We start from the raw sequence: 61,980 nt of genomic DNA on the forward strand, positions 1-61,980 counted from the left end.
AGCTGGTTTTAGAAAAGGCAGAGGAACCAGAGATCAAATTGCCAACATCCGCTGGATCATGGAAAAAGGAAGAGAGCTCCAGAAAAACATCTATTTCTGCTTGATTGACTATGCCAAAGCCTTTGATTGTGTGGATCACAATCAACTGTGGAAAATCCTGAAAGTGATGGGAATACCAGACCACCTGACCTGCCTCTTGAGAAATCTGTATGCAGGTTAGGAAGCAACAGCTAGAACTGGACATGGAACAACAGACTGGTTCCAAATACGAAAAGGAGTACGTCAAGGCTGTATATTGTAGAGTACATCATGAGAAAGGCTGGGCTGGAAGAAGCACAAGCTGGAATCAAGATGCCCAGAGAAATAGCAATAACCTCAGATATGCAGATGACACCACCATGATGGCAGAAAGCGAAGAGGAACTAAAAATCCTCTTGATGAAAGTGAAAGTAGAGAGTGTAAAAGTTGGCTTAAGGCTCAACATTCAGAAAACCAAGCTCATGGCATCTGGTCTCATCACTTCATGGGAAATAGATGGGGAGTCAGTGGAAACATTATTGTTATATAATCGTAAAGAATGTAGAGGAAAATAAAAGTTTGTCCTTTCTTCCTCCTTGAGAATTCCAGAACTCTCTCTCCTTGGGGACCCCTAGACTTCTTATCAACCTACCTAGGAAATGACTCTCTCATCCCCAAAGTCCAGGATCTAGTAAAAAAATATCACTGATACCAAGAACCAGGAAAATCAGTAACCATGGGAAAAGAGACTTACATAGACATCAATGCTGAGATGACTCAGATGATAAAATCAGGTGACAGATATTTGTAGTGAACAATCATCAAATCTATTTCATGAGGAAGCATAAGCACTTTTGGGGAAAAGGGAAAGGAAATAAATGCAAAAAATACAGTTATGAGAACAAAGTGGGGCTTCCCTCATAGCTCAGTCCATAAAGAATCCGCCTGCAATGCAGGAATCCGCCTGCAATGCAAGAGACCCAGGTTCGATTCCTGGGTCTGGAAGATCTCCTGGAGAAGGAAGTGGCAGCCCACTCCAGTGTTCTTGCCTGGAGAGCCCCGTGGACACAGGAGCCTGGCGGCTACAGACCACGGCGATCCCAAGAGTGGGACATGGGGCTTAGCAGCTAAACCACCACCACCACGAGAACACAGTAGGCAGAAACATGGAAATAGAACAGGTGAAAGTAAAAAGGAAATTCATCTGTTGAACCTAAAGACGTGTGATATTTACTGTCGTTTAATGAATTTGTTCCTTGTTGGAGTATTTGATGACCTGAGAAAAGGCAGTTGCCCCTCCTTCCTCGCAATTTCCCCACCATGATCATTCCCCGAGCCCGTCACCAGGGGGCGCTGTGCACTTGCTCCGAACTTGCAAAGCCTGAACACACCAGATGGTCCCCTGACTGCATGAGTCCCCAGGCTCACTGGCCTGAGTTGGACGGGACAGCAGGTGCGTCCTCTCAGGGGACAGACTCAGAGCCCTGAACCCCCAGGCCTCCTGCTGGGAGTGAAGCTGCAAAGGGGGCCCATGAGTGAGAGCTGGAGGGTTTTGGGCTCAGGGGTTTATGAGGCCCCACCCTCTTCCCCAGGATCAGAGGAGGGGAGGAGCGCCCAGATCCCAGTCCCACGCACCCCTCACCTCCCCTCAGTCTCCTCCTGCCCCTCCTGAGCTCTTTCCTAAGAGCCTCCCTCCCCTGCCCCTCCCCCTCTGATTCATGGCTTTCCTTCCAGTCCTGGCCTCCCTTCTTCCTACAACCCTGCACCCCGTGACCTCCTCCAGCATGATCAAGTTCACTTGGCAAAAGTCGCGGACAGGTTTTCCGATCTTCCTGAACGGGACACTCACTTCCTCGTCCTCCCCTTGAACCCTTCCGACGTCTCCCTTCTCCAGAAGCCTCAGCAATCAGACTCTCAGGTATGGGTCCTCTCTGTGTCCCTGGGGAACCCCAGGACAGGCCCTGCTCAGGTCACCCTCCCAGATCTGATACTGAACCCTGGGCGACACACAGAACTCAGGGAGGGGTTTGATTGGTCAGAGGACAGGGGCACATTGTATGAGGGGCCACTTCTGCTGGGGGTGGCGGCATAAGAGACGGGCAGTAGCAGCCTCAGCAGAGCTCCGGGGCGGCTGCACCTCGGCCTGGACTCCCCTCTCCCTCCTGATGCCCCTCCTTCACTGCACAGGTCAGGACAACCCTCAGCACCCTGACTCCCTCTCCCTGACCACCCCCACCACATGCAGGAAAGGTACCTCCCTGTCCTTCCTCAGGACATACAGGATGCTGTGCTTTCAGGGTCCCTCTCCCAGCCTGTGCTGACGCAGCCGCCCTGAGCATCTGCCTCCCTGGGAGCCTCGGCCAAGCTCAGCTGCACCCTGAGTGGCGGCTACAGCAGCTACTATGTGGGCTGGCACCAGAAGGTCCCAGGGAGGGGTCCCCATTTCCTGATGCGAGTGGGCACCAGTGGTGTTGCTGGACAAGTGGGATGGGATCTCTGACCGCTTCTCAGGCTCGGGCTCTGGCCTGAGGGTGCCTGACCTTCCAGAACGTCCCGGAGGAGGGCGAGGCTGACTACATCTGTGGGGCAGCCTGTGGCAGGGGGAGAAGCTTCCTGTGACCCGCAGGGACCCGGGCAGGGGAGTGAGCCAGAGACCCAGTGCGGCCCCGCCCCCCCCATCACCAGACCCACAGTGTAGAGGGTGCCGCCTGACCTGCCTCGAGAGTTTCCACCTCACCAAGTATTCTCATAACTCAGCCCTATCTGAGACGAAGGTCTGTCTTTGCCCAACCTTCCTGGTCTTGGTCCACAGCAAATGTTCCCCAGGTCTGTAAAATGTAAGCCACTCTAGACCAAAGTTCAGTGACACATATGATGTCGTGAACTTCAAAGCTGCAGAACAGCATCCCCTGATCCCCCACTTTGTCAGTCTGTACAACATTCACGTGGAGCTTCCCAGGTGGGAAAGCGAGTGGCAAAGAACTTGCCTACCAATGCAGGAGATGTAAGGGACCTGCGTTCGATCTCTGGGTCGGGAATATTCCATGGCAACCCACTCCAGAATTCTTGCCTGGAGAACCCCATGGACAGAGGAGCCTAGTGGACTACAGCCCATGAGGTCGCAAAGAGTCACAAATGACTGAAGCAGCTCAGCACACACAGCCTTCACTTAGCTCACCACTGGGGAAAATAAACAGCAGATGGGTCCTTCTGACAGGGGTTGGAATTGGTTGCTCGGGTGCACACGCGATACGTAGTAAAGAGTGTCCCAGGGAAAGTGATGGTGCCGAGGGCTTTCCTGCCTTTCAGGGATGAAGGAAGATGAGGGCTAAGAGGAGTGGAAGATTGAAAGAGGGAAATCACACTGAAGAGGTTGATACTGGGTGAGGATATAGGGGATTCATGAGGCTGCTGTTCAAGGATTTTTGTAGTTTCAACAGAATTTTTTACCCAGTGACAAGTGTGTATGAAAGAAAACCCGCATCCCTATCCACTATGATGTGTGTCTGCCCCATATTAACAGATCACCCAAGTGACCAGCTTCTATGCTTCCACTGCGTTTTCTAGGTCAAGCACTCTGCCTGGAGGCTGGGACACCCCAGGGGCCAGAGGAGGTGCCCAGGGCCAGGAGGAGGTGCCAAGCAGAGTCCCAGAGGGGGTGCCAGGCCAGAAAAGAGGGAAACCACTCAGAGATCCAGGAGACTGTGCAAACTGTCCTCCCTGAGGGGGGGTCCCTGTTCCCTTTGAGGTCTGTCCCCTGGGAGCTTCTGGTCCTGGTAACCTAACCAGCCAGTTCAGGTTCTGGTCCCTCCTTCTCATCCATGTGGAGTCTTTGCCAAGTCTGGGTCAGAGAGAAGACGTGGAAACATGAGGAGTCAGAATGTGTCTCCAAGTAGAAGTGGCTCCTGGGAGAGTCTGTGCAGAGGACAGGCACAGCTGTGGGCAGGGGCCCCACAGGGCGACCTGTGTGGAGTTAGGTGTGTGTGATGAGTGTGTATCAGGATATTACAAGTGTGTTTTTTGTTCCTGTGTTAATGTGGTTTTTGCTATTATTGGTGTTCAATTTATTTTTTAAATGTCTTCCTATAAAGCAAACGTATACGGAAACACTAACACTTGATCTGATAATGGAATTACTGTATTAACTTTTCCTTTAGAGTATTTGGATCACTATTTAACCAGAGTGATTTGTAATCTTCCCACTTATGTATTTTATTTTCAGGTGAATGTCCACCACTTAACTGCTTTCTCCAAGAACTAGGAAATTTACATCTTTTGCAATGTTTTATAAAATAAACATACCAAGCAAATCAACGGGAACAAAGTAGTTGCTGGAGTTTGCTAGCTATTTTTTTAGATATTTCTGGTAAATAAGTTTATATTATGTCTTTTGTGGGGTAATTCAATGATAAAATTTCCAGGTTTTCCTAGAAAAAAGTAATCTCTTTACTTATATTTTCTACGAGACCAAAGTAGTACCTTCCTAGGAAAGTATGATGTGAAAGTGAAAGTCTCCCAGTCGAGCCCGCCTCTTGGTGAAACCACAGACTGTCCAGCCCATGGAATCCTCCAGGCCAGAATCCTAGAGTGGGCAGCCTTTCCCTTCTCCGGGGGATCTTCCCGACTCAGGGATGGAACCCAAGTCTCCCGTGATGCAGGCTATTAGTGGCAGAAAGAGGCTGATTCCTGCTCTGCTTCACTCAGAAACCCCAAAATTAATAATGCAAGTATCCGTGTAAAAATTAAGCGTTACCTAATTTTAATAAAAATTTTCAAAAGATTCACCTTGTGTCATTTATTTAATATTTTCTTAGTAAGAAAAGAAACTTACAAAGATAATTATATTTCAGATATGGAACTCTTATCAATGAAAAATTGAAATAAGCATAGATTGTCCTTCGATTAAACTCATGCACGTATTTAAAGTAATGACCTTAAAATTTTCACTAATCGATTAACATAGTTTCACACATTTACTGTCTCAGGGAATCCCAGGGGGTCCAGTGGCCAAGACTCCACGATCCCAGTGCAGTCAGCCTGGTTTCATCCCTGGTCAGGGAACTGTAGGGAACTAGGTTTAAAGAAGGTTGAGAAGTGCTTGCAAACGAGACTCTCAACCAGGGCTGGACATTCTTGCAAACGAGATGTTCTGCCCAGTGTAGGGAACTAGGTTTAAGGAAGATTGAGAAGTGCTTGCTAACGAGACTGTCAACCAGGGCTGAACATTCTTGCAAACAAGATGTTCAGCTAAAAATCCTGTTTGTTCCCATGGGAAAAGAACATTGCTTGCACACAAGGATGTTTCTCTGATTCCTCAAAAGGAACAGACCTTGGGGCAAAACGGATTCTAAGTTGATAAGGAAGTTCCCCAAAACAAAGTCTTAGCTGCAGTAAATGAGCCAAGGTAAATGTCATCTCGCCCTGAGCCTGCGCACGGTATAGTCTCTGAATCATAGTGCTTGGCAGCTTGCCCTGTAGGGGGTTGTGCAAAAGATATAAAATAAAGCAGCTGTAAGTAGAAAGTGTTAAAATATAAAGATTTAAACCACTCTGCAGTGTTGGTGTTTCATTCCGTCGACGACAGGGAACTAAGATACCGCACGCCACAGTGAAGACACCACCCAGACAAAGAGAGAAATACATATTTATATGAGTCTCACAGTCACACCTACAGTGTGACACACTCGTGCAGCGCAGGACAGACTACACTGAGCCATTCTTCTCCAGACAAACTTCCCCTTAACTGTATCCTCTCGGACCCACTGCCTGGGAAGACTGGTCCTACCACCAACCACATATCAGGCTCCCTGGGAACAGACGCTGCTCAGGGCCTCTCAGAGTCTCAGTGAAAAGTGCCATGAGTATCACAGCCCTGCTCCCTGCAGCCTGTGCCCTGTGCCTGCAGGAGAGACGCCCAGTAGGGGTCACTTCGTAAGAGAGGACACAGCGATGGGAGTGCACCGTGTGGAAAGCCTCACACACAGTGAAGATCCAGACACTCAGGAATCCAGAGTCCCACCCCCGGCCTCTCCCCCTACACCTTCCCACCGACAGAGAAGAGCCCCCTCCTCCTCACGGCTGAGGGGGCGCACAGAGGAAGCAGGGCTCCTGCCACCAGGGAGGGGACCCACAGAGGAGGGACCCGCTCTCCTGCCCAGGAGGGGACGGGCCTCCCCGGGGCCAGCACTGCCCTGACCTCATCCTGATGGAGAGGAACCTGTGCCCCAGAAGCCCTCTCAGTCCTGACCCCGAGCAGCCCAGGGAGATGTGGACAGACTCGGCCTGAGGGGCCTCAGGGGAGCACACAGGGGCCCTGAGGTCACAGCGGACACAGAGGAGGCCCCTGAACTGGCTCTGAGGCGGGGACAGTGCCCAGGGCAGGGGCAGGAGCTGTCCCTGAGGGCTCCGCTCACCAGGGCACAGGAAGCGTGTCCGGGCCTGGACACCAGGGGGCGCGCGAGGGCCATCCTGAGCTGGTGAGTGGGGTGAGAGCTGGGCCCAGGCCCTGGCACTGCCAGGCAACCAGCGCTCAGGGCTCCTGGATGGGACCTCCCGGCCCTGGGCCCCTACAGCCCCGCCCCAGTCCACACCCTTGCCCCCCTCAGGCACAGGGACAGGAACCAGGGCCCAGGGAGGGGTCAGAGAGCTGGGGGGGGGGGTCACAGAGCTGGAGGGGGTCAAAGAACTGGGGGGTCAGAGAGCTGGGGGGGGGAAATCAGAGAGCAGTGTGGGGTCAGAGAGCTGGGGGGGTCAGAGAGCTGGGGGGTGGGGTGGGGAGGAAGGTCATTTGCATGAAAGGCCCCGCCCCCTCTCAGGGTATGAAGAGGGGAAGGAGCGGTGTGGGGACGCTCTGCTCAGCTGTGGGGCCTCAGACGGCAGGACGCCCTGACCGTTTCCACCATGGCCTGGTCCCCTCTGCTCCTCACCCTGGGCGCTCTCTGCACAGGTGACTGGATGCAGGGACAGGGGATGGGCCCTGGGAAGACTCACAGGCCCTGCTCCCTGATCTTGTGTCTGGACCACAGAGTCACCATCTCTGTCTCTCCCCCTTCCAGGATCCTGGGCCCAAGCTGTGCTGACTCAGCCGCCCTCCGTGTCCGGGTCCCTGGGCCAGACGGTGACCATCTCCTGCTCTGGAAGCAGCAGCAACATTGGACTATTGGGTGTGAGCTGGTACCAACAGCTCCCAGGATCGGCCCCCAAAACCCTGATCTATGGTAGTAACAAACGACCCTCGGGGGTCCCCGACCGATTCTCTGGCTCCAAGTCTGGCAACACAGGCACCCTGACCATCACTTCGCTCCAGGCTGAGGACGAGGCCGATTATTACTGTGCGTCTGCTGACCTCAGTCTTAAGAGTCCCACAGTGCTCCAGGTCAAGGGGGAAGTGAGACAAAAACCTGCTGTCCTCTCAGAGTCGGGGCTCTGGGGGCAGAAACATCCTCTGCAAAGGCCGCCGCTTCATCTGTTTGGCCTAAGACTGTGCTCAGTCACACCACGGAACTAGGTCCAGAAAAAGCTGTTCACATCTTTCTTCATTCACCCCTTCTCCAGCTTTCCTTGGCAGGAACACATTGTCTGATTTTCTCAACTTGAGCAGAAATCCCCAGTGCCAGGGGCAGGTGCCCTGGGGTCAGAGTCCATGATGGGTCGGGTCAGAACCAGAGGAACACAGTACGGTTCTGTCTGACTCTGGACTCGTCAGAGCGTCCAGTATGTGTCCTGGGCCCAGCAGCTCTCCTTCTCTCTGAGGCCAGTAGTGGACACGGGGGGTCCCTGTTCGGGTCCCTGGCCTCAAGTCTGGTGTTCAGGCTCCTCAGCCATCACTGGGCTGAGCTGAGGCCCAGGATGCTGCTCCTGCCTTTCCTGTGACAGCCTCTCAGGCTCAGCCAGGGCTCCAGGCTCCTGGCCAGGCAGCCCGGGAACCTCCTCCACTGGCCTTTGCCCACGTGGGGAGCAGGGTGCTCACTGGAGAGTGACTTTCCTGCACCTGGGCCCCAGGGGACATGAGAGCTCTCAGCTGTGAGCAACAGTCTTGCCTCTCACTTCCTGCTCCTCTGTCCAGGGGTCAGTGCCTAGACCTGAGGTCCAGGCTCGGATGGACGGGAAATTACACAACAAAAATGTCAGTGAACTTGACCTCCAGCGATACCTGGACACAGGGTGAGAGACCCAGGGGAGGGACTTCCTCCATGTCAGCAACTTCGTCTCAAGAGCAGGGTCCTGGGGGCCCTCCTCCATGACCTGGACCCCTCCCTTCGTGTCCTCACTCCTGAACCAAGACTGTCCTTTAGGGAAAGTGATGGGATGTGGGTTTGGAGGCCTTTGCCCTGCCTTGCGCTCCTGGCACCTGGGCACAGGGCGTGGGGCATCCATGCTTCCTGTCACCTTCTCACCCTCCTTCAATGGGGTCCTGATGGCTCTGTCCTTTACCAGTTCCTCTCTTCACCTGTTTTCCTCTTTTTCCTACACAAGCATCCATGCATTGGAACAATAGGAAAAGGATTTAGTATGAACATTTTGTTTGATATGAGATGAATCTCGCAAACACATGTTGACTGAAGAAAATAACCGTATGAATTTTATTAAACAGCTAATGTACCAGAACATCTAATCTGAATACAAAACCATAATTCTACTTTACATTTATTAGCCTTATTTTTGTCCCTTAATTTCCCCAATTAATGGAGACATTAAGTCCTCCTGCACGAAATTGCATATATGTAAATGAGTATGTACTAGCAATACTACAATTGTGTCTAGGTGTTTCTATTTTTACATTCATTTTATTATTGCTTCTAAATTTATTTTTAATACATCTTAATATAAAGTGTAACTTGTAGATGGGAAAAATAACATTTGGTATCAGTTTTAGCTTTTTAAATTTGGTATTGGAATTTTTTCTTAACTTTCTGATTACAAGATTTTGATCAATATTTAATGTTAGCGGTTTGTAATTTTTCCTCATATATTTTATCAGGTATCTGTGCAACAGTTTTAGCTAATTCTTAAAGAACTAGGAAATATACATCTCTTTTAATGTTTTTAAAAAGACATTCATACAGTGGAAATCAGTTAGAACAATGTAGTGGCTCGAGTTTGTTACATATTTCAGGTGAGGAAATACATGTTATGTCTTTTTGTGGACTAATTCCATAGTAAAATTTCCATCTTTTTCTAGGGAAATGAATGTTCCTACTTGTTTTCTCTACTAGAGCCACCATCATCGTAGAAAAGTTTGCATTTTACCTCAATTCTACAGGCTATTTTTGTTTAGTTTTGCTTTTTATTTCCCATATTTTACTGTGCCTGGGGTCCAGGCACAGCTGCTCAGGGAGCACTCTCAGTTCAGGAGCTGGGCTGGGGGCGGGGCCTGAGCTCCTGGGGGGACTCAGCAGTGTGTCCACTCCGGCTGCAGAGTCCCCTGAGCAGGGACGTGTGTGGTCTCAGCAGGGGCTTCCTCCAGGGCCTCCCAAGAGGGAACCCCCCTCCACCCCATGACCTGGGCTGTGAACTGAGCTCCACCACCAGGGCTCAAGGAGGGGCGGGGTGGGCCCTGAGAGGACCCCTATTTGCATGGCAGCCCCTCCTCTGGCAGAGGCTGAGGGAGAAAAGGAGGCCTGAGGCAGCCCAGCCCACTGTGGGGACCAGGGTCCTGTGAGCACCATGGCCTGGACTCCTCTCCTGCTGGTGCTCCTCTCTCTCTGCACAGGTAGGGGCGGGCCCCGGGCACCAGGGCTCAGCCCCCAGCCTCATCAGCCCCTGGGGTGCAGACTCTGGGAACCTTTCCTGCAGCTCCTGCCCCGTCTCCCCTGTGTCTGTGTCTGCAAGTTCCCTCTCCCAGCCTCTGCTGACTCAGCTGGCCTCCCTCTCTGCATCTCCAGGAGCATCAGCCAGACTCTCCTGCACCCTGAGCAGTGGCTACAATGTTGGCAACTCTAGCATATACTGGTATCAGCAGAAGGCAGGGAGTCCTCCCTGGTACCTCCTGTATTGTTACTCAGACTCCAATAAGAACCAGAGCTCCAGGGTCCGCAGCCACTTCTTTGGATCCAAAGACACCTCGGCGAAGGCAGGGCTCCTGCTCATCTCAGCTACAGGCTCCGGACGAGGCTGACTATACTCTGCTACCTATTACAGCAGTACTAACATGGCACTCCAGACCCGCAGACCCACGGCCCTGCCTGGGAAACCCGTATGCAGGCCGAGAACCTGCGCTTAGAACCAGACATGGAACAACAGTGAAAGCGAAAGTGAAAGGCGCTCAGCCTTTGCGACCCCATGTCCATCTCTTTGCGACCCCATAGGCTGTATAGTCCATGGAGTTCTCCAGGCCAGAACACTAGAGCGGGTAGCCTTTCCCTTCTCCAGGGGATCTTCCCAACCCAAGGAGCAAACCCAGGTCTCCCACACTGCAGGCAGATTCTTTACCAGGTGAGCCACAGGGGAAACCCAAGAATACAGGTGTGGGTGGCCCCATGGAACAACAGACTGGATCGGAACTGGGAAAGGACTACGACAAGGCTGTATATTGTCACCCTGTTTACTTATCTTATATGCAGAGTACATCATGAGAAACGCTGGGCTGGAGGAAGCACAAGCTGGAATCAAGATTGCCGGGAAAAATAGCAATAACCTCAGATGTGCAGATGACACCACCCTTGTGTCAGAAATCAAAGAAGAACTAAAGAGCCTCTTGATGAAAGTGAAAGAGGAGAGTGAAGAAGTTGGCTTAAAGCTCAACATTCAGAAAACTACGATCATGGCATCTGGTCCCATCAGTTCAGCTCAGTTCAGTTCAGTTCAGTTCAGTCACTCAGTCGTGTCCAACTGTTTGCGACCCCATGAATCGCAGCACGCCAGGCCTCTCTGTCCATCACCAACTCCTGGAGTTCACTCAGACTCACGTCCATCGAGTCAGTGATGCCATCCAGCTATCTCATCCTCGGTCGTCCCCTTCTCCTCCTGCCCCCAATCCCTCCCAGCATCACAGTCTTTTCCAAAGAGTCAGCTCTTTGCATGAGGTGGCCAAGTACTGGAGTTTCAGCTTCAGCATCATTCCCTCCAAAGAAATCCCAGGGCTGATCTCCTTCAGAATGGACTGGTTTGATCTCCTTTCAGTCCAAGAGACTCCCAAGAGTCTTCTCCAACACCACAGTTCAAACACATCAATTCTTCGGTGCTCAGCCTTCTTCACAGTCCAACTCTCACATCCATACATGACCACTGGAAAAACCATACCCTTGACTAGATGGACCTTTGTTGGCAAAGTAATGTCTCTGCTTTTGAATATGCTATCTAGGTTGGTCATAACTTTTCTTCCAATGAGTAAGTGTCTTTTAATTTCCTGGCTGCAGTCACCATCTACAGTGATTTTGGAGCCCAAAAAAATAATAAAGTCTGACACTGTTTCCACTGTTTCCCCATCTATTTCCCATGAAGTGATGGGACCGGATGCCATGATCTTCGTTTTCTGAATGTTGAGCTTTAAGCCCATCACTTCATGGCAAACAGATAGGGAAACAATGGAAATAAGTGAGAGACTTTACTTTCTTGGGCTCCAAAATCACTGCAGATGGTGATTGCAGCCATGAAAATAAAAGGCGCTTACTCCTAGGAAGAAATGCTATAACCATCCTAGATTGCATATTAAAAAGCAGAGACATTACTTTGCCAACAAATGTCCATATAGTCAAGGCTATGGTTTTTCCAGTGGTCATGTATGGATGTGAGAGTTGGACTATAAAGAAAGCTGAGTGCTGAAGAATTGATGCTTTTGAACTGCAGTGTTAGAGAAGACTGAGAGTCCCTTGGACTGCAAGGAGATCCAACCAGTGCATCCTAAAGGAAATCAGTCCTGAATATTCATTGGAAGGACTGATGCTAAAGCTCAAACTCCAATACTTTGGCCACCAATACTAAGAAATGACTCGTTGGAAAAGACCTTGATGCTGGGAAAGATGGAAGGCGGGAGGAGAAGGGGACGATTGAGGATGAGATAGTTGGAGGGCATCACCGACTCAATGGACATGAGTTTGAGCAAGATCTGAGAGTTGGTGATGGACAGAGAAGCCTGGCATGCTGCAGTCCATGGGGTCGCAAAAAGACACAAGGGAGCAGCTGAAGTGACTGACTGACAGAGGCTAAGAGGATGGGTTTGAGACCTCTGTTCTTATCTGATAAACCCTTACAGGTGTGTATTACAAGGACTGCTTTAACTATAGTCCATAATATACATAAGGATACACTTTGCTTACATTTTTAATTAATTCAAAATATTTTCTAAATTTGTGGGTTTTTTCCCTGATTCTTTTAAATTTTCACATACTTTGAGGTTAGTTTTCCAGAAAGCTTTCTATTATTTACCTTTCATTCAAGTCCTTTATGGTCACATAATAAAATCTTTTAATTTCAGTACTTTTAAACTTGTTCAGCAATATTTAAAGCTTAAGAATATTGTCTATAAAGAAAGCTGAAGAATTGATACTTTTGAACTGTGGTGTTGGAGAAGACTCTTGGGACTGTAAGGAGATCAAACCAGTCAATCTTAAAGGAAATCAGTCCTGAATACTCATTGGAAGGACTGATGTTGAAGCTGAAATTCCAATACCCTGACCACCTGATGTGAAGAACTGACTCATTAGCAGAGACTCTGATTCTGGGCAAGATCAAAGGCAGGAGGAGAAGGGGACGAGAGAGGATGAGATGGCTGGATGGCATCACCGATTCAATGGATGTGAGTTTGAGCAAGCTCTGGGAGTTGGTGATGGACAGGGAACCTGGTGTGCTGCAGTCCATGTGGTCACAAAGAGTCAGACATGACTGAGCAACTGGACTGAACTGACCATAAGGAACTCCCTGTTGGTCCAGTGGTTGCGACCAGGTGCTTTTACTGCAGGAGCCCAGGTTCAATCCCTGGTTGGGAAACGAAGATCCCACAACCAGTGGGGCACAGCCAGAACATTTTAACAATAGAGAAGAAGACAGCACTCGGCGCTGTGGCAGCCTCTCAGTGGTTCCACTCCGAGCGCCCAGTCCCCAGCACCTCACCCCACCAGTGGCATTTGTTATTCCAAATCCAGGTTGACACAGTATGGTTCTTTATTCTTCCTTTGGTCTAAAAAATAAGATGCCCAGCTTGAGAGTTGTGAGTTAAGTTTTATTTGGGGCAAAATGAGGACTGCAGCCTGGGAAGCAGCATTGCTGATTGCTCTGAGAGACTGCTCCAAAGCGGCAGTGGGGGAAGGTCAATTCTAAGGTTTTGGTGAAGGGGGAGTTCAATACCATTAAGCACTCACTTTACAAAAGGTTTTTTGTTAGTCATGAGGATCGGATGTAACCATGAAGGAAGTTAGTGCCTCTCTAGATATGAGGAGATGCAAAGACTGAGATCATAAAATCTGTTCACAAGACCGGTCCCACCAGATGCCCTGGAGCACGGAGTGCCTCCCTGCACCCTGAGCCCCTTCGGGGGTTGCTGAAGGTCTACACCTGCACCAACACAGGGTTCAGTCTCTGTGGAGGCTGGTGGCAACTGCCTTTGCTGTTCAGCTGTTGGCAGTGCTCTTGGTAAGTGCCGGTCTGTAGTTGACACTTTCTTCCCTTCTTCCCATCTTCCTTTCCTCTCTCTCCCCCTTTCTGCCTTCCTTCCTTCCTTTTTACAGTTTGTCCTGCTTTTTTTAGATTATAAATCTGTAGGTTAATTCCTTATCCTTAATCCCCATATCTCTTGTACTTCATGCTGATCTAGCTCAACAAGTATTGATCCCATGCCCACTATGAGTTAGGCCACTTTCTGGGTGCTGACGAAACAGACAAGTGACTGTCGGGAGTCACGTTAGACATTACTGACAAAATGGAGGCATGGCCCCAACCCCCTCTCCTCATCCCGCAGGCACGGCCCGAGATGAAGGAGTTAGGTCTTGTGATTCTGACGTGTTCTTTCCTTTCTTCGGTTGAGTTGGCTGGAAAGAATGTTAAGGTGCTTATTGTTCTTGAGAAAAACATGACAAAGCACAAAGCCTTCTGCAGTTGTGCCCAAAAAGTAATCTATAAAGTAACCATTGACATTTGTTCAAAGATCTTTACAAAAAATGTCCCAAGATGAACATGTAGGCCACAGCTTGAGGCTGTGGAAAAAATTGTTCTCTGAGACCTGTTTTTGAGGGAAATGTTTATGACAAGAGAAGTTTGCTGAGCTTAGGGTTTAGGAATAATTTAAAATAGCTAAAAGCCTTTTTAGGAAATAGTGAGCTTAAGATACTAGGGACAAACAGGATTTAAAAAGATAAAAAATAAACTGAAGAATGTGGTATACAGGCCAGACATAAACACGAGTTACAACTTAATCACAAGTAAACACAATTCTGACAGAATCACTGAAGCAAGAATTCTGTTTGAAGGACAACAAGGAGATAATAAATCTGGGTGAGGGGGAGCTGAAAATGTAAAACTTCTGACCTAATGCTTCTGTCAAAATATAAAAGAAGACCTGATGCTTAAAATAAACATGTAGTCCCACAGCTTGAGTCAGAGGCTGCAGCGTTCTCTGCTGACACCGCTCATCCCTTCAGGCTGGTTCCCTGGCTGCTGGAGCTGGACTCCAACAAGTGGCGCCCAACGTGGGGCATCTGCTGCTGCTGCTGCTGCTGCTGCTGCTGCTGCTGCTGCTGCTGAGTCGCCTCAGTCATCTCCGACTCTGTGCGACCCCATAGACGGCAGCCCACCAGGCTCCCCCATCCCTGGCATTCTCCAGGCAAGAACACTGGAGTGGGTTGCCATTTCCTTCTCCAATGCATGAAAGTGAAAAGTGAAAGTGAAGTCCCTCAGTCGTGTCCGACTCTTAGCGACTCCATGGACTGCAGCCCACCAGGCGTCTCCATTCACGGGATTTTCCAGGCAAGAGTACTGGAGTGGGATGCCATTGCCTTCTCCAGGGGCATCTGAAGGGTAAGTAACTTCATGACTGCAATGCAGAGCAGTAAGGATTGTACCGGCACCCCTCTGCAGTTTAGACAGGATGAAGAGGATACAAAAAAAATAAAAATATTCTCTAGAGAAAAGGGTCTCTCTACATCCAAAACTAGACAAATGTTTATTGAAATATTACTTCACATGTTGGCCCATAGAGGCGTTAAGGTAAGCAAAGGAAGACTGTCTAAATTTGTAATTTTTGTCCAAGAACAATGCCCATGGTTTCCTGAGGAGGGCACTGTAAATCTAAAAACCTGGACTAAGGTTGGAGATCAGTCACGTTTGCTTTATACTTTGCATGGGCCAAAAAAGCTCCTGTAGATGCTTTTGCTCTGTAGAATATGATTAGGGACTTCCTGGACCCTCGACATGAGGCTGTTAGACAGCCTCTGGGAGAGGGACAGCGGTGGATGGTCGGTCTCCGCCTTCTGTGCAGATCATGTTTTCTGCCATCGGTGAAGAAAAGGAGGGAGACTGTGCTCTACCTCTGGAGGAGGGGGAAGACTTGCAGGACGCTGCAGCCAGGTGCCCTAGCAAGGCCCCTCCTCCTCTACACAAACCTTTAAAATTTATCCATCACTTTCTGATTTAAGGCGATTTCTGCCACCTCTCTTTCCACCTCCCAGGGCCCTGGAGTTCCCCACTTCGCCCCCAAAGCCTCCCAGAACATTGCCTGAGGCTGAAAAAGATAAAGAGTTTTCTGAAACAAAGGAGCTCCTGAAACAGATACATACACAATATACAGAGCATACTCCTTGAAAAAAAAAACCCTCAGGGGGGCCTCACCCAGGCTAAAAAACAAAGTGAAACAACACAGGGACTTGAAATTCTTTGTGGCCTTTCCAATAGTCTTTACCAAAACAGAAGGGGGAAGCAAGGAAAAAAAAAGAGAGAGAGAGAGAGAAACAGTCCCATATAAGCTACTAAAAGCTTAAACAAGCTTGTCATGATTATGGGTCTACCTCCCCAGGTTAAAGCGTCTGCCTGCAATGCAGGAGACCTGGGTTCAATCCCTGGGTCAGGAAGATCCTCTGGAGAAGGAAATGGCAACCCACTCTAGTACTCTTGCCTGGAGAATCCCATGGAGAGAGGAGCTTGGTGGGCTACAGTCCACGGGGTCACAAAGAGTCGGACACAACTGACTGACTTCACTTCACTTCTCCCCCTACACACTCACCCTGCTAGATGCCTCGGCTAAAAGATAGGTGACACCATATGATTGGAAAACAGTTACAAAGGCTTGCCTTCCTGGAGGAGAGTTCCTCCTGTGGTTGACAAAATATAAGTTGGCTAGATCACAATCAGCGGAGAACAAAACCTCTAATGATACACAGCTCAAGACAGTGGGACCTGCGACATTAAAAGGAGATGGAAAATACAAATCTGACATAGCCCTATCAAGGCTGTCTAAAGAAACACTTTATCAGATTATGGCCGTAGGTATCTTGACATGAAAATCTTTGCCCCCTTCAGATGGAAAGTTATCCACTTTGAGTAATATCAAACAGAGACCTGATGAGAGATATAAAGACTTTGTGGCCAGATTAAAAACTGCTGTAAAAAAAATTATTAAGAGTACTGAGCCAACAGATGTTAGGACCAAACTGAAGCCAGGACAGGCTCTAAGGGGCAGGCTAGGCCTGAGAAAAGCTGAGGCTCTGGGAATTCCCACAGGCAGTGTAGCTCGACCAATCAGAAAAAAAATCCCTGTAGCCCCCCGCCCGTGCCAGACCTGAGCCAATCCAGATAGGGATGCGAGGTTTAAAAGTCCCGCACGCGCGTACGGTTTAACCAATCAGCTATGCTGTTACAGAAACAAAAAACCATCTGTATAAAAGTATATGTGATTCAGAGCTCGGGGCCTTTGTCTGATTCCACTGTGCTGGATGAAACATGGGTCCTGGCTCAAGCTGGTAATAAACCTCTGTATGCTTTTGCATTGCTGTGGACGTCTTATTCTCTCAGTTTTGGGGACTTGGACTCTGGGCATAACACAGAGATAGTTCTTAAACAATTGGCTTATGATGTTATGCTCAAGTCGCGAAATCTCCCAATGACCACCAGGGAGCCAATATCCGATGCAAAAGCAGGAGAGTTTTTATTACCAAGCTCAAGCTGGGGCTCCCACTGTTACCGGGGCAGCGGCTAAGGAGAGGAGCCCCGAACTCTGGGTTACATTGCTTATATAGGGTATTCTCACTCGAAAAATTCAAAAAATGGGAGTTCCTGGGTTGGGAGACGTCTAATTGGTTACCTTCTGTGGAAGGATTAGGTGTTGGGTTCTGATTGGTTTTCATTTCCCAGCCTGGCCACGGGTTCTGATTGGTTCCCATTTCCTGGGCTTAATTCGAATTTCCCAGGCAGGTCATAAGTCCTGAACATAAAGTCAGGAGATCCTGATCTGGGATCTGATTGGCTCGCAGGTGGTAGGGTGAGGTCAGGGGATTTCCAAAGACTCAGAACTCTAAAATGGAGTCTTTTCTAACAAAATGGGGTGGCTTAGGTTCTTCAGTGAAAATGCCAGTTCTACCTGTCAGACATTGCTTATACCTGTTAAAAGTAAAAAAAAAATCTTCGGACTTACATACAGACCTGCCAAAAAACAAAAACTTCCTTTATGCAGGGGGTTGCCTTAGCCACAGCCTTGAGAGGAAAAACTGCTGCCCAAGTTATTCAGGGAATGAGAAAAAAGATTAACCCTAATGAAAATGATTCTACAAATAAAAAGTATTTCTCTTGTGGCCAAATGGAACATTTTTGCTGACAGTGTCCTGCCAAGCAGAGACAACAAGCCATGCCAATACAGACTAAAACCAACCCTCCAAAGACACCTTGCCCCCGATGCCAAAAGAGACATCATTGGGTAAAAGGCTGTAGGTCTAAATTCCGTAAAGGTGAGACTAGGCTCACCCCCCAAATACAAACAAGTAATTTTTCCCAGTTTCAGGGAAATGGGCAACAGGGACAGCCCCGGCCCCAGACAATAGGGGCAGTCGCGTTAAATTCCTTTATTCCCTTTGTTCCCTCTCAGAACTCCTCAAAACAGCCCCAGGTAGCTCAGGACTAGACCTCAGTTCCACCACAACAATATTAACCTCTGACATATTGGTTACTCCGATTCCAACGGGAGTGGCTGGCCCCCTACCTGAGGACATTGTAAGACTTGTGCTGGGGCATAGCTCGCTTTCCCTTCAAGAAATTTCGGTGGTGCCTGGTGTAGTAGATTCTGATTATACTGGAGAAATTAAAGTTTTGATCTTGCTGCCTGCCCAAACTGTACAAATTAATAAAGGTCAAAAAATAACACAGCTTTTGCTTTTACCTTATTATCAGACAGGAAAAACCTTGACTTTTCAAACTAGGGGCCCCAGAGGATTTAGATCTAGTGATCTAGACTTTGGGGTACAACAAATTACAGCTTCAAGGGCTTTAAAAGATCTTTTAATTCAAGAAAATAAAATGTCAGGGCTGTTGGATACTGGAACAGATGTCTCTTATATTACTAAAAAAGATTGGCCCTCATTGTGGCAAACACATTTGACCAATGCTGACTTAGTAGGAATAGGGTCAGTGCCCTCGGTTGCTAAAAGCTCACAAATTTAGACATGGTCAGATGAGAAGGGGGCACAAGACACCGTTTGTCCATATGTGATTCCTTCACTACCTTTTTCTTAATGGGAGAGAGATATATTATCTCAGATGAAAATGCTTTTATACAGCACTGATAAAATGGCTATTAACCAAATGCTACAAATGAGGTATAATCCTGACAAGGGGCCTGGTAAACATCAACAAGAAATTGTTTCTCCATTAGAAACGGTTCCTAACAAAAATAGAGAAGGTTTGAGATATTCAAATTTATCCTAGAGGCTGTTGCTCTTACCCTATTACCTAAAAATCTGATGATCCGGTATGGGTGGAACAATGGCCCTCAGCAGCTAAAAAGCTACAGACAGCTAAAGATTTAGTAATAAAACAACTGGCAGCCGGCCATATAGAGCCTTCTAATAGCCCCTGAAATACTCCTATTTTTGTCATTAAAAAAATATTTTTTTTAAGGAAATTGTTACAGATTTGAGAGCTATAAACACAACTATGGAAGACATGAGGACCCTTCCCCAGTAGCTGTGCCCTTTCAATACAATGTGATAGTTATAGGTCTACAAGATGGTTTCCTTACCATCCCCCTGGCTGTTCAGGATTGTAAAAGGTTTGCTTTCAGTTTCCCTTCAGCTAATTTTAAACAACCCTATAAAAGGTTTCAGTGAAAGGTTTTGCCTCAGAAAATAAAAAATAGCCCCACCTTGTGTCAAAAATTTGTGGATCAAGCTGTACAAAATGTAGGAAAAAAGTATAAAGATCTATATTTGGTACATTATATGGATGATATTTTGGCTGCCCATAAGGATAGAGCCTTGTTACAACAAATCTTATCTAAATTAATTAAGGCCTTAAAAAACTGGGGTTTAAAGATAGCTCCAGATAAGATACAAGTAAATCCTCCTTTTATTGTTTAGGGAGGGTGTTAAATACCCATACTGTGAGTCATGCCCCTTTAGCTACAGAGAGATCTTTTACTAACTTTAAATGATTTTCAAAAGTTATTAGGGGATATTAATTGAATATGCCCACATTTAAGACTGACTACTACAGTGGAGGTGATGGAATTCCAGTTAAGCTATTTCAAATCCTGAAAGATGATGCTGTGAAAGTGCTGCACTCAGTATGCCAGCAAATTTGGAAAACTCAGCAGTGGCCACAGGACTGGAAAAGGTCAATTTTCATTCCAATTCCAAAGAAAGGCAATGCCCAAGAATGCTCAAACTACCACACAATTGCACTCATCTCACAGGCTAGTAAAGGAATGCTCAAAATTCTCCAAGCCAGGCTTCAGCAATTTGTGAACCATGAACTCCCTCATGTTCAAGCTGGTTTTAGAAAAGGCAGAGGAACCAGAGATCAAATTGCCAACATCCGATAGATCATGGAAAAAGCAAGAGAGTTTCAGAAAAACATCTATCTCTGCTTGATTGACTATGCCAAAGCCTTTGACTGTGTGGATCACAATCAACTGTGGAAAATTCTGAAAGTGATGGAAATACCAGACCACCTAACCTGCCTCTTGAGAAATCTGTATGCAGGTCAGGAAGCAACAGTTAGAACTGGACATGGAAAAACAGACTGGTTCCAAATAGGAAAAGGAGTACGTCAAGGCTGTATATTGTCACCCTGCTTATTTAACTTCTATGCAGAGTACATCATGAGAAACGCTGGACTGGAAGAAGCACAAGCTGGAATCAAGATTGCTGGGAGAAATATCAGTCACCTCAGATATGCAGATGACACCACCCTTATGGCAGAAAGTGAAGAGGAGCTAAAAAGCCTCTTGATGAAAGTGAAAGAGGAGAGTGAAAAAGTTGGCTTAAAGCTCAACATTCAGAAAACGAAGATCATGGCATCCGGCCCCATCACTTCATGGGAAATAGATGAGGAAACAGTGGAAAACAGTGTCAGAATTTATTTTTTTGGGCTCCAAAATCACTGCATATGGTGACTGCAGCCATGAAATTAAAAGATGCTTACTCCTTGGAAGAAAAGTTATGACCAACCTAGATAGCATATTCCAAAGCAGAGACATTACTTTGCTGACTAAGGTCCGTCTAGTCAAGGCTATGGTTTTTCCAGTGGTCATGTATGGATGTGAGAGTTGGACTGTGAAGAAGGCAGAGCGCCAAAGAATTGATGCTTTTGCACTGTGGTGTTGGAGAAGACTCTTGAGAGTCCCTTGGACTGCAAGGAGATCCAACCAGTCCATTCTGAAGGTCAGTCCTGGGATTTCTTTGGAAGGAATGATGCTAAAGCTGAAGCTCCAGTACTTTGGCCACCTCATGTGAAGAGTTGACTCATTGGAAAAGACTCTGATGCTGGGAGGGATTGAGGGCAGGAGGAGAAGGGGACGACCGAGGATGAGATGGCTGTATGGCATCACTGACTCGATGGATGTGAGTCTGAGTGAACTCCGGGAGTTGGTGATGGACAGGGAGGCCTGGCGTGCTGTGATTCATGGGTTCGTAAAGAGTCGGACACGACTGAGCGACCGAACTGAACTGAACTACAGATTTAAAGCCCTTGTTTGATAGCTTAAAGGGCGATCCTGATCCCAGTTCTTAAAAAAAATTGACTTGTGAGGCAGAGTCGACTCTTGTTAAAGTGAATGAGGCTTTAAATGATCTATTAATTAAGATTAATATTACCAGAAGATGGGATTTAATTATTCTAACCACAAAACATACACCTACAGGATGTTTGTGCCAGAAAGGCCCATTAGAATGGCTCCATCTACCAGTGACCCCTCCAAAAATAGTTTTGTCTTATCCCAGCTTGGTTACACAATTAATTATAAAAGGCAAAAAAAAAAAAAGTGTAAAACTTTTAAAAAGAAGTGACAAATATAGCGATTCCATTTAATAATGATCAACTACAATTTCTTTTACAAAATAGTGATGATTGACAAATTGCCCTGATAGATTTCAGGGGTCAAATTTTGTTTCATTTGCCCTCAAGCCCCCTTTTACATTTTTTTAAAACAAATTCTGTGATTTTTCCAAAAAATTTTCTATTCAGCCTTTGGAAGGGGCAACTTTAGTTTTTACAGATGGTTCCTCTAATGGTAAAACAGTCACAATTATTAATGGAAAATCCCATATTCAGGTAACTGAAGAGACATCTGCCCAAAGAGCTGAGTTAAGAACAGTTATTTGGGCTTTTCAATATTTAAGAGACTGTACCTTCAATCTTTTGACTGACTCCCGATATATTGTAGGGTTATTTCCTCATATTGAGACTGCTAATATTCCAGAGAATAAGACTACCATCTTCTCCTTGTTATTTGATTTACAAAAAGAGATTAAACATAGAGATAAAAAATATTTTGTGGGACATATTAGAGCCCATTCTGGCTTGCCCGGTCCTTTACATAAAAAAAAATGCTTTGGCAGATACGTTAACTAAAGTAACCGCTTTAAACTTACATAAAAAGATTGACAAGGCCAAAAATTCTCACAAAATTCACCATCAAAATACAACCGGTTTAAGATATGAGTTTCATATCCCTAGGGAGACAGCTAGACAAATAGTTCAGTTTAGTTCAGCTCAGATGCTCAGTCGTGTCTGACTCTTCGCGACCCCATGAATCGCAGCACGCCAGGCCTCCCTGTCCATCACCAACTCCTGGAGTTCACTCAGACTCACATCCATCGAGTCAGCGATGCCATCCAACCATCTCATCCTCTGTTGTCCCCTTCTCCTCCTGCCCCCAATCCCTCCCAGCATCAGAGTCTTTTCCAATGACTCAGCTCTTCTCATGAGGTGGCCAAAGTACTGGAGTTTCAGCTTTAGCATCATTCCTTCCAAAAAACACCCAGGACTGATCTCCTTTAGGATGGACTGGTTGGATCTCCTTGCAGTTCAAGGGACTCTCAAGAGTCTTCTCCAACACCACAGTTCAAAAGCATAGACAGATAGTTAAGTTATGTCCAAATTGCCCAACATCTAATCCATCTCTACCATTAAGAGTAAATCCCCGAGTGCTGGGGTCCAGCCCCGGTGGATCCAGGGAATTCGAAGGTGGGGATGGCGTCAGCGTCTTTGGAAAAATACATATTTAATTACAGATATAGAGAGAGATTAGAAACGGATAGTGTAGTAGGAGATAGTGTAGTGGAGAAAAGGAGGCTGAATCCAGATGGGAATTCAGCCAGAGAAACGAGAGCGAGAAAGAAGCGACATGGGGGAATCAGTCTTTCCGGAAACTGATCCGATCTCTTTATTTTTGGGTTTGCTTATATACATTTTGTTACATATAGGGATGAATACAGAGTCACGTGGGGGCAGCAGTCCTGACCTTTATCAAAATCAGGTGCTTTACATAAAAAGGTCTTAGGGATTTTATGATCCTTTCTTTCTGATAACCAAAAAACTTATTTCTTCCAAAGGTGTTTTTTCTTAAACCAGGCACCACCCTCCAAATAAAGTTACATTCCTATAGGGTGAGGGTGTAGTGAGTTACAATCAAGAAAGGAATTTATTTAACCCACGGTTAACATGATTAATCTTAAAGCTTAATGCTTATTTCTCCTATATGCTTAAAGGTTAATACTTACTTCCTATGTGCTAGTTATATTCATTATAAGGGTAGGGAACATGGAGATTTACCAGCAAGCATCAGCCCAACAAATGAAAATCCTTTCACCAATGTTCCCCTTAAGATCTATTTAGTCTTAAGATATGATAAAGTTACATTTTTACATAGCAAGGACACAGTGATTTATAACAAAGTACAGTGATCTATTACAAAAGAGAAAATCCATTAACTCAAAAAGTCTAGTATTGCTAACATCAAAAACTACTATATCTCCTTTTCTATATTCCAAATACATTGATTAATATATTCCCAGGTGCCTAAGGATATGGAGGCCTGGCGGCAATCATTGACTCAACAAGAAGAAAAAGCCCTATGCTAATTAAGACTCTCAAAATACTCCAAAACTCTCTGTGCTGTTTATGGTTGAGAGGTAGTAAACAATCATGTGGTAGTGGCAGGAGTATGGATAATCCTGTCACACAAGCTAGTCTGTCAGCAGAGAGGTTTGACCTGAGACATCCTTGTCCCACCCAGAGCAGGGAATTAGCAGCAATTATTGACACAACAGATGAAAAACCCTTCACCAGTATAATTCCCAACCAACCCACTATACTAATAATTTCTAACTCCCCAAAAGAATTTGCCTTTAGTAAGTCTAAAACATCTTGTGCCTCTCAGATTGGGAGACTGTAAACAATCACATGTGGCCAGACGAACCTATACAGGTGGGCTAGATAACCTTCAGAGGAGTCCATAAGCTGAAACACTCTTGTCACACCGAGGAATTTTTATTGCCTTTGAGCTGCAAGTTAACTCCTTCTCTGAGAGAAACGGTTATGGGGGAGATCCCCCCGTAAAGTCAGAGGTGTAGGTGAGAGCATAAAACAGACTCTGGTTTTGGGGTTAGATGCTTGGGAACAGGGGGTTTCCTGAGGCTTGATCACGCCTTTGCGTATGCCAAGCCTCCTTCCTCATGACCTTTGCCATGGGCGGAGTTCCTCACGCTGGCCCCAAGGCCTTAGGCCTAATGCTCTCTGACAGATAGACATAACTCACACCCCGGCCTTTAAAAAACTGTCCTTTGTGCATGTTGCCATGGATACCTTTTCTCATGTTATTACAGCCTCTGCTAGATCAGGTAAAACAACAAAAGATGTAATTCAACACTTGTTTCAGTGCTTTTCCCAAATAAGACTCCCTAAACAGATAAAAACAGACAATGCCCGGCTTATACTTCTGCTGCTTTTAAGAGATTTTGTCAACAATTTTCTATAGTGCATTCAACAGAAATATCTTATAATCCCCAAGGCCAAGCCATACTAAAACACACACACACACACACACACACACACACACCAGACTTTAAAAAATCAGATAGCTAAATTAACACAGAGAAAATTTAAATATTCCTCTCCATACCATGTCATGCTTTGTTTGTAATTAATCATTTAAACGTAGATACACAGGGACAGACTACAGTGATGAGACACTAGATTCCCCCTGGTCAAGTGAAAAGACCTCCTTACCAGAGAGTAAAAAGGGCCAGATGTACTGTTAACTTGCAAGAGAGGGTACGCTTGTGCATTTCCACAAGATTCCACTTCTCCTGTTTAGATTCCTGACAGACTGGTTCGACAGATCCAGTCCCATGAGATCTCCAAGGTCACAAAGACTCCCAAGGTCACTGAGATCCCTGGAGTCCTAGAGTCCGGGACCGAGGGAAGATAGAGAGACCAAAAGCTCGTCGACTCCAGACCTGAGAGAGTTAAAAAAAAAAAAAAAAGCCAAATGGCGAGTGACCCTTCACCTGAGGCTTCACCGCTAGTACCCTTCAGATACCTGGCTCTTCAAGAAAGACATGCTGATCGAGTCCAACCATATTCTGCTCCATCTCATCACTGCATCGTACTCAAACAACTACCTCCAACACGGTGCCAACATGGGGCCAGCTAAAGCATCTCACTCAACAGGCTGAAGAACTAATAGAAAGGGGGAGACACAAGGCCGCTCCTGTGGTAATGTCTGTGGCTATGCTTGCTGTGTTGGCTAGTCAGCCGAGGCCCTCCAGCACAAAAAAATGTTCATTGGGCCTATTTGCCTAATCCACCTTCTTTCCAGCCTGTTGATTGGATGAATGAGCCCATTCGTGTTTTTGTTAATGATACTCATCATTTGGGCGGGGTTTCCATCTAGCCTGCTGCTGCTGCTGCTGCTGCTAAGTCGCTTCAGTCGTGTCCGACTCTGTGCGATCCCACAGACGGCAGCCCACTAGGCTCCTCTGTCCCTGGGATTCTCCAGGCAAGAACACTGGAGTGGTTTGCCATTTCCTTCTCCAGTGCATGAAAGTGAAAAGGGAAAGTGAGGCCACTCAGTCATGTCCGACTCTTCACAACCCCATGGATGCAGCCTACCAGGCTCCTCTGTCTATGGGATTTTCCAGGCAAGAGTACTGGAGTGGGGTGCCATTGCCATCTAGCCTAATAATGCTAAAACAGTGGTCAGCGCCCCCTTCAATTTTCAGGCCTGTCCGTTTAACCACCTGTTTGCTTTGCCATACCTTCCTCCTTACAACGATCAGCTCTGGTTTTAAATGGATATGTTAACACTTCCTTGAAAGGCATGCTTACTGATTCTCCAAGAAGCAATAGCAAGAGAGACTTTTGGTCCTTACAGCTGCTGAGGCCGGGGGCACAAGAAAAACAATATGATGCCATAAAACAGGCAGCCCCTCATTTAAAGGACTTTCCGAGCTGTGCACTCCCCGCTCCAGATTCTGATGAACAAGGACTACAGGAAAACAGAAGCTAAATTTCTGGCTTTCCTCATTGGAAAGAATGCATGTATACCTTAAAGTTATCTATTCCCATTGTTGACACCAGACATTCTCTGATCAAATGGGGTTGCCCCTATCTGTTGGATCAACAATTAAACTTGATTTTTGAAGAACCTTATAGATCCATATAGAATGATTCATTTATCCCATATCCTTTAGCAATTACGTGGTGGCATGTTAATGGACGGGTTCCTCCTTCAGTGAGTTTCGATGGAACGGGTCCCATGCAGCCTGAGTTATGGAGAACACTGGCAGCTATGGCACCTGGGACTGTACATAGACCTTTAAATGAACAAAGATACATTGTACGGGCCTGCGTCCATTCTCCCTATGCCTTTTTGTTGGCCAGAAATCGGAATGATTCGAGAGTTTTTGAAGGAGAAACTGTTTATAATGTCTAATGTGTGAATTGTTTTATATCGAATTGTGTTGATGGGAATGATTATAGTAATTATAAGGCTGTGATGATTGTAAAGCAACCCCCATATTTGACGGTTCCCATAAAATTAGAGGGACAATGGTTTGATGATTATGCATTGAAAGTTTCGTATGAACTGCATGGCTCAATTTCTCGACCTAAGAGATTCACCCCAGCTCTGGTTGTGGGAATGACTGCCTTGATGCCATAATTGCCTCAGTTACGGTTTCTGCTGTTGCCCTGCCAAAAGAAGTGCATGCTGCCTCGTTTGTTGATCAGCTGTCCAGAAATGTTTCCGTAGCTCTTACTACACAGGAAATTATGGATAGGAAAATAAAAAATAAGTTCAATGCTTTAGAAGAAGCAGTCCTGTTTATAGGATAAGAAATTAAAAATTTAAAAATTAAGTTGTCTTTAAGGTGCCATTCCTACTGCGGGCAGGAATCCCTCAGAAGAAATGGAGTAGCCATCACGGTCAACAAAAGAGTCCGAAATGCAGTACTTGGATGCAATCTCACAAACGACAGAACGATCTCTGTTCGTCTCCAAGGCAAACCATTCAATATCACAGTTATCCAAGTCTATGCCCCAACCAGTAACGCTGGAGAAGCTGAAGTTGAATGGTTTTAGGGAGACCTACAAGATCTTTCAGAACTAACACCCAAAAAAGATGTCCTTTTCATTCTAGGGGACTGGAATGCAAAAGTAGGAAGTCAAGAAACACCTGGAGTAGCAGGCAAATTTGGCCTTGGAATGCAGAATGAAGCAGGGCAAAGACTAATAGAGTTTTGCCAAGAAAATGCACTGGTCATAGCAAACACCCTCTTCCAACAACACAAGAGAAGACTCTACACATGGACATCACCAGATGGTCAACACCAAAATCAGATTGATTATATTCATTGCAGCCAAAGATGGAGAAGCTCTATACAGTCAGCAAGAACAAGACCAGGAGCTGACTGTGGCTCAGATCATGAACTCCTTATTACCAAATTCGAACTCAAATTGAAGAAAGTAGGGAAAACTGCTAGACCATTCAGGTATGACCTAAATCAAATCCCTTATGATTATACAGTGGAAGTGAGAAATAGATTTAAGGGCCTAGATCTGAGAGATAGAGTGCCTGATGAACTATGGATGGAGGTTCCTGACACTGTACAGGAAACAGGGATCAAGACCATCCCCATAGAAAAAGAAATGCAAAAAAGCAAAATGGCTATCTGGGGAGGCCTTACAAATAGCTGTGAAAAGAAGAGAGGTGAAAAGCAAAGGAGAAAAGGAAAGATATAAGCATCTGAATGCAGAGTTCGAAAGAATAGCAAGAAGAGATAAGAAAGCCTTCTTCAGCGATCAATGCAAAGAAATAGAGGAAAACAAAAGAATGGAGAAGACTAGAGATCTCTTCAAGAAAATTAGAGATATCAAGGGAACATTTCATGCAAAGATGGGCTCGATAAAGGACAGAAATGGTATGGACCTAACAGAAGCAGAAGATATTAAGAAGAGGTGCCAGGAATACACAGAAGAACTGTACAGAAAGATCTTCATGACCCAGATAATCACGATGGTGTGATCACTCATCTAGAGCCAGACATCCTGGAATGTGAAGTCAAGTGGGCCTTAGAAAGCATCACTATGAACAAAGCTAGTGGAGGTGATGGAATTCCAGTGGTGCTGTTTCAAATCCTGAAAGATGATGCTGTGAAAGTGCTGAACTCAATATGCCAGCAAGTTTGGAAAATTCAGCAGTAGCCACAGGACTGGAAAAGGTCAGTTTTCATTCCAATCCCAAAGAAAGGCAATGCCAAAGAATGCGCAAACTACCGCACAATTGCACTCATCTCACATGCTACTAAAGTACTGTTCAAAATTCTCCAAGCCAGGCTTCAGCAATACATGAACCGTGAACTTCCAGATGTTCAAGCTGGTTTTAGAAAAGGCAGAGGAACCAGAGATCAAATTGCCAACATCTGCTGGATCATGGAAAAAGCAAGCAAGTTCCAGAAAAACATCTATTTCTGCTTTATTGACTATGCCAACGCCTTTGACTGTGCGGATCACAAAAAACTGTGGAAAATTCTGAAAGAGATGGGAATACCAGACCACCAGACCTGCCTCTTGAGAAATCTGTATACAGGTCAGGAAGCAACAATTAGAACTGGACACGGAACAACAGACTGGTTCCAAATAGGAAAAGGAGTACATCAAGGGTGTATATTGTCACCCTGCTTATTTAACTTATATGAAGAGTACATCATGAGAAATGCTGGACTGGAAGAAGCACAAGCTGGAATTAAGATTGCCAGGAGAAATATCAATAACCTCAGATATATAGATGACACCACCCTTATGGCAGAAAGTGAAGAGGAGCTAAAAAGCCTCTTGATGAAAGTGAAAGAGGAGAGTGAAAAAGTTGGCTTAAAGCTCAACATTCAGAAAACGAAGGTCATGGCATCTGGTCCCATCACTTCATGGGAAATAGATGGGGAAACAGTGGAAACAGTGTCAGACTTTATTTTGGGTGGGCTCCAAAATCACTGCAGATGGTGACTGCAGCCATGAAACTAAAAGACGCTTACTCCTTGGAAGAAAATTTATGACCAACCTGGATAGTGTATTCAAAAGCAGAAACTTTACTTTGCCGACTAAGGTCAGTCTAGTCAAGGCTACGGTTTTTCCCGTGATCATGTATGGATGTGAGAGTTGGACTGAGGCAGAGCACCAAAGAATTGATACTTTTGAACTGTGGTGTTGGAGAAGACTCTTGAGAATCCCTTGGACTGCAAGGAGATCCAACCAGTCCATTCTGTAGGAGATCAGCCCTGGGATTTCTTTGGAGGGAATGATGCTGAAGATGAAAGTCCAGTACTTTGGCCACTTCATGCGGAGAGTTGACGCATCGGAAAAGACACTGATGCTGGGAGGGGCTGGGGGCAGGAGAAGAAGGGGACGACCGAGGATGAGATGGCTGCATGGCATCACTGACTTGATGGATGTGAGTCTGAGTGAACTCCGGGCAATGGTGATGGACAGGGAGGCCTGGCGTGCTGTGATTCATGGGGTCGCAAAGAGTTGGACTCGACTGAGCAACTGAACTGAACTGAAAGTGCCATGCTGAATTTAAATGGATGTGCATTACCCCTCTACAAGTGAATGATTCTGTACATTCTTGGGAACACATTAGGAATCATATTCTAGGCGTTTAAAATGATTCAGATTTTAGTATTGATATTTCTAAATTACATCAGGACATTCAGAGTATGAAGCAGGTGGAGTCTGACGCTTCCTCTCAATGGCTTCATAATTCCCTTTTTAGAAATCTGGAGATCCTTTTTTACAATAGATCCTTTTTTACAATAATGATTAATGCGCCCATGTGCTCATGCCTGTTGCTTCTGATTTGTGTAATAGCCCCGTGCCTTTTCAAAATATTCAACCAAAGTGTTTCTGCTTTATCTACTGAGTTTCATACTTGTGCTCTAAAAAATAAGAAAGGCGGAGATGTCAGGAGCCATGTTAGACATTACTGACAAAATGGAGGCATGGCCCCAACCCCCTCTCCTCATCCCGCAGGCACGGTCCCAAGATGAAGGAGTTAGGTCTTGTGATTCTGACTTGTTCTTTCCTTTCTTCGGTTGAGTTGGCTGGAAAGAATGTTAAGGTGCTTATTGTTCTTGAGAAAAACATGACAAAGCACAAAGCCTTCTGCAGTTGTGCCCAAAAAATAATCTATAAAGTAACCATTGACATTTGTTCAAAGATCTTTACAAAAAATGTCCCAAGATGAACATGTAGGCCACAGTTGAGGCCGTGGAAAAAAAATTGTTCTCTGAGACCTGTTTGTGAGGGAAACTATGACCAAAAAAATTTGCTGAGCTTAGGGTTTAAAAATAATTTTAAAATAGCTAAAAGCCTTTTTAGGAAATAGTGAATTTAAGATACTAGGGACAAACAAGATTTAAAAAGATAAAAAATAAACTGAAGAATGTGATATACAGCCCAGACATAAACATGAGTTACAATGTAATCACAAATAAACACGATACTGAGAGAATGGCTGAAACAAGAACTCTGTTTGAAGGACAACAAGGAAATAATAAATCTGGGTGAGGGGGAGCTGAAAATGTAAAACCTCTGACCTAATGCTTTTGTCAAAATATAAAAAAAGACCTGATGCTTAAAATAAACATGTAGTCCCATACCTTGAGTCAGAGACTACATCATTCTCCGCCAACACCGCTCATCCCTTCAGGCTGATTCGCTGGCTGCTGGAGCTAGACTCCAAGTGACCTCACAGAGAATTCATTGTAAGAGGGTGAAACAGATGGGAAAGATAAATTGTACAGCATGTGAGAAGGTGAAAAGTGCTATGGATAAAAATAAAGCAGTGAAAAGGAACAAGGATTGGCATGGGGGCACAATTTTATATTATCTGGTCTGTTGGCCACACGAAGACGATGTTTGGGCTAAAATTTGAGGAAGTGAGGGAGTAAGCTATGCAAGGCACTGAGGACAGTTGTATCTCCTTTGATGCAAAAAATTCTCTTAACAGTTTATTAGCATTCTTCTTGTTGTATCTCAGATAACATGACACTTCTCTAAATTTTGATCTTTTGTCTCATTGATTCTAATTCCTGTTGCTGAAACGTTGAGTGGATGCCTTCTTACAGTGTGTGCATCTCTGTGGGTGCCTGTTCCCTTGTGACCATCCCACAAATTGTCAGTTATTCAGCTACAAGCACAGGGCACTGAACACTGAGGCTCAACCTGTGTTACTCCTGTTGAATCTAAACAGGAAGGTGTGATCTGCCCAGTAACAGAGCCCAGGCTTTACAGTGTGGTGGACTCCGTGCTCCTCTGTGGCTTTGCCCCTGCTAGGTGAGCAAGCTCCGGGAGTTGGTGATGGACAGGGAAGCCTGGCGTGCTGCTGTCTATGGGGTTGCAAAGACTTGAACACAGCGGAGCGACTGAACTGAACTGAACTGAACTGAACTGAACTGAGGTGACTATAGGCCCCACCCCTTTACCTTCTCCAGAGATGGAGTATATCTTCTTTGTCTTGTAAATTTAGGGCTCAGAGAGGGTTGCAGAGTGAAAAAACACGGGTGGCCTGCTGGGCTGTTGATCCCTGCGACCCCACTGTTTTTTTCAGTCTCTCGTGGTGAAAGTACAGGAAGAAATCCGGCCAGGGCAGCAATTGAAAGAGCTGAAGTCAAAAGCCCTTTTGCTAACTCTGGCCTCAGCAAGAAGCCTGGTCCTGTAGCCCGATGCCCCAGAATGCCGCTTTCCGTGCATAAACAAGGTCTCTGATGCCCTGCTTCTCTGTCCTGGCCGCCTGTCCTTTTAAACGTTATTTGCACAGATGGGTTGCTTGCTCCTCGGGGGATCTTCCATGGGTGGTCGTGGGTGTGGTCTGCTGCTCTGCCTTGGATCTCCCACTTGCCCCTCCAGCTCTGCAGGAGGACTTCCCTTCCCATCACCCCTTGAGGGGCTCTCCCTAATGTCAGGAAGGATCTTCCACTGGCGTCTTCATAGGTGCACTTTACAAATGGGCCTCCCTGGTAGCTCAGATGGTAAAGAATCTGCCTGCAACTTAGGAGACCAGGGTTTGATCCCTGGGTCAGGAAAATCCCCTGGAGAAGAGAATAGCAACCCACTCCAACATTCTTGTCTAGAGATTTCCATGGACAGGGGAGCCTGGGGGGCTACAATCTATGGGGGTCATAATGAGTTTGACATGACTGAGCAACTAACACACACACACACACACACACACACACACTTTTCAAGTAACCTTCCCCTCCCCATCCATTCAAAGTACTGATATCTTCCTTCTGAATATATCTTTTCCTTCAGTCCTGGGAAAGTCCCACTTACTCTCTGAACTAGGCGCTCCACTTCCCTTTGCCTTTTCTTCTGTCCAGACCCCTCCAATCCTGAGTTATCCTAAACTATGAGTATGCTCCTGACCTTTGCCCCTTCAGATGTCATACACACCAGCTAAAACATCACATTCAAACTCCTGACATATTTTCAGCCCTTTCAGCTTTGGTGAGCCAAATTCTCAGCCCTACTTTATGGCCCAGTCAAGTCAAGTCACATTTAGTTATCAGACAACACTTTTCCTTTATGCAGGAGGACCTCTTGTCCAGAAAGCACCGTCTGACTAACTTCCCTCCCCACACCCCCACTATGTCTGTCTGGTCTTTCTTAAAGGTCAACTTTCAGATTTTCCCTCCTCTAGAAAGCTCTCCTTGACCTCTCCAGGCAGACTTACCCCCACTTACTCATGTGTTACAACAACATATTTTCTGACCTATATGTGCATATATTTTCCAGTGTCTTTTCTCAAATAGACTATAAGTTATAAGAGGGCAGAACGCTTTCAATTCCTCTTGGGTTTGATAGGTAATAATAATTTAACAAAGTTGAATGAATATTTAAATCCTTTAGTTTCCAAAGGCTCTATCAAACCGGCATCTCTGTGCCTAGAATCACACCAAGGTGCTCCAGGAAAATCAACACCATCATGAGCTCTCATCTCAGAGATGTGCAGAGGCGGCTGGCTGTGCTGCTAGAGGAGAACCCCGTCATGGCAGGCTCTGCTGCACACCCACTCTGATGCATCCTCCCTGGCACCCAGAAGGCTGCCTCCTGCCAGTTCAGGAGTATTCATGGAGTGAGTGGCCTCAGGCATGAATGTCCACTGGACCGGCAGGTTCTGCCCTCAGGGTGCACCCATCAGTTGTACCATTTCAGTGGGCAGCTCTGTCCACAAGGGTGAAGGATTCCAGGACTACCTGTGTGAATCCTGGGCCTAGTGAAGAACACTTCTTTTGTGCCATCATCCAAACATCTGATACCACCCAAGTCTGAAAAAGGCCTTATTAGATATGACAGTAGTCAGGGCCTATAAGTAGTCCCAAGGGTTTATTTCATTCCTTTAATCTTTCTGTATTTCTGTCATTGTCAGCAATAAATATGTGTTTCTTTCATGGTAAAAAATTTTTGACAAAACTGAAGAGATGGAGACCACATTAAGATTGCCAGAGGTGGAGAGGTGTGCTGATATAGAGGAGTAGCATGGGGCAATCCCCTAGCTATGCTGGAATAGCTTGATAGTGGCAATGCTTACACAAATCTAAACATGGGGTAAAATTGCACAGGACTGTACACATGCGTGCACATGCACACACACACACACACACACACGAATGCATGTAAAATACAGTGAGCAATGGCACCCACTCCAGTGCTCGTGCCTGGAAAATCCTATGGATGGAGGAGCCTGGTGGGCTGCAGTCCATGGGGTCGTGGAGAGTCGACATGACTGAGTGACTTCATTTTCACTTTTCACTTTCATGCACTGGAGAAGGAAATGGCAACCCACTCCAGTGTTCTTGCCTGGAGAATCCCAGAGATGGCGGAGCCTGGTGGGCTGCTATCTATGGCATCGCACAGAGTCAGACACGACTCAAGTGACTTAGCAAAATACAGTGAAAACTGGATCTAGTTAACAGTACTGTACCAGTATCAATTTCCTGGTTTTGATGTTCTATAGATATGAAGTCACCACTGAAGGAAGCTGGATGAAGGGTACACAGGACCCTATGTACTATTTTTGCAACTTCTTGTGACTCTATTTTTAAAATAACCTTTTAATAAATATCTTTCAGGAAAATATAATCCAAAATTTGGAAATACAAAACTAACTGGATGACCCTAGAATGTCACACCAGAGATTTTTTAATTTGTTATTTATTCAATTTTGGCTGCACTGGGTCTCTGTTGCTGCAGGAGTTGTAGCTCCTGAGTTGTGGTGCAGGATTAGTTGCCCCAAGCCATATGGGATCTTAGTTTCCTGACCAGGGATCTAACAACATCCCCTGCATTACAACACAGATTCTCAACCACTGGACCACAAGAGAAGTCTCAAGATTTTTTTACAATCGTCCCATCTGATCTTATTAGAATTCATGACTTCATTTGTCTCAGAAGTGATTTAGGGTCCAGGTATTGAATAATGGGTGAATTTAGGCTAACATATAGAAAACAGATTAGAAGTAGAAAAGACCATCTCAAGAATTATAGTTTTAGGATTTTTAACCAGCTTTGTACTCAATTTAGCAATCTACTCTACCTAGCTTATTTCAACACAAGACAGTTGACTACATAAATCCTACTTCTTTATATCCTTATTGAATCAGCTTTGCCACCCTGATTTGGGAAACTTGGTTTAATGGGATACTTAAATTTGGCATGTGCCATTATTTATATGGTAATTATGTTTTCAATAGTATGGGAATTATGTTTTCATAGTATTTGAAGGTAGCACTGAACTCTGCTCAACTTGTTGCAGGAAACGGGACCCCTTCCAGGGCCCGAAACTGAGCTCTTGTCTAACACTCAGAAATGAATTGTCTGATTAAAGGACACATGTGGTGACAAAGCAAGAGATTTTATTGGGAAGGGCACCCGGGTGGAGAGCAGTAGGGTAAGGGAGCCCAGGAGAACTGCTCTGCCACATGGCTAGCAGTCTCGGGGTTTATGGTGATGGGATTAGTTTCCAGGTGGTCTTTGGCCAATCATTCTAATCCAGTCTTTCCTGGTGGTGCCACGCATTGCACAGCCAAGATGGATGCTAGCAAGCGGGATTCTGGGAAGTGGACAGACATGTGGTGTCTCTTTTCGACCTTTCCCGAACTCCTCCGGTTGTGGTGACTTATTAGTTTCATATTCCTTATCAGGATCTCCTGTCATAAAACAACTCATGCAAATGGTTACTATGGTGCCTGGCCAGGGTGGGTGGTTTCAATCAGTGTGCTTCCCCTAACAACTCCCTCCTGAGAGACTTCATACTCAAGATACTTCTTGGGAATTGGGGCGAAGGTCTCTTTCTTCTGTATCTTCTTCCTGCTGTGCATGGGTGTAGGCCTGCCTCAGTTCATTTCAGTTCAGTTCAGTCGCTCAGTCGTGTCCGACTCTTTGCGACCCCATGAATCACAGCACGCCAGGCCTCTCTGTCCATCATCAACTCCCGCAGTTCACTCAGACTTGCGTCCATCGAGTCAGTGATGCCATCCAGCCATCTCATCCTTGGTTGTCCCCTTCTCCTCCTGCCCCCAATCCCTCCCAGCATCACAGTCTTTTCCAATGAGTCAACTCTTTGCATGAGGTGGCCAAAGTACTGGAGTTTCAGCTTCAAAATCATTCCCTCCAAAGAAATCCCAGGCCTGATCTCCTTCAGAATAGACTGGTTGGATCTCCTTGCAGTCCAAGGGAGTCTCAAGAGTCTTCTCCAACACCACAGTGCAAAAGCATCAATTCCTCGGCGCTCAGCTTTCTGCACAGTCCAACTCTCACATCCATACATGACTACTGGAAAAACCATAGCCTTGACTAGACGGACCTCTGTCGGCAAAGTAATGTCTCTGCTTTTGAATATGCTATCTAGGTTGGTCATGACTTTTCTTCCAAGGAGTAAGTGTCTTTTAATTTCCTGGCTGCAGTCACCATCTGCAGTGATTTTGGAGCCCCCAAAAATAAAGTCTGACACTGTTTCCACCGTTTCCCCATCTATTTCCCATGAAGTGATGGGACCAGATGTCATGGTCTTCGTTTGCTGAATGTTGAGCTTTAGGCCAACTTTTTCACTCTCCTCTTTCACTTTCATCAAGAGGCTTTTTAGTTCCTCTTCACTTTCTGCCATAAGGGTGGTGTCATCTGCACATCTGAGGTGATTGATATTTCTCCCAGCAATCTTGATTCCAGCTTGCGCTTCTTCCAGTCCAGCATTTCTCATGATGTACTGTGCATAGAAGTTAAATAAGCAGGGTGACAGTATACAGCCTTGACGTGCTCCTTTTCCTATTTGGAACCAGTCTGTTGTTCCATGTCCAGTTCTAACTGTTGCTTCCTGACCTGCATATAGGTTTCTCAAGAGGCAGGTCAGGTGGTCTGGTATTCCTATCTTTCAGAATTTACCACAGTTGATTGTGATCCACACAGTCAAAGGCTTTGGCATAGTCAATAAAGCAGAAATAGATGTTTTTCTGGAACTCTTTTGCTTTTTCCATGATCCAGTGGATGTTGGCAATTTGATCTCTGATTCCTCTGCCTTTTCTAAAACCAGCTTGAACATCTGGAGGTTCACGGTTCACAAATTGCTAAAGCCTGGCTTGGAGAATTTTCAGCATTACTTTACTAGTGTGCGAGATGAGTGCAATTGTGTGGTAGTTTGAGCATTCTTTGGCATTGCCTTTCTTTGGAATTGGAATGAAAACTGACCTTTTCCAGTCCTGTGGCCACTGCTGAGTTTTCCAAACTTGCTGGCATATTGAGTGCAGCACTTTCACAGCGTCATCTTTCAGGATTTGAAATAGCGCCACTGGAATTCCATCACCTCCACTAGTTTTGTTCATAGTGATGCTTTCTAAGGCCCACTTGACTTCACATTCCAGGATGTCTGGCTCTAGATGAGTGATCACACCATCGTGATTATCTTGGTCGTGAAGCTCTTTTTTGTTTAGTTCTTCTGTGTATTCTTGCCACCTCTTCTTAATATCTTCTGCTTTGGTTAGGTCCAGACCATTTCTGTCCTTTATCGAGCCCATCTTTGCATGAAATGTTCGCTTGGTGTCTCTAATTTTCTTGAAGAGATCTCTAGTCTTTCCCATTCTGTTGTTTTCCTCTATTTCTTTGCACTGAGCAGAAGTCTCTCTCTACCAGATCTAAGTCAAGGTATTTTTTTGCCTGAAACCAGCATTCACCCTTGTAATAACAGTAATTTAGTTTGAAAGTTGGGCCCTCTCAGAGATGAAATAGACAGGGGCCAAACAGGAGACCTAACAGGATGCTCATCTCTGGTCCCCGGAAACAGAAGGCAACATTTGGGGAGAGAGTTGCAGGGTTTGTGACCCTTTTTGATTGGTTGGTGGTGAGGCAACAGAGCTATGCTCCAGGAATCCTATGTTCAGTCTGAAGTTACCATCCTCCACCTGGGTGGGGGCTCAAAGACATTGTTATGCTTATTTCTTTGAGTTGGAACCAGGACTCAGTCTGGAGGCTGTATCAACCTTTGATTGTTTCTCCTGTTTCTGTATCCCCTCCCTTCCCTGATTAGCAATTGTTTGAATCCACCCTTTGGAATTCAGGGAAGGTCAAGGAGGCTGAATGAAGCCTGTATCCTACAGACAAGAAATGGAGAACACAGAACAGATCTCTACTTCAGAGCCCTACAGAGTTCTACTCAGTTTTAATTTAGGGAACTAGGCAACTATAACTGTGATAACTTCCTGTCAAAATGGAGCACAGGACTGCCTCAGCTTGGAGTATAGACACTGAAATGGAAGTATTTCTGAGTTCCAAGTTCTAGATCTGAATCTTGTATGATTGTAATCTCAATCCCTTGGTCTGCCATTTTGGTGTAACAGACCAAATTAGAAGTGGTTGGAAGAGTGATAACTGGAATTTAGTAGACAAAATAAATCTCATTTCTTTTTAGAAGAATAGGCCTGAAACCCAGTCTGGACCTGGCACTTCAGGGAGACTTGTAGCCAGGTGGCCAGTTGCCTAGTTTTATAAAAAGTAAGGATGCAGTTACTAGCTTTCAGCAGATGTTGTTTTGACAATGGTGGCATCCAAGCCTGACACGACTCAGAAAACTCAAGTGTTTAGCTGCCGGGAGCCAGCATGGGGGATCCCACCCATGACAAGGTCATGCAAGACTCGAAGGACTCCCTGGGCCGATCCCACCCATGACAAGGTCATGTGGAGAGACCTGACAAGCAAGGTGGATCAGGACTCGAGGGACCCCCTACACCTGCTCAAGCATCTACCCCCAAACCAGAATCTGTCTGTCTTACTATTTTATGCCTTTCACCAACTCTTTTGACATTAACAGGGGGCTATCCCAGACCACCTTCTCTGGAAAAAAATAAACTTAGGGCTCTAGTTGATAAATCTCCTGGGCATGAAAGGAGTGTTTCAATTCAAACCCCCTGTTAGCATTTTAGCTTATCTGGCAGGTTTATCCAGACTCTTGAAACATTGTTGAGCCAATGCTTGCTGCCAAGTTCCCACATCTCTTATCCATTGTGTTCCTGGGAGTGCATATAGTCAGGATGTAGGAAAAACAAGCAGTAGCCTTAGCATTAGCAACATTAGACTTTGAGTTACTAAGTTCTTTCTTTGCTGTAACCCACTAAATCTTTGCTCCATAAAAATGTAACTCTGTACTTTAAGGGTGACACAGGCTAGGAATTTAAGAAGAAACGCTTCAAGGGAAAATTATTGTTCTGGCTGACCAACCTTATCAAAAAGAGGTCATAAAATACCAACAGGCCTCCAGGCCAGAAGATAATGTACAAAAAAATAAGACTCTTGCAGGAAGGAACCTGGTATCGATAAAAGCTAATACTGATGGAATGTTGAGTTGACTCTGCATTTTTCACTTTGCTCAACGTACCACTCAGGTATAAGAGCTCCCTCTGAAAATAAAGTGACGGGCTTCGCTCACTGAAGCTTGGTCACCCCGTGTCATTCATTCATTCATTCATTCATTCACCAATGTCGTGCATCCTTAGGGTATCCCTGGGCTCTGCTGAAGCTGGACCCCGGCATTTAGCAATACAAGGTCTAATCTGAAAGTACACCCATAGCATCACCCAGTTATTTCCCAGGATATCTGAACCATAGCTACTCTATTTTGACTTTTAATTATAAACTTTTGCTTAGTAGCCAAAGCAGATTTCACCATTAATGACGTCGGTGTTTCTCTAGGTATGAGAAGATGAAAGAATTGGGATTCATAAAATCTTCTCCTGAAAAGATCTAACTATCTGAAAGCCTGTTCTGCCAGTTTTTCCCAGAGCACAGAGTGCTTCATTCCTGATTTTCACCCTGAACTCCTTTCAGGGGCATTGAAAGTCGGCAGTTGCAGTGGCCATGATTTAATCTTTGTAGATGTAGATGGAAAGTGTCAGTCTTCAGTTGGCAGAGCCCCTTTTTGCTCATAAACTTGACAATGATTTTGAGGGGAGCATTTCATGACCATTTTATCCCATGGTGCTGAGAATGTCCATTCTTAGGTTTGGCAAAGCTTTTGTTGACAGGCCACTCAATGTGCTGTTACTGGATTAGGCCATAAAACAATATCCAAAATTCTCTGGACCACTTGTCTTACTAGCCTCTTGGTCCAGGAAAATATTCCCTCTTGTTGCTTCTTGCCATATCTAGAGTTACATTGTTACCATCATCGGTCTCATATGGAACTATATATTCTTTTATTAGAGGCCTCAGACACACATTTGTAAGAAACACCAATTTTGTAAAATGGGTGAAATACAAATAACATTGCCAGCAGTATTAGTAAAGTCACAAGTAAGACTTAAGAGATTCCATTGGATGTAGCCCAGCATATCTCAGGTCATCTGACTTAGTCTGCTCTGTAGAATCTTTATCTTCTAGGGAAATTATATATTGGCACCGTCTATAAGGCACATAGCCCAGTTTTCTAGTGTTACTAGACTGATTGTCCTTAGTATGATTTAATTGTTCCCAACACAGAGACTTTAAGCCTAAATTGCCATAGCCTGGTGTTATCTATATAAATCCATCCCATAACTGTGGGAGAGATTTTCCTCCTTTGCTGAAACTTTTCTTGTTGCAGTGATTGAGCTTGAGTAACAAATAAAAGCTCAAATTTATGGCCAGAGTCAGAGCAGGCATTATTATTTGGCCCGGCATGGAGATCCCATCTAGTAATATCACAGTGACCTGAATATGACTATAAATTTTTTAAGTAAATTTTCTCAGGGCCAACCAGTTAGAGTCTTGTAGGAGAGAAATTTACCAAGGTAACCCAGAACTAGACACAGGTAATTGACTAAAAACCCAACAATTGAATTGATTTCTAAAACTAGCATAGAATTGGAGAAGGCAGTGGCACCCCACTCCAGTACTCTTGCCTGGAAAATCCCATGGATGGAGGAGCCTGGTAGGCTGCAGTCCATGGGGTTGCTAAGAGTCGGACACGACTGAGAGACTTTATTTTCACATTTCACTTTCATGCATTGGAGAAGGAAATGGCAACCCAGTCCAGTGTTCTTGCCTGGAGAATCCCAGAGATGGGGGAGCCTGGTGGGCTGCCGTCTATGGGGTCACACAGAGTCGGACACGACTGAAGTGACTTACCAGCAGCAGCAGCAGCATAGAATCAGGCCTATGATAGAAAAGAATTTGATTTATATGCAAAGGTCTAAGAAGTCAAGAAAACATAAATGATCATACGAATCAAGTCTAGCATGTTGGGCAAGCTGTCTAACTCCGATGTCGTCGTCTTCTCATCCTGGTGTAGTATAGTTTCTCCTACTTGAGCATCATTTTAAGGTGAGATCAGGTCAGCTGTCTTCTCTATAGCCCAATCCAGTGTAAGGGCCTTTAGAAGTGGGAATTAATCGAAGAGTTAATTTCCCTTCAGTTTCATTGTGCATGAGCTAGTTAAGTTCAATTCAGTTCAGTTCAGTCACTCAGTCGTGTCCGACTCTTTGCAACCCCATGAATCGCAGCACGCCAGGCCTCCCTGTCCATCACCAACTCCTGGAGTTCACTCAGACTCATGTCCATCGAGTCAGTGATGCCATCCAGCCATCTCATCCTTGGTCGTCCCCTTCTCCTCCTTCCCCCAATCTCTCCCAGCATCAAAGTCTTTTCCAATGAGTCAACTCTTTGCATGAGGTGGCCAAAGTACTGGAGTTCCAGCTTTAGCATCATTCCTTCCAAAGAAATCCCAGGGTTGATCTCCTTCAGAATGGACTGGTTGGATCTCCTTGCAGTGCAAGGGACTCTCAAGAGTCTTCTCCAACACCACAGTTCAAAAGCATCAATTCTTCGGCACTCAGCCTTCCTCACAGTCCAACTCTCACATCCATACATGACTACTGGAAAAACCATAGCCTTGACTAGACGGACCTCTGTTGGCAAAGTATTGTCTCTGCTTTTGAATATGCTATCTAGATTGGTCATAACTTTTCTTCCAAGGAGTAAGCGTCTTTTAATTTCATGGCTGCAGTCACCATCTGCAGTGATTTTGGAGCCCCCTAAAATAAAGTCTGACACTGTTTCCACTGTTTCCCCATCTATTTCCCATTAAGTGATGGGACCAGATGCCATGATCTTCGTTTTCTGAATGTTGAGCTTTAAGCCAGCGTTTTCACTCTCCACTTTCACTTTCATCAAGAGGCTTTTTAGTTCCTCTTCACTTTCTGCCATAAGGGTGGTGTCATCTGCATATCTGAGGTGACTGATATTTCTCCCAGCAATCTTGATTCCAGCTTGTGCTTCTTCCAGCCCAGCCTTTCTCATGATGTACTGTGCATAGAAGTTCAATAAGCAGGGTGACAATATACAGACTTGACATACTCCTTTTCCTGTTTGGAACCAGTCTGTTCTTCCATGTCCAGTTCTAACGGTTGCTTCCTGACCTGCATACAGATTTCTCAAGAGGCAGGTCAGGTGGTCTGGTATTCCCATCTCTTTCAGAATTTTCCAGTTTATTGTGATCCACACAGTCAAAGGGTTTGGCATAGTCAATCAAGCAGAAATAAATGTTTTTCTGGAACTCTCTTGCTTTTTCCATGATCCAGCAGATGTTGGCAATTTGATCTCTGGTTCCTCTGCCTTTTCTAAAACCAGCTTGAACATCAGGGAGTTCACAGGTCATGTATTGCTGAAGCCTGGCTTGGAGAATTTTGAACAGTACTTTACTAGCATGTGAGATGAGTGCAATTGCGCGGTAGTTTGAGCATTCCTTGGCATTGCTTTTCTTTGGGATTGGAATGAAAACTGACCTTTTCCAGTCCTGTGGCCACTGCTGAGTTTTCCAAATTTGCTGGCATACTGAGTGCAGCACTTTCACAGCATTATCTTTCAGGATTTGAAACAGCTCCACTGGAATTCCACCACCTCCTCTAGCTTTGTTCATAGTGATGCATTCTAAGGCCCGCTTGACTTCACATTCCAGGATGTCTGGCTCTAGATGAGTGATCACACCATCGTGATTATCTGGGTCATGAAGCTCTTTTTTGTACAGTTCTTCTGTGTATTCTTGCCACCTCTTCTTAATATCTTCTGCTTCTGTTAGGTCCAGACCATTTTTGTCCTTTATCGAGCCCATCTTTGCATGAAATGTTCCCCTGGTATCTCTAATTTTCTTGAAGAGATCTCTAGTCTTTCCCTTTCTGTTCTTTTCCTCTATTTCTTTGCATTGATCGCTGAAGGCTTTCTGATCTCTTTTTGCTATTCTTTGGAACTCTGCATTCAGATGCTTATATCTTTCCTTTTCTCCTTTGCTTTTCACTTCTGTTCTTTTTACAGCTATTTGTAAGGCCTCCCCAGATAGCCATTTTGCTTTTTTGCATTTCTTTTTCCATGGGGATGGTCTTGATCCCTGTCTCCTGTACAATGTCACGAACCTCATTCCATAGTTCATCAGGCACTCTATCTATCAGATCTAGGCCCTTAAATCTATTTCTCACTTCCACTGTATAATCATAAGGGATTTGATTTAGGTCATACCTGAATGGTCTAGTGGTTTTCCCTACTTTCTTCAATTTCAGTCTGAATTTGGTAATAAGGAGTTCATGATCTGAGCCACAGTCAGCTCCTGGTGTTGTTTTTGTTGACTGTATAGAGCTTCTCCATCTTTGGCTGCAAAGAATATAATCAATCTGATTTTGGTGTTGACCATCTGGTCATGTCCATGTGTAGAGTCTTCCCTTGTGTTGTCGGAAGAGGGTGTTTGCTATGACCAGTGCATTTTCTTGGCAAAACTCTATTAGTCTTTGCCCTGCTTCATTCCGTATTCCAAGGCCAAATTTGCCTGTTACTCCAGGTGTTTTCGGAGAAGACAATGGCAGCCCATTCCAGTACTGTTGCCTCAAAAGTCCCATGGACGGAGGAGCCTGGTGGGCTACAGTCCATGGAGTCGTGAAGAGTCGGACACGACTGAGCGATTTCACTTTTCATTTTCATGCATTGTAGAAGGAAATGGCAACCCACTCCAGTGTTCTTGCCTGAGAATCCCAGGGACAGCGGAGCCTGGTGGTCTGCCATCTACGGGGTCACACAGAGTCGGACACGACTGAAGCAGCTTAGCAGCAGCAGCAGCAGCCAGGTGTTTCTTGACTTCCTACTTTTGCATCCCAGACCCCTAGAATGAAAAGGATATATTTTGGGGGTGTTAGTTCTAAATGGTCTTGTAGGTCTTCATAGAACCGTTCAACTTCAGCTTCTTCAGCATTACTGGTTGGGGCATAGACTTGGATTACTGTGATATTGAATGGTTTGCCTTGGAAACGAGCAGAGATCACTCTGTTGTTTTTGATCACCACTCCTTGGACAGGAATCATGTCAGAGGGCAGAATTAAAAATTCAGAGACTGAAGCCTAGGAAGTTTCCAGGCCTTGAATCCTAATCAAAGACTGCCAAAAAAAACCATGGGATTTCAGAACTGCTACTATTGACTCCCATCTCCCCTCCCCTTTCTGGAACAGGAGCGTCTATGAAGGTTAGCTATGCCTGACCCACCACTGTATGTTGGCTGGGAAAGTGAGCAGATTAACTCATCTCTTTTATTCACAGATCCTCAGGTCTAGAGGAACTACACTTGTATAATCTGAACTATTGTGTTGGAGAAGACTCTTGAGAGTTTCTTGTACTGCAAGATCAACCCAGTCAATCCTAAAGCAAATCAGTCTTGCATATTTATTGGAAGGACTGATGCTGAAGCTGAAGCTCCAGTACTTTGGCTACCTGATGGGAAGAACTGACTCATTGGAAAACACCCTGATGCGGGAAAGATTGAAGGCAGGAGGAGAAGGGGACAAGAGAGATGAGTTGGTTGGATGGCATCACCAACTCAATGGACTTGGGTTTGAGCAAGTTCCTGGAATTGATGATGGACAGGGAAGCCTGGCGTGCTGCAGTCCATGGGGTCGCAAAGGGTAGGACACAACTGAGTGACTGAACACTTGAGATACTGCACTACTGGACCCTGACCCATATCTGGACCTGACTTAGATGACAAGGTCCTGAACTTCAAGTTAATGCTATAATGGATAAAATCTTTGAACACATTGGCAGGAAAATGCATTTTGGACATAGAAGTATGTAAACAACTTGTGGCCATGTATGTCCACGTAGTTTTAAATTATGTCCACAAATCCTTTCCTTCAATGGTGGACCTTATACTCCCCTTCACATGTGGGCTGGACTTAGTGGCTCACTTCTAATGTTAGAATATTGTAAAAGTGAAAATGAAGCGTCTGAGACTAGGTCATAAAAGGCACTGCAGCCTCCTTGCTCATCCTCTTGGATCACTCACTCTAGAAGCCAGCTTAGTCGTTTGAGAACACTCAGGTAACCCAGTAGAGAGGCCCAGGTGAAAGAGCTGAGGCTTTCTCCCAACAGCCAGCAAGGAAACTGGTTTCAACAGCTATGTGAGTAAGCCATCTTGGAAGGAAATCCACCAGCCCATGTCAAGGCTTCAGATGACGGCAATCTCATGAAACCCTGAGCCAGAACACTCAGCTGAATTACTCCTGGATTCCCAACTTTCAGCAGCAGTATGAGATAATATTGCTCTAAGCTGTTAGTTTGGGGAAATTTATTATGCAGCTGTAGTTCATTAATGCACTGCTAACTTTGGGCAATGTCTTTATGCAGGGGCGCCTGTCCATTTAGTCCAATTTTAGCCAGAATCTGCCAAGTCAGTTTAGAAAAAATACCCCACCCTTGATCTGACCACCCTCAGTATCAGATCAAATTCCTTATCACTCACCTCAGTATCTTATCAGCCTTGCCTAGCCTCAGCAATGATCCTCAGCTTAGCCAGAAGCCACCCTCACCCTTAGGGTCCTCTTAGTAAGTTTCCATCCACTGACACCCACCCTGTTGCTGTTCCTTGCTTTTCAGGCTCCCAGTCTCTCTTTGCAACCCTGTGGACCCACCTTGTTCTTTAGCTATAAATCCCAGCTGTGTCCCTGCTGGAGTCAGACTTAAGCTCAATCTCTCTCCCTGATTATAAGACCCCACTGTAGTACTCTTACCTTGAATAAAGTTTTTCTTACCACCTTTAGTAAGTGTTATGAACAATTTTTTAACATTTCCAAGTTCTGTTACTAGGAATTACTCTCAAATGAATATGTTTATACCTTTACTTTTTTACTATATTAATTTTGGGGAACAGATTTCTAGAATTAAAACATTTTCACATTTTTACCATAACAAACAGAAAATATCTTTTAAAATAATTATATATCTTAAAAAAAAAACCCATGTAGTAATCTGAAAAGGATGTATATATAGACATGTCAGTGTATATACACACATACCCTCAGAGCTCCAAGGAAAATTGAATTCTCAGTAAACTATAAATTAAAACATTCAGCCTGCAAATAGTGAAATCTTTGGAATTAACTTGCCAAAAATCATAGTGAATGAATTTTAATTTAAAAAAATGTATACATAAAAATATTTGGGATTCAGACAAAACTGCTGTTTAAATAAAGGTAGGTCAAGTCCTAAACCCTTTATAAAAAAAAAAAAAAGAAATACTCAGTATCATGTAATAACCTATAATGGAAAAGAACCTAAAAAAGAATAGATATGTATCTGCATAACTAAGTCACTGATATACATCTGAAACACAACATTGTAAATCAAATATATTTCCATAAAAATTCGTAAAGAAAGCTTTTAAAATACAAGGCTATAAAAAAAATCTTAAAGAAAGTAGAAGGTATATATGAATTGAAACAAAAATAGAAAACAACAAAAATAAAACCTGTTGGAATAATAAAGCAAGAGCTGCTTCTTGGAAAAAGTAAATCAGAAACATCGATACAACTGTGGCAAATCTAATAAGGGGAAGAGGAAGTTAACTCCAATACTAGAAATGAGAAATGGAATGAGATTCTAAGAGGATAATATTCAACCCTGAGTGGAATTACTTTTGTTTCAGGAAAGGTCCAGTCAAGCAAAAACCTGGGGAAAGAAAGGGAGGAAGGAAGGAAAGAAAGAAGAAAAGAGATAGGGGAAGAAAGGAAGAAAAGGAAAGTAAGGGAGAAAGAAAGAAAAGCAAATGTCTCAACAGATGTTGTAAACTATCCAATAAGACAATTCTCTTTAAATTCTAAAAACAGAAATAGAAATTTATTAAGCCATATACTCATTGCCTTTGATGGTACTAAGAACAAGAAAACCCATTTACACATCACTGTTTAGAAGTCCTGGCCAACACAATAAGATTATATAAAAAATCTAAAAATATGCCATGTTATTTGTAAAAAGACAGACAGCAGAAATAATTTTTTAAAAAACAGTTTATTTCTATAAATACTAATTTTACTTACAATTTTTTGGCAACATTAATAAAATAATAAATTTTATCTGAAAGAACAAGCAAAATAGACAAGGAAATTCACAAAGGGCAATAACAAAATAGTAATCTTGACAGATATTCAATATATTTGTAAACAAAACAAAGTGACATTGCCTTAAAAAAATATAGAGGTATCAATAGAAAAACAGAGAAAGCTCCTGAAAGAACTCAACTCACTATTAACTATCTTTTATTTGCAGGCACAGAAACTGACTCAAGTTAATTCTAAGATGCAAAGCCCTGATATTATTATCTCTTCTCAGTTTGTTTGTTTTTTTGTGAAAATCTAGGAAATTAGGCTGGAGAGGGAAGAAGAGGGTAGAGACTTAAAGTGCCTTTAAGAAGGAGGAGGAAAGGGAGGGGGTTGGAAATTTCATTGTGTGATTTTAACATTGGTGAAGTTCAAACAAGGGAGGTAGCAAGCCATGCAGGCCTAGGGGAAGAGAATTTCCAGAGGAACAGCAGTTGCAAAGTCTTTGGATCGGGAAGAAATGGAATTTGCTTGAGGAAAAGCAAGGCCAGTGTTGTCAACAACAGTGCACCAGTGGGGAAAATAGTGGAGTACAATGACAGAATGGAAGAGAGGAGGTAGTCAGGGGCCACATCACTGGAACCTTTTTAGTTGGCAATAAATAACAACTTGTACTCCTTAGGAGCATACTTCAGAGCAAACAACAGTAACAGTGTCGATAATACTAAGCAACAATAAAAACACGTAACTAAAACATTTCATATTCTTACTATAGAAATAGAATAAAGGAGGTAAGTATGCAAAAGTCTGCACATTTATTTATACATATGTTTTCACCTGAGACCAGAACACACACACAGACACTCTTTCTACACACCTAAAGAAAGTGGTTTAAGCTGACACTTAGCAAAGTGCTTTGGCCCAAGCAAACTAACTGGAAAGGCCTAAATATTCAAAGTGCAAATCAATCAATCAAGCACTGAGTAAATAAATACAATAGAATTTATACTCTAAATTACCTAGAATGCAGACAATATGCTCACTACAGCTTAGTCATCTGTATCCTTCCTCTCCAGCTCTGAGAGGGACATCAACCCCTTGGTGATTATCACTTTCCAGCATTTTGTGAAAGCTTAGAGAATTTAAATAAATTGAGGAGGGAGGGAAAAAAAAAGTGGAAAGAGACAAAAAGGAGGAGAAAGGAAGAGGAAACGGAGAGATTTCTCTTGGCACAGGCCTACAGCCAGGATCCCAGGTTCCTTGAACGGTGCACAGAGATTGCTAGGTATCTGCCAAAGTGGAGAAAGGATGGCATTAAAACATGCCTAAGGAGACTCAACTCCAGGAACCCACGGAGGCAGCCAAGTGTGCTGATGTTCAGGAACCAGTACTTAGAGGGTACCCCGCAGGTCTGTGAAAGAGCCCTTGGAGACTGCAAGAAAAAAGGTGTCCACGAGTATAATCACAGATTAGATAGTTGGATAGATTAGAGGAAGGATAATAACTCTATGACCTGATAATTACTGAAATAAACGAGACAATTCCTGCACATCAGACTGTGTCAAGTAAGACAGAAACTCAGTATTAGTTTGATAAATTGGAAAATTACACACTCAAAGAATTAACTGTTAACTGTAATACATTCGTGTCCAAGGCAAGATAAGATACAAAACTGAAATCTTCATATGTTCAACTAGGGTAAGACACATGTAACTGGAAATGGTAAAGAAAAGTTCTATAAAGGGTTTAATCACCCTGGACCATTTTTATCCACTACATTTACTATTCTTGGACAACTCCATTGTAGCTTAAGGGTAAGAGAACTAAATTTACCCCAATTCATAAACTGAACAGACTCCCTGTGTTTGATCCTTTTCAGTTAAAACTATGGGTCCAGTACAAATCAAACTAGAAGTCAAGGCTTTTTCCTTGGGAAACTTAACTTGCTTTACTACTGTGTCTGAGACAGATATGGCTACTTCACTGTGACTAAAGGCCAGCCAAATGGGAAAGGGGACGGAATGAATCAAATTCCCCTTTTGATCACTCAACAGGAGGTCCACGGGCATCAGGCCTCATTCTATTATCTCTGCTTCTCCAACTGCAGTCAGTGACACACAGGGCCTGCTTGATGCTTGCAGGGGCCCCTCACCAAACACGAGCATTTTAATGGCTGGCTTCCTTAGCTGTCCCTGGGCTAGGTAAAGACACTCTGAGACAGTGTTCCTTCTGCTTTGGCTCCATGCCTGGAGTGAATGTGTGCCTCTTACTCAACTGGGACAAGAAGCCACAGCTCTCCGCTGATCCCCTGTGTCTGGTCCAAACTCACATCACAGCTTCTCCATCAACTTCTCCACACCAGGCTTTTGGAGCCAGGTTATCTTAGATCAGCATAACAGAGGCACTTCGGAGAGTTCAGCAGCACACAGGACCATACCATAACAAAGCCATTCCAATCTAGCTATATAGTTAATACTGAGATCTTCAAGGCATGAAAACAGTTGAAAATTACATTGCTAAAACACTCTACAGACTATATGTATAGTAGTGCTTTCGAACATACAAACAACATGAAATATGAAAATAAACAGGTTGTTACTTTTCCTCTCTCCCCCTCATTCTCTCTCTCTCACACACACACACATACTTTTTACGTGTTAAGACAATTATATGAAAAACAGGTAATATATTTTTAAATAACATCTCAACATTCAGATCAAACAAAATTGTACTTCATGAATTTAAAAAAAACACAAATTACCCATTGGTTTCACTATATTTGATACTATTGAATAATGCTATAATTTGGATTTTTTGTTTTTAATTGGGTTTTTAACTTTGACTGAAATACTTGCTTCAGACTTACTGAAGTAGAATTAACGGGTTTTTTTTGAACTCCTACTTTTAGATTTGGGGGGTGATGGTTCAGAATCAGCTGTGTTCACAGTAATGGATGCTACTTCCACCAATCCTGGTTGCAGAGGTTCCAGTGATACCTGGATAACAACTTTTGTTTCAGGAGGTAATCCTTCTAGCTGCTTAGGCTTCTTAAACATTTGATGACACTGGGTCTTGTGCTCCATTTTCTCTTTGAAAGTTAAAAACTGTAGCCGACATTTGGAACACTGGTGAAAACTCTTTTCCCAGTGCCCTCTATAATGACACATGTATGGTGTTGCAGTTTTAAAAATTTTGAGACAAAACGGGCAAAGCAAATTCTTAGTGTTTCCATGGTATGCTCTGAAATGTGAATCCACATCTGCAAAGACTGATGATCTGTAATTGCAAACCTGGCATACATAGGGCATTTCGCCAGGCTTATGATTGTCTTTCATGTGCTCTAAGAGAACCTGATCTGTCTCAAAGGACAATTCACAGATTTTACAGACCGCAGAGGGCTCCTGGGGAGTGTGGACACTTTCAATGTGACACTGCAGCTGGAATGGGGTGGGAAACTGGCGGTGGCAGTGCTGACAGGTGGTGTGGTTTTTCCAGCTGTCACCTCTCTGCCTCTCAAGTTCCAAATGGTGCTTCATGTGATTCATAAACTTGACATTTTTTAGAACTTTCAAGCAGCTGAGGCATTTAAAGGCTGTGTGAGTCTTCGGTTCTGGCTGCCCATCTCCTATATGCTGTCCATAGTAGAAGTCACGAAGTAACACAATCAGATTTCCTTCTGTGGGATCAACAATCTTGTTTGGACTTGCTAAACTTGGAAAGTCAGTTTTTGTCAGTCCATTTTCCCCTAAAGGACTTACAGGCTTGCAATGACCACTGTCCTTTGGGAAAGCTGTTGGACAAGGTTCTCCATTCTGAACATGGCTTAATGAGGTATGAACACTGTCTGGTGTGCTTTGCTCAGTAGTCACTGTACGAAAAATACCTGAAGGGGACAAAGCTAAAGAATGTTTCCCTGTAATTCCATCACTGAGTTTAGGCCTTTTGGGATTTGTGCTATTTGTTTCAGAACTGGAAAGTCGCTTTGATACACGAGGACTTTTATTCATATCTCCTGCAGAAACTGCTGTTTCTACTGGATGCTGCAATGAACTTGTGAAGGTAATCAAAGGAGAACATAACTCTGAAAAGCTATTAGGCACTATTTGTGGTGAAATATTTTTATAATCAGGTTTAGACAAAGGCTCAATAATAATAGGACTATCTGTTGATCTTGATTCAGAGTCAGAAACTGGCAAGACAGTCTTTGCTTCTAATGTAGGAATCACATGACTAACAGGCTGTGATTTGTGAGCATTATCTTTCCTGAAGTGACCATACCTTTTTCTCCTTGAACAGGAACCTGGGGTAACTCTGTTCAATATGTTTGAAACGACTGGTTTTGAAGCTGAGGTCATCCCAACAAAGATCAGATCAGCATCTTCATTTACATGTTCCACTCCAACAAAGATCAGTTCAGCATCTTCATCATCTACTTGTTTGGTTTCTCCTACACTTTTCTGTGGTTCTGGCTCTTGGTCTTCTTCACATAACATACATGGTGGTTCCATATTTTAAATATTTTTTTATTCTTGGAGGGTGTGGCCACAAGTCCCAGTGCTTCCTTTATACAAACTGCCACCTAAGTATAAACATACTACATATTAGTTAAGTACAGAAAAACGTGCTATTTGACTATCTCCAAAACTCCAGGGTAATTATAAACACCCTTATCTTATAGACAAAGACACTGAGTGTCAAAGAGACTAAATGACAGCTGAAAAACCTATGACTACAAGTCTACATGACTCTAGAATCATAGCTTTGTCCCATGCTGACTTTAATCTCTTCTATTTAAAAAAAGAAGAAAAAAAAAACCAACACCGCTGATCATTAGGTGAAATCATATGTAAAGGAGGAGTATTTTTACAAAAGCACTATTGTACCGTGTTTAGAAACATGGACTTCAGAGTCAAAACAGATTAAGCTGGAATTCTAAGTTAACCACACACCGGCTGCATCTTTTTGGGCAAATTTGTAACTTTTAAATGTGTTTCTGTATCTTAAAGACAAAAATGCTTATTTCTTAGACTTAAGGTTAACAGCTCTTTCTAAAAAGCATCAGCTATTCAATAGCATCTTGTTTTGTAGTAAAATTGGAAGAAAATGCATCTTAAATGCACATCACAACTGATTCACAAATACTAATTTCATAAATGTTAATACAGAAAATAGGTAGCAAATTCAAAGTATAAAGTATCTATACATAGTCAACAAACAGCATAATTCAATGTCAAGCACTTAATACAGGCCTAGCAAATTGAGAATGAACTCTCTTGATAATCTCACCCCAATTCCACACTGATACATCCTAAATTCTCCCTCTAATCCTGACTAAACTTAAATCCAACAATGCTTCATCCTTCACTCCACATGTTTCTTCCCCACATAGCAGGCAAAGTGATGCCAGTATTTCTCTAATACCAATATCAGACAGAGACGTCACACACACACACAACTGATATCCCTTATGAATATAGAGGCAAGAGTCCTCAACAAAATACTGGCAAACAAAATCTAACAACATATAAAAAAGATTATATACCATGATCACATGGGATTTATGGAAGTATGCAAAGCTGGTTCATTATATGAAAGTCAATCAACATTATGCCATTTTAATAGAATAAAGGACAAAAAACACATCTGCCTGCAGAAAAAGCATTTCCCTGAATCCAGCACCTTTTCATAATAGGGGTTAAAAAAAACACTTAATAACTAAGAACAGAAGAGAATTTCTCAATCAAAGGGTACCTGTAAAAGACCTGCAGCTAACATCATACTTAATAATGAAAAACTGAAAGCTTTCCCTCTAAGATTGGGAACAACACAAGGATGTCTATTCCACACCTTGGCTCAATATTATACTGGCAGTTCTATAACCAGGGCAATCAGTTAAGAAAAAGGAGTTGTTGTTGTTTTAAAAAAAAAAACAAAAAAAAAAAACAGCATTCAGAATGGAAAGGAAAAAGTAAAAGTATATTGGAGATAACATACTTTTGTATATAGAAAATCCTGAAGAAACCACAAGTATTACAACTAATAAAAAGCTTGCAGACTACAAGATAAATATTTTAAAAATCAACCACATTTCTATACAGCAACAAATGTTCTGAAAATGAAGTTAAGTACACACTTCAATCTACACTAGCATTAAAAAGAATCCTTAGGAAGTCAGAAAGAGAAAGACAAATAGCGTATGGTATCACTTACATGTGGACTCTAAAATATGACAAAATGAACCTATCTATGAAACAGAAACAGACTCACAGACATAGAGAGCAGACTATGTGGTTACCAAGAGGGGAAGGGCGGGCAGGCATAGACTGGGAGCTGGTGATTAGCAGATGCAAACTATAATATTAATACAGAGAATAGATAAACAAGATCCTACTGTATAGCACAAGGAACTATATTCATAATTTGTGATAAACAATAATGGAAAAGGATATGAAAAAAATTGTGTGTGCATGTGTGTGTTTACATATGAAGGAAAGGTGAAGGAAAGGAAAGGACAACTGTTGGCAAGCACGTACAGAAACCATCCTTGTGTGTAATGGATAGATTTTTAAATGGTGCAACTGCTACAGAAAACAGTATAAAGGCTCCTTGAAAAATTAAAACTAGAACTACCACATGATTCAGCAATTCCACTTCTGGATATAAATTCAAAAGACGTTAACATGGGGTCTTGAGATATTTGCACAGCCATGCTCACAGCAGCACTAATCACAACTAAGAGGTGGAAGCATCTAAATGTCCATCAAATGTGATATATACATACAATGAAACATTATTTAATATAAAAGAAATTCTGCCACATGCTACAACATGCATGATCCTTTAAGACATCAAGCTAAATGAAATAAGCCAGTCATAAAAAAGATAAACACTGTATGTTTCCACTTACATGAAATATCTAATATAGTCAAGCAATAGAAAGGAAACAAAGAAGAACGATGGATTCCAGGGTCTAGGGAAACAGGGAAGAAAAGAGTTGTTGTTGTTTAATGGGACAGGTGATGGGTACAGAGTTTCAATTTTGCAAGATGAAAAGGTGTAGAGATCTGTTTCATAACAATGTGATAAGGAATTCCCTGGTAGTTCAGAGGTTAGGATTCCACGCTTTCCTATCAGGGGCCTGGGTATGATCCTCAACCAGGCAACTGTCATTCAAGCTGCACAGCACAGCTAAAACAATGACGACAACAACAAAACAACACTGTGACTCTGTGTGTGTGTGTGTGTGTGTGTATTAGTCGCTCAGTCGTGTCCAACTCTTTGCATCCCCATGGACTGTAGCCCACCAGGCTCCTTTGTCCATGGGATTCTCCAGGCAAGAATACTGGAGTGGGTTGCCATTTCCTTCTCCAAAAAGGCTGATCAAAGTGTGTGAAATACTTAGCATGTAAAAATGGTTAAAATGGTAAAATTTAAGTTACATGTTTTTTACAATAAAAGAAAAAAAATTTAAAAACCAGGAAAAGAATCTGAATAGACATTTCACCAAAGAAGATACACAAATGGCCAACAATCACAAAAAATACTGCTTAACATGATTAGGAAAATGTAAATCAGTCTCAGTGAGAAACTACTTCACACCCATTAGGTTGGCTATAATCAAAAAGAGGAGTAATGACAAGTGCTGCAGAGGATGCGGAGAAAAGGAATCTTCATATATTGTTGATGTAATTGCTGTAAAATGGTACAACCGCTTTGGAAAAGTGGTTTGTCAGTACCTCAAAAATTAAATATAGAGTAGCCATATGATCCAGCAATTTCAGTCTTTTGTATATATCCATAAAAACTGAAACTGTTAAGTCCATGCGAAAAACAATGTTCACAGCAACATTACTCACAATAGCCACAAAGAGTACACCATCCAAATATTATCCATTAATTGATGAATGGATAAACTGTGGTATATGCTCACAATGGACTACATGTAAGCCATATACCATATTAATATACCATATTCAGCCATAAAAAAACATGCACTGCTATCCATGAAATGGATGAATCTTGAAAATACACAAACTATGGGACTTTCCTGGACAGCCAGTGTTTAAGACTCTGCACAGGTTCCATCCCTGTGCTGGGAACTAAGATCCCACATGCTGCATAGCCAAATAAATATTTAAAAAGAAAATATGATATCTGAATAAAGCCAGACACAAAGGTCACACATTGTATGCAGGAAAACTGTAGGTAGAATAGAAGCAGGAAAGAGAAGCGTTCTGTAACCCAAATGAAAATTTTTTGGGGGGGAGAAGGAAATGAACTACTCTGATAAAGGCTGCCAATAAATTAAATAAAATAAAAACTAAAAATTGACCACTGAGTTAAACATTTGGAATTCACTAGTGACCTTGACAAGAGTGGATTTAAAGGAAAATGAGAAAATTGGAGATAAAAAATTCTACAAACAACTCTGTAGAAGTCTATAATAAGCAAATATGAAATAAAATAAGCAGAAGCAGGATGTGTCACCAAAAGACTGATTTTTAACGAGAGGTGACATTATAGTCAGTCTGTTTGCTGATGGGAACCATCCAGAGAAACAGAAAACTTAATCCAGGACAAAGAAGAGACTTGCTAGAATATCACTGAATAAACAAGAATTGAGTAGATCTAGCAGACAAGAAGTGTGCACAAGCCAAATAATTTGCTCACAGTAACAGAACTGATATCATATGAAGAAAGGTTGGCATGCTGGATTAATGGGTACGGTAGCCAGCCTTCAAGATGACCCCAAGTGAATCACATCTCCTGATACTCCCACCCCTGCGTAGTTCTCTCTCAAACTATCACAGGGTTGACCTGTAAGACTAAGCAAATACAGACGTGAAGATGTGTAACTTCTGAAAAAGACTCTGCGCTTTATCTTGGGTGCAAGTTCTTTCCTGAATTACTCATTCTGGGAAAAGACAGCAGCCTCCACACAAGCAGCTCCCTGGAGAGGCCCACAGAGGGAGGAGCTGAGGCCTCATGAGTACAGCCAAGTGAGAGAGCTTAGACTCAACAAGCCAGGTCTTCAGAGGTTGCCAAACCAGATAAAAGCTGGACTACAACCTCAGGAGAGGCCCTGAGGCTAAACTACCCAACTGGATTCTAGATCAAGAGATAATAAATGTAAGTTCTTTCAAACTATTCAATTTTGAGATATGTACAACACAAACATTTCGAGTTATAATATTCACATCATACTTACACAGAGAATAGTTCTCCTATAAGCATGGCAAAAATTAAAAAACACAAAACAAACCAAAACACCTAAAAACAGGAGTTGCCTGGCAGTCCAGTGCTTAGGACTCAGCCCTCTCACTGCCAAGGTCCTGTGTTCGAACCCTGGTTGGGGAACTAATATCCTATGAAGCCACATGGTGTGACCAAAACAAAACATGGCAACATTGATATGCTGGGAAGTTCAAAGCTGTACCAGCAATAGGTAACTATACAACAGAGCTGTAGGCACAAGTTGCTGGGCATAGAGCTACCTATGATCTTGTTTACCGGCATGAAATGAACTCAGATGGTCCCCCGCCCTCATCCAGTGGAATTCAATTACTTAATGAAATAAAGCCCTTAAGGATACAGAAATGAGCAAGTAATCCCACGTAAACATGTTAAATCACAACACATTTTCTCTGAATGAACCACTTTATTCATTTATACATTTGGCCATGCTGGTCGGCTTATGGGATCCCAATTCCCTGACCAGAGATTGAACCCAGACCACTGCAGTGAAAGCCCAGAATCCTAACCACCAGGCCACCAGGGAACTCCCACGCCTTCATTACTTTGATTTTGTAGTTAAAACCTTAGGATATGTGCATTGCCCAATTTTAGCCTCACCAAGTGGTAGGAATCAGCTCTACACAACTTAAAACTCACGGTGCTCTTACTTTTTTTCTTTCAAGACTGCAGGAGAAAGCAAGCCACCAGCCTCCCTGCCTGTTTTTAAGGTTGCAACTCAAGAGAGCTTCAGACTGACCTGAAACCATGATTGCCCTGAAGTCACCACCCGCAATCAGGGTCAGCTAATCCCCAATCAGGAGAACTGTCTCTCAACAGCAACGTGTCAGCTCATGAATCAAAGGAGAAAAACGGAAGGCAAGAAAGACACAACTTTGTTCCTTATTGTAAAGCTGTCTGCCACCTTACCTCAGAGGCACACTGAAAACCCGAGCGCTTCAGACTTCCCAGGCAGAAGGTCACATCCTGGGGGCGGGCAGAGGGAAAGGTCAGGGCGAGTCACGTGTTCCGGGAATGTTCCATCCCCCAGGCCCTACCTGGTCCTACGCTACCGATGCTGACCAGGCGTCTCACACTCAACCAGAGCAAGCGATTGAACTCTTCCCTGAGCTTCTTCCTTCCACCTCCCTTCTCTGAGTAACAAATACCTCATCTGCCAGCTTCCCGAACCAAAGGCCTGAATCTCGGGGGCCCCAGGGACCGGGCAGCCCGGAGTCCGAGGAGAGGCAGAGGACACAGGAAAACGACAGTGAAGAGGCCACTAGATCGATTTTTTTTTTTTTTTCTGCGCCCGCCTGACTGACTGGGTCCAGAACCGGGTTGGGCCCGAGTCACAAACCCGCCGTGAAGATTTTTGTGCGTGTTTAAATACATTAGGTTCGAGACCTGGGCGGGGGCCGGGGGCCCGACAGGCCCTTCCCCGGAGCTGGCTCGTCCCACCGCCGGGGCAGGAAGGCTGCCGGAGGGCAGCGCCCGCCCAGACTAGAGAGGGGAGAGGGCGAGAGGGGCCGCGGGGGTCTGTGGGCCCGGCCGCACGCTCCCTCCCGCGGGCCCGCGGGCCCTCACAGGCCGCCCGCCGAGCAAGGCCCCGCGCGCGCGGGGACCCGAGAAGCCCGCCCCCCGGCCCTCAGGCACCGCTCTGGCCGCACCACGCCCCAGTCCTTACCGGTCCCCGGTGGCGGCGGTGCCAGAACTGCCGGCCGCTCACCTGCCCCTAGGCGGTCCCCGGGTTAAGCCTGAGGCGACGACGCCTCCTCGGGCCCGGGGCGCCGCCGCAGCTGCCCCTACGGGCGCGCCCGCTGCCACCGATGATTGGCTGCCAGGTGTCGGCGCCTGCAAGCTGATTGGCCGCGAGGCCGAGTTGGGCGCATGCGCGCGCGGTAGCGCCTCTGGCGGCAACCGCTGGGGGCGCGGTCAGGCTGAACTTGCATCTCAAGGGTCTTGGGTCTGTCAAGATTGCGCAGACAAGAAACAGATTGCACAGTCTCCAGGGCACAGGGCTGAGAGCGGCATCCGACTCTACCAGGGGAGTCCAGGGACGGTGTCCAGCACTCACAGCCCTCAGGGGTGACCTGCCCCTTGCTTAAGGCACTTCACCGTACACCTGGGTCTTGAAGCCCCTCCTCTTGGAATTCCATTTGGATCGATGCAGGGCAGCCTGCCCCTGTTTTTGAGCTGAAAATGAGCTTTACTTCTTTTTTTAATTTTAGATCCTTACACTTTCTAATGGCTGAGGAAAAACCGAAAAGAATATTATTTTCTGACGTGAAAATTGTGTGAAATTCAATGTTCAGAGTCCTTAAAGTTGGAACAGGGATTTGCCAGTTCCTTTGGTCATTGTCTGTGGCTGCAAACTTGATTAATCGCCAAAGATCATATTCGCAAAGGCTAAAGTATTTCTTTTCTGGCCCTTTACAGAGTCTTTGCTACAGGCCCTGTTCTGCTGGAGGTCTGCCAGTAGTCACATGGGGGAAGAAAGTTTTGGTTTTGTTACAATATTTTCTTCTCTATTATATTCATTTTTCATTCTTTATTAATTTCATTCCTTCTTATTGCTGTAAGTTTGTTCTGTTGCTCATCTTTACAACTTTTTGAGATAGTTATTTGTAACTCCCATTTCTCTTATATGTAATGCTACACATTTACCTTAATTTGTTGTTGTTCAATCCCTTAGTCATGTGCAACTCTTTGCAACCCCATGGACTGCATGCAGGACACCAGACTTCCCTGTCCTTCACTATCTCCTGGAGTTTGCTCAGACCCATGTCCATTGAGTTGATGATACTATCCAACCATCTCATCCTTTGCTGCCCACTTCTTCTACCCTCAGTCTTTCCCAGCATCAAGGTCTTTTCCAGTGAGTTGGCTTTTCACATCAGGTGGCCAAAGTATTGGATCTTCAGCTTCAGCATCAGTCCTTCCAGTGAATATTCAGAGTTGATTTCCCTTAGGATTGACTGGTTTGATCTCCTTGCTGTCCAAGGGACTCTCAAGAGTCTTCTCCAACACCACAGTTCAAAAGCATCAATTCTTTGGCACTCAGCCTTCTTTATGATCCAACTGTCATCCATACATGACTGCTGGAAAAGCCATAGCTTTGACTAGATGAACTTTGTCAGCAAAGTAATGTCTCTGCTTTTTAATATGCTGTCTAGGTTTGTCATAGCTTTTCTTCCAAGGGGCAAATATCTTTTAATTTCATGGCTGCAGTCACCATCCACAATCATTTTGGACCCCAAGAAAATAAAGTCTGTCACTGTTTCCATCATTTCCCCATACAAATTTAACTGTGTCCCACAATTTTTGCTGAATAGTATGTTCATTATCATTCACTTCCAAGTATATCCTAATACTCTCTTGTTAAGACAAAGATTGCATATTATATGGGCTTCTCTAGTCGCTCAACTGGTAAAGAACTTGCCAGCCAATGCAGGAGACACAAGAGGCCCAGGTTTGATCCCAGGTCAGGAAGATCCCCCTGGAGAAAATAATGGCAATCTGCTCCAGTAGCCTCGCCTGAAAATTCCATGGAGATATATATTATGTATGAATGGCATTTTAAAGGATGTTTCCTCGTCAATTTCTCACTATTGCATTACGGTCAGATCACACAGCCTAAATATTATTGACCCTTTGTATTTGAAGATTTCCATTCAGTTAAGTATACCATACTTTAGATTTCCATTCCAGTGAAGTCAAAATGAAGTCGGTGTGATATAGAGAAAATACTTGCAATGTCTAAAATGTGTATGTGAAATGACCTCCTTTAAGCCTCACAATTATTCCAGCATCTTTCAGTAGGGTACCTTTAACTAAGTTCCAGGTTTTATTTAAATTTTACCAGTTTTTCCACAAATGTTCTTTTCCAGTTTCATATTCCCATATAGGATACCAAATTGCATGAGGATATATACCTAAAAGCTATAGATACCTCCTTAGCTTACTCTGGTCTATAGCAGTTTCTTAAACTTTCCTTGCTTTTCATGACTTTTGATAATTTTCAGGAGTCCTTCAGGGACAGGTATTTTGCAGAATGACTTTCAATATGGGTTTGATATGTTTCTCCTGGTTGCACTGGGGTTTATATATTGTTAGAACTATACCTCCAAGGCAATATATATTTCTCATCACTTCCCATCAAGGATTCATACTATCAATATGACTTACCACTACTTCCTCAGCTATAAAGTTATCTCTTTCCCACTGACATATTCTGTTCTTTGGAAACAAGACACTAAACCCAGCCTACACTTAGGGAGGGCCATGGACTCTCATCTTGAGGAAAATATCTAAGAGATACACAAATTACTGAATATACAAAGTAATTGAAACTCATTTATAAGGAAGATCTGGTTCTTCTAGCCATATATTTTAATTGTAAATTAATTAAATTAAATTAAATTAAAGATTTAATAGGTTTCCCAGGTGGTGCTAGTGGTATAGAACCTGCCTGCCAATGCAGGAGATGTAAAAGACACGGGTTCAATCCCTGGATAGGGAAGATCCCCTGGAAAGGGAAATGGCAACCCACTCCAGTATTATTGCCTGGAGAATCCCATGGACAGAGGAGCCTGGCAGGCTACAGTCCATGCAGTCGCAAAGAGTTGGACAGGACTGAAGTGACTGAACACACGCAAAGATTTAATACCTCAGTCACACTAGCTACATTTTAACATCTTTGAAGTGGCATATTAGACAAGGAGATAGAAAATATTTTCATTGAGAATTCCCTAGTGATCTGGTAGGGCTTTGTGCTTCCACTGCAGAGGGCAGAGATTCCATCCCTGGTTGAAGATCTAAGATCCCTTAAGCCTCACAGCAAGGCAAAAAAAAAAAACAAGAATTCCTACAAGATGAACACTCCATCTGAAAAAACAGATAAAGGATATAAACAGGTCACCTCACAGAAGAGAAAAATATGCATTTATATATGTGAAAAGCTGATCGTCCTTATTAGGGAATACATGTAACAATTTTAAAAATTTCTATTGCTGCAGAAACTTCTGTGAATAGCACTGACTTAGATCATTGTTTTGCCAATCTTTCTTCTTTTCAAATGTAATGCACTTTAGCACATTAAACTGCCCTAGCTCTATCTCAAAAAATGTGCTATTTTCAGTATCATTCAGTTCAAATATTGTCTTTTTTCCATAACAATTTATCTTAGGAGCGACAAGTTATTTAGGTTCAGAAGCAGGAGTAGGAGGAGCCTAAACCACAACATTAAAGAGGCTTGTGAATTACAGAGGTGCCACTTTTGCACTTTGGGTTCCTGGAAATCCTGACTCTATCCTCAGCCTGTTCTCAGTTATATTGCTTCGTTTTCAAACTTTGGGAGTTCTTTCCTCCTCAATTATCTTTCTGGGTTTTTGTTTGGCCATGCCACAGAACCTGTGGGATCTTAGTTCCACAAGCAGGTGTTGAAACCCAGCCATTGTCAGTGAAAGCATCAAGTCCTAACCGCTGAACCAACAGGGAATTCTCATATATTTTTCCCTCTTTCTTTCAAATATTTATTCATTTACTTGGCTATGTTTGGTCTTAGCTTCAGCACAAGGGCTCCTAAGTCTTCCTCGTAGCACGTGGGAGCAGGATTTTTAATTGTTACATGCAGTATTTTTAGTTGCAGTAAGTGGGATCTAATACCCCGACCAGGAAAGAACTAGGACTCCCTAATTTGGGAGCACAGAGTCTTACCACTGGACTACAGGGATGTCCTTCCCATGATCGAACCCAGGTCTCCCACATTGCAAGTGAATTCCGTACTGTCTGAGCCACCATAGCTTTGACTGTAAGAACTTTGGTCAGCAGAGTGAGGCCTCAGCTTTTTTCATAGCTTTTCTTCCGAGGAGCATGCTTCTTTTAATTTTATGGCTACATTCACCGTCCACAGTGATTTTACAGCCCAGGAAAATGAAATCTGCTGTTGTTT

At 44.0% G+C, this 61,980-nt stretch overlaps 1 protein-coding gene across 7 annotated transcripts; it reads right to left on the reverse strand.

The window, feature by feature from the left end:
• Positions 1-22,794: 22,794 nt before the first annotated feature.
• Positions 22,795-58,844, reverse strand: LOC138422252 (zinc finger protein 280B-like). Of its 7 annotated transcripts, XR_011249816.1 has the most exons (6): positions 57,715-58,516; positions 56,958-57,014; positions 51,075-51,375; positions 43,458-43,594; positions 40,579-40,606; positions 22,795-24,890 (listed from the first exon to the last, which is right to left on the reverse strand). XR_011249816.1 is itself a non-coding variant. In XM_069556969.1 (3 exons), exon 3 carries the CDS (start codon positions 51,302-51,304, stop codon positions 49,673-49,675), a length of 1,632 nt encoding a protein of 543 aa, XP_069413070.1. In that variant the 5' UTR covers positions 51,305-51,375; positions 56,958-57,014; positions 57,757-58,844; the 3' UTR covers positions 46,584-49,672. The 7 variants fall into 7 exon arrangements, 2 of the variants coding, with proteins under 2 accessions (XP_069413070.1, XP_069413069.1); XR_011249815.1 differs by lacking the exon at positions 22,795-24,890 and having other exon boundaries at positions 34,828-40,606; XR_011249814.1 differs by lacking the exon at positions 22,795-24,890 and having other exon boundaries at positions 34,828-43,594; positions 57,757-58,844.
• Positions 58,845-61,980: the final 3,136 nt, after the last annotated feature.

This window comes from Ovis canadensis, chromosome 17 (assembly GCF_042477335.2).
Source record: "Ovis canadensis isolate MfBH-ARS-UI-01 breed Bighorn chromosome 17, ARS-UI_OviCan_v2, whole genome shotgun sequence".
Lineage (NCBI taxonomy): Eukaryota > Metazoa > Chordata > Mammalia > Artiodactyla > Bovidae > Ovis > Ovis canadensis.

Bases quoted from the DNA above. Each gene is read 5' to 3' on its own strand.
- LOC138422252 (XM_069556969.1), bottom strand. From the start codon at position 51,304: ATGGAACCACCATGTATGTTATGTGAAGAAGACCAAGAGCCAGAACCA.